A 72089-nucleotide genomic window follows, 5' to 3' on the forward strand; every position below is an offset into this window, starting at 1 on the left:
TCTCTCAGGCTAACACGGAAGTGCTGATGCATGCCTTTATTTCCTGTCGTTTAGATTACTGTAATGCCCTGCTCTCTGGCCTCCCGAAAAAGAGCATTTCACCACTGCAACTACTGCAGAATTCAGCCGCTCGGGTGCTGACGAGAACCAGAGGGCGGGAGCACATTACGCCAGTTTTGAAATTGCTGCATTGGCTCCCTGTGTGTTTCAGGATCGATTTTAAAGTACTTTTATTAGTTTATAAATGTGTTAATGGTCTTGGGCCATCTTATTTATCTGATTTGCTTTTATCATACCAGCCCTCGCGGATCCTGAGGTCCTCTGGCGCCGGCCTTTTATTTATTCCAAGGGTGAGGACCAAAATGCATGGCGAGGCTGCATTCAGCCATTTTGGTCCTCACCTTTGGAATAGCCTGCCAGAGGATGTCAGGTCTGCAGAGACTGTTGATATTTTTAAGAGGAAGCTCAAGACACACCTTTTTAGTTTGGCTTTCAACAACTTTTAAATAATTTATCTTTTCTTTTGATTGAAGATAATTCTATGTTTTGCTTTGAATGTTTTAAAGCACTTTGAGTTGCATTTTTATGTATGAAAAGTGCTATATAAATAAAATGTGATTGATTGATTGATTGATAAAGGTTGTCCTCATTAACTGACTGCATAGTGTTCGAAGTACATCAATCAAAGGAGGGTTGGTGGTCATTACCTGGCATGTATATGTTAAATATAATGTTTATTGTTTAGTTGTTGTTTTTTACTGTCTGTGACCTAAAATGTTAACTACATGGACGGATGACGGATAAGGATGGGAAGTATATTTAAAGCAGCTCTCATTATTTTAATCCGTAAACCTATGGTATAAATAAGGAGCTAATGATTGATATTGTGGAAAACGTATAACAATTGTATGCTGTCCTCTGTGTGTTTTCTCTAGTTTTTTATACATTTTACGTAGGATATTGCACAAATTGTATGTAATGAAAATTACGTTTTGAAAGTAAGTTGACCAGCATTGCCATGGGCAACTATGCCCAACTGGCTATCGGGCATAGTGGGCAGATACCTGGTGGGCCGGTGTCTTCAAGTCTTACGAAAATTGTAATTTGCCCGTACATATCCGTATATAATCTTACACATTACACATCATTTTCGAATGGCTGCTGTCACGTGATCGGAAATCAGCTTTTAAGTTCAATTTTGAAAATCAGGTGCATCTGCCTGTGCCTCTGTGAATATGCTCATTTGTGTCGTGGAATATGGGAAAATGTAAGCCCGTAAAATGGCAAAATGAGTCAAAAAAATAGAACATGTTTGGGGAGCATCTTAAAAAAGGGTAAGATGCCAAATAATGAGACAGAAGAAGAGTCTACAACTTTGACGAAAAACACAGCTCTAGTTAAGAGACAATAACGGCAGTCCTACTTAAGGTATGGGCTAATTGCTGGTTGACTCACATGCACCCGCTCTGAGTAATATATCGCGACAGGCTCGCAAATGAGGAAATGAAGCCATCAAAGCTGCTTCAGCACATGGAGCCCGAACAGCCAGCATTAAGACAAGCCTTTGGAGTTTTTGGAAAGACAAAATGATTACACCAAAATGGGCCCTGCCTCATTGAAGACAAACAGGCGTAGGTGTTGTCACTAATTACAACATTCAATGTAATAATGAGTTGCATATTTAATCATTCATCCATCCATTATCGATACCGCTTATCCTCACAAGGGTCGCGGGGCGTGCTGGAGCCTATCCCAGCTGTCTTCGGGCAGTAGGCGGGGGACACCCTGAATTGGTTGCCAGCCAATCGCAGGGCACACAGACACAAACAAACATCTACACTCACAACACACTTAGGGGCAATTTAGAGTGTCCAATCAACTTACCATGCATGTTTTTGGAATGTGGGAGGAAACCGGAGTATCCGGAGAAAACCCACGCAGGCACGGGGAGAACATGCAAACTCCACACAGGAAGGCCCGGGCCGAAATTGAACCCACAACCTCTGAACTGTGAGGCGGACATGCTAGCCAGTCGACAACTGTGCCGCCCATATTTAATCATTTGTTTTTATTTGTTTCTATGCTGGTCCGTCTCAATAGCGAAACACATTGGGGACTGCTGCTCTAGCTAGTATCCAGTAGGTCCACATGGCTCAAGTGCTCTCGAGGCAGGCCCCGAACTTCCCTAGTTGCTCCTTTGGGTGTCATTTGCTCCAGCGTGTCATTAAAGTGGAAGTAAACCTAAACATATTTTTTAAAGAATATGTTCTATGCAGGCCCACTAGTTGAAACAAGGAATTCTGATAAATATTGCGTTTGTGGAATAAGAGTTAATCCACCCGTTTTTAGCCATCTCTCACAGAGGTGACAAAATGGCGGCCATTTTGTCTTCTGTCGACTGAATATGACATCACAACTGCTCAGAACGACCCATCACGACTCAGATTCAGAAAACAGGTCAGCCGTGATTGGTCATTGTGAGCAGTTGTGATGTAATTTTCAGTCGACAGAAGACAAAATGGCCGCCCCCCCGAGATGGCTAAAAATGAGTGCATTTTGCTGCTTAACTCATATTCCACAAATGCAATATTAAACAGAATGCTGTGTTTCAACTAGTGGGCCTGCTGGGAACATATTCTTGAAAAAAATATGTTTGGGTTGACTTCCACTTTAAGAAACACTTTTTCTTGTATTTACCACTATAATTAATTAGATATAAAAACATGGTCTGATCTTGTGTATTTGTGTTAGTTGTCAGCCCTATAGAAACACAACTTGTTCTTGTTGCCCCAACAGTGAATGGTCTCTTATCGATTTGTACCCGTATCAAGTGTCAACATGTTTTTTTTTGTTCTCTCTTTTTTCCTACAAAACACACATTTGCCCAACAATCAGTTGAGACACTCTTTCCTCTTGGGAACAAAACCAAACCAAAAAATAATTAGTGCACCTATTCATTTTATCTTTCCACTAAATGAGTTGGCATGAAAGGAGGGAAACTTTTCTCATCCCCGTTGTTAAGGCTGTGGGAGAAATGTTTAATTCATTGTCAAACGAAATACCCTACTTAGTAAGAAGTTGCACATTTAGAGAAGAGTGAGACTGTACTTAATATTTAAAGAGCATAAAGTAATTATATCTTTCCTTGATGTATCCAGAGCTTCATTTGAATAAACATTGAGAAGTACTGAAGGGCTGAGAAGCAAGATGATGCTATGATCTTTCAATGGCTTCATAACGACTGCTCTTCCGGCCTTACACCGCAGCACTGCAACACAACAAGTGAAATTATTGTGCTGTTTATGATAAATGTAGGGTTGTGTATTTGACTAATGCATTTGAAAGTACATTGCTGATTCGAAGATATGCAATGATTTTCATACGTAAAATTGTTTGACTGAATTACAGTATACAGAAGACTGTATGTCATCGTTCCACTCTGCTTATAATGTTGAGTAACAAGGACAAAATAAGGTTCCACCAATTCCACAATATCATTACAACATTACAATGCATTAAAGCGGAAGTCAACCCAAATATATTTTTTTCAAGAATATGTTCCCAGCAGGGGTGGCACGGTGGTCGACTGGTTAGCACGTCCGCCTCACAGTTCAGAGGTCGTGGGTTCGATCCCGGCTCCGGCCTCCCTGTGCGGAGTTTGCATGTTCTCCTTGTGCCTGCGTGGGTTTTCTCCGGGTACTCTTGTTTCCTCCCACATTCCAAAAACATGCATGGTAAGTTGATTGGACTCTCTAAATTGCCCCTAGGTGTGATTGTGAGTGTGAATGTTTGTCTTTGTGTGCCCTGCGATTGGCTGGCAACCAAGACAGCTGGGATAGGCTCCAGCACGCCCAGCGACCCTTGTGAGGATAAGCGGTATAGATAATGGATGGATGGATGTTCCCAGCAGGCCCACTAGTTGAAACACGGCATTCTGGTTAATTTTGCGTTTGTGGAATATAAATTAAGCAGCAAAATGCACTCATTTTTAGCCATCTCGGGGGCGGCCATTTTGACATCACAATTGCTCACAATGACCAATCACGCTGACCTGTTTTCTGAATATGAGTCGTGATGGGTCATTGTGAGCAGTTGTGATGTCATATTCAGTCGACAGAAGAGAAAATGGCCGCCCCCAGAGATAGCTAAAACATGTGGATTAACACTTATTCCACAAACGCAATATTTATCAGAATGCCCTTTTTCAACTAGTGGGCTTGCATAGAACATATTCTTGAAAAAATGATGTTTGCGTTGACTTCCTCTTTAAGGATACGTCATCTTGCCAAAAGAAGACACGCTCAATTACCGCTCTGCTTATTGTTTTTCATTTGATCATTTATTTATGGCCTCAAGGTGGTTTTCAATCAAATATTCACAGTCATTTTACTTTAATACTGTGTTAGCAATGACAATAAACTGAGCTCAATTTCTTTCTTTCATTCTTTAGCTTCCGACCGGATTCCTGCAACTGACATAAAACATCTGTCTTAAACATCAATTCAAACAATAAAGCAGAGAAGATGCCATCTGAGCTCATTACCTACCTTCCCTGCTGTTGTTAGCCATTTTCTTGTTGAGTCAAAGACTGAGGCAAAATAACTTAACACAGGTTGTCTTTAAATGGAGACTGTTCAGCACTGTTACTACTCTCCCAAGGAGTGGCCATCCTGTACAAATGACTGCAAGAGGACATTGCAGAATGCTCATGTCACTACCAACAAATCGGCAACAAATAAAACATTAAACAAGGGCGGAGGTCATTGGAGGACACCACACAGGAAGTAACGGCTGCCCAAAAAATACATCGTGACAAGTTTGAAGTTTTGCCAAAGAACAGCTGGATCATGTTCCACTGAGCTGCTGGCAAACTTTTATGTGGATATGTTCCTGAAATGTACCTCTTTAAATTAATCCAAGACTCATCGTTTAGAAGCATATTTGTATATCAAATTAAATATTGTTTCCAGCTATTTTAGGCTGCAAAGTCATTATAACCCCTTGTCCTTAAATTGAGGCAGTTAACAGACATTCTTATACATTATAGTGTAAAAGGATTAAAAAGCGATGGTATGCTAACTTTCCATGCATGTGATGTGACTCTTGATGGGAAAATATTCAATGGGTAGTAAATCAAAAACTCACCATTTGTTTGTCCAGGCGATCATAAGCGTGATCCATCCCCAATGGCATTGGTTCCAAATGACAACACTAGTCTAAAACAAACCAGTAACAAAGCCCTAATTTCATGTCAATGCTATTTTTTCTGCACAACGCGAGACGGCAAAGTGTTCAGGTACACAATTTGCTGTTGTGACATAAGCAAACATCTTTCTAATCAACGCAATGAAGCCCATATATCTTTGCAAGCTATTTGATTTTCATGCATGACATGATGCTCACAACTTTGAAAAGGCAAACATAAAATGTCAATTAAATCCCTTACAACTCATATTATTTTATGGTCTTCTGCTGAAAAAACTGCACGCTAAGTTTTATAAGGTCATGTTTGCTGTCATCCAGGAAATAATTGCAGAAATTTGTCATGTTGGTGGTGAGAAAAGTTCAATTTGAAAAATATGTTGCTTTTGTTCGATCGTATTCAAAAGTATTTGGCCTGTCATTTTAATTCCCTTGCAAGCCGTCTGATTGAGCTATGACAACTGCTTTAACTTGTCCAGCTCAGATGCCCTGCCAAGGGCAAGGTCCCGGAGTAACTTTTAGCCTCAGGTTAACTTAATTCTACCAACTTACAACATTGAACACATTATCCACCAAGCCTTCAGCGGGGCAGTTGATGACTGGCACTAGCATATTTAGTATAGTCTTATTACTAAGATTCAATTTTGAAATGGAAAATAAAATGAGTAATATTTTCTATTGATACCAATCAAAAATATAGAGAATAACTTAAAAGACGAAAGTTTTTCTATGTTTATAAAAGGCCAGTTTCTCTTATCTGATCTAAATCTCTCTTAGTGAGCACATCTCCATTGCCAAAATGATCCATCCCCTTTACAGGTATGGCATATCAAGAATCTGATTAGCCAAATGTCTAATGATGTCATGATTTAGACAAATTTGTGAGCAATAGAGGTTGGCCTTCTGTGCCCATAGAAAAAGTTTTGGATGTTTGAATTTAGCTGATGAAAAATAGGAGCAAAAACAAAATTGTTGCATTTACATTTTTGTTTAGTGTCGTTTCAAACACTCCTTAATTGCCTGCATTGTTGCAGACGAAACACATTGCGCTTTATATTGCATCATGATCCTTCATATGTTTCTGGTCAGTGCTTCAAACAGAAGCTGAAATTATTGTTTGAAATGCGTGTTTGGAACATTATTCTGCCTGAAAGTCACTGCTTCTTGTTAAACAACACCGGAAAAAAACACGTGCATGGAGATAAGGATGAACTTCCTGATTGCAATCATTTGTCACCTCCAAAAAGTAAATTTAAAAGTGCCCCATGTATTTGAGATATGGTTGAGATAGGTATTGGGATGTGATTCAATACACGTGTAGTGGGTGCAATGTACACAAGCCTACTACTAGACGTACAGTATACAGTAACCTCTCAGCTGGTTAAACAATCCTTGTTTCCTATCCAAACAAATCTGCTGTCCAAATCCTATTGTCTACTTTCACACTCTGCCCTGCAAACATAAAATAATGCAATGTGTTCTTCTTCTCATATTTAATCCGACTGTGATGTCACAGAATGCGCATACAATGTCTAAAATGTTCTCACTTTTGTACAGCAGGCTAATATTGCACAGACACTGCACTGTGCTGTGCCAGGAGGATGCTATGATGCACAAGGGGGGAGGAAACATTTTTGCAACAGAGTGGGGGTGGAAATAAATGAGGCGGTTATGGGGTGACTGGATCCGTCATTGATTCTCTGAGGTGCTATGCAGTGCGCATCTCACACAGGAAGAGCTGTTTATCTTTCGATCAGTAATCAGGGCCCTGCTTTTGTCAATTATTTACAATTTTGACTGCTTATAAATCCACAAAATCCCAGAAGGACGAAAGCCTATGCAGGGATTCACGATTGCCACAAAAACCTGCAATTCAACATTCGCTGTGCGTGAATATTGCAATTTCACCCCCAAACTCTTCATTGCCCTTCAACAGTGTGGTGAGATTATTTTTTGTTTTCTTACACTCAATCCAGGCGAGCAAAATTGATCGACAATCAATACTGAGAGCACAGAGCTGAGCATGAATCAAACCCGCATCCGACTTTAGTAAGCTTATGGATACGTTTGCGGATCATATTTAAGACATGGGAGCATTTCTGACATGTGACAGGAATAAGCAGAGCAAGGCGTGCAATCACGTCAGTTATTCCTCCACATTTAATACGTCAATGCAGGACCCCCACTCCAACTCCCCCCTTCACCGCACACACAAGAAAATGGGCATCAGAGACACACTTCTGACGTTTGGCTTTGTGCCCCTGAATGACGTGTGGACTATGAAAAAAAGCAGGATATTTCAAAGCAGATGAATACATTCAAGCTGAGATTGATAACATCTAATTAAACGTGTCAGTGGGAAGTCTTTTCTTTTTATATGAAAGAGCCTATCATATAATAAATTGCCTTTGATATAACGCTACGAGGGTTATAGAGACTGTGAATGTTATTCCATTTTGCTTGTCATAATGGTTTGCTTACTTTTTTGTCATCTTTGTTGTATCATGTTTGTCATAAAAAAAACAGCAAGCCAGAGGTCATAAAAAGAACTATTTCAAACGGCAGAAAACATGGCAGCGTCCACGCCATGAGTCTCTCCATCTGCAATAACAGCCTTTGACTATTCGTCGAAAAAAAAAAAAAGTCCACTGCGGAGAAATCTCAATGAGTCATCATATGAAATTTGTGTTGTGTGAGTTAGAAGTGCACAACATTGAGCAGTTTGACCAGGAGCCATGCAAAGGAAATTCAAGGCGCAATAAAGCTTTTTCAGAACCACCTTTAGAATTTACAATGGCTCCAGCTAGGCCGCCTAAGACCATCATCACCATCTCCCTCCTCCCACTTTAGATATGTACATAGTAAGCGTGAAAAAAAAGCTGGGAGATGATAAAGAATTTTAGATTGAACACCCCCTCATTCCTCTACCGTAATATCAATAGGGGCCAAGTGAGTGTTCAATATTCTGTACCAAATGCAGAGAGGGGCGTGATGCAAGAGTTACAAGTGCTGTGAGTTATTAGAAGATTCAGAGAGGTGGGGAATGAGCAGATAAATGACTGTTTGATTTACCCAAAAACTATTTAGTCAACGCCTGACAGAAAACTGTTTACACGGCTGACTAATGCAGATGCTTTCCCCTTCTTGTGTGGAAGCAACTATTTGCACAATGTTTGCCTCTTACACTTTAGTCATTTCATTTCATGGCGTTGAATGCCTCTAAGTTTATTCCATCTCCTCAACTGGCTTCATGATACATTCATGCTTATCAGATGTGCTCTACCCACAGAGGTTGCATTGGGTGTCAGATGACAATTCACCCAATGGCTTCTTCCGGCAATCTCCGGGGAAAACTCCCACATGCAAATGATTGTATTCGCTTTCATAGCAAGAAGGAGATTGCTGTTGCCATAGAGAGAGAGCCTGCCGCGGCCATTTGATAAAGTGCCGTTCCCGTTGTGTAGGACATATGGAGAAACTCAATGTAACCAACGTGAGCCTTAATGAAGTCACGAAAGATGGAAATAAAGGATCCGCCTGACAAGAGTGTCAATTAGGGCTCAGGTAGCTCTTTCGTGTCAATCAAAAGAAAACACGTGAGGGGATTTTTCGGTTTTGAGTTTGCCTTCCTTTTGCCAAGGCTCAGAAGCTTCTTTTTTTTCCAAAGGGCAAATTAGTTATATGCTAATTTTACAGCAGGACTCCAGGTGAAGAGAGAAGTTGATTGAGAAAATATTAAAAATGTCATGTTAAATGTTTCACTTCATTCCCAGGGAAGTAGGAGTCGTAGGATACCAAAGATAGGGCGATAAACCCTCAGGGATCTTCAGGTATTTTTCAGGTCCATGTGTCCTTATGTCAGGTGGGCTTAAAGAGATCAAGCTTGTTTTTGTAACCTTGGGTCACTTGTTAGCCTATCTCAGTAAAAACTCAGCCAAGAGTGAAGTGATTTTGGATGAATTGAGGTGAAAAGTTCCATCTGAATTGTTGAACTCTGTCATCTATAGAATTTCATCAGTGTGGGTTTGATGTCATATAATTAATTCCCTGGACAGCTCTGGAGCAACAAACGGCCTCATTCTCCAAATATAGTGAGTTAACAATTGGAACCCTTAATGGGAAATGACAAAAGAGGTGTTTCTGCTTTTTGTCCTAGATATATGAGTCGTTCCAAGACACACAATAAGTTCTCCATTTAAAATACAGTATCTGCAAACAACTGTTGTTAGACAACTATAGGACCAGAAGCTAACTTTGTTATACTGTACATTATGTGTGTATTCAACGTTTTAAAATGTTAAAGCTAAATTCCGGAGGGATGTCCGTGGCTGAACGAGAAAATACAATGATGACTTCCTTTGATGAATGATTCTTCGGAGCTGCCGGTCTCCTGCTCACGATCCTCTCAGCCTGTAACAATGGCGAGCAAGGTAAAACATTTTTACAGAGCTCACGAAGTCACATGACATTTATCCTAGTTTTGTTTTGCTGCCTTTGCCGTTCTGTTTTCCTTTTATGCTCTCAGTTGTTTGTTCCATGGTTCCATGTTTCCTTGAATTTTGCTTGTCTTAAATAGTACATGAATGAATTAGGGATACTCCGATCGATTGGGCACCGATCATGATCGGCCGATTTGCTTGAAAAATCACGTGATCGGAATATTCGATCAAAGCCTTTTATTGCCGATCAAAACATCCGATCACCCGCAGCTCATGCTTGGCTGCCGTGAGACGACATGGCAAAATAGTTGATTTGTTTAATACGCGACGACATCCCTCCGTCCAAAAGCATTACTCGCACCGCCAAGCAACAACCGCGCCCGCCCGTGCGAGCTTCATTAACTCCAATACAAACGCGCCGCCAGAAACGCATCATCCGCGTTTGGTGTGAACGCATCGTAACGCAGGGACGCAACACAAGGCTGTGAAGCATGAGCTGCGGGTGGTCGGATGTTTGGATCAGCAACAAAAGGCTTTGATCGAACATTCCGACCACCGCAGTTGGTGTGAAATTAGCATTGTCTACTGTGTGTGTGGAGTTTGCGTCTTGTAATACTGTATATGGCACGAAAAGGTACCTCGCGCAGGGAGCATGGCCAAAAGTTTCAACACAACCAACTTAATCCGACATTTGAAGAACAAGCAATTGGGAGACTATGGTGAGTTTATGATACTCACTGCATTGAATAAAGTCAAGGTGGACACAGCGCAGTTTCAGTGGCATTATTGCCATAGGTATATTAAAAGATTAACTGACTTTTGATAATTTGTCTATGGACAAGACAATAAAGTTCCTGAGTCGTTTCAATTTAGGAACTCATTGAATAGTTTATTCAAGTGAAGCCTGCATGTGACTATTTTTTCTACTTTGATTATATTCTGAAGAATGCAATGTTTAGGTGGCATGTTATTTATTTGACTTTTTGCATAATTAAGTCTTTTGAGACTGCTGATTATTTTGATCTGTTAAAAACTGTGTTACTAAAAGCTGGTAAATTTAAGTTTTTCAGTTATCTTTGTGACTGAGTAATTGTTGTATTGTGCCAGCAACGGTTTTGTATTTCTTCATGCTTTTGAAAATATATATAGATTTTTGTCAAAATTACGGCAATAATATGGCTGGTTGTTTTTCAGATAATATTGCATAATAGCAGTCACCATAAATAAATGGAAAAATATACAGATATTCCATGTGATCGGAATCGGTATCGGCCGATCTCACTCATGCGTGATCGGTATTGGTGTCATAAAACCTGATCGGAACATCCCTAGAATGAATATAAGTATGCGTCTTGTGAGATTCCGTCTTTATTTCTGTTGTTGACATCCAAAAACGTCTTCGTCCGTTTTACTTGCATCCTTGGTTTGGTAAAGTCTGCTTGATTGTTCTGTTTTTCTTCAATCTGCTTTAGGGTCCAAGAGTTGGCATTTACACCTGCGTGACAGCAAGGAAATCAGCATAACGTGTAGTTAAATAGCTAATTTAGCCACCCAATTTTGAACTTCAAAAATCTGTCAGACTTGATTCAGGTAAAATATAACTTAAGTGTCACTCATCTGTTGAAAATGTTCATTCTAATGGTTCCTCAAAACAAAGTAATGTTCACTTCACTGGCTTACCAGTCTTCCTTGCCTCTGAAATAGTTGATGGAGGAGGTGTGGTCTGAAGTTGAAGTACGGTATGTGTTTGAAGGACACTGTTGGCTGCCAAATGGAGATGCTCATCATTAAAAACATGCTGTTACAAATATTTTTTTTTCTACTCACTTATCAGTACATGCAAACCTATGTCAAAATCATCATGGAATAGAGATTAAAAGGGTTTCATTTTACAGCGACATATGCAGTTCTTGATGTGTTCGTCAATGTCTACTTACATTTGGCTTCCACTTTCGCCTTTGCATTACTTTTACAGAGATCATTCTAAATATCCATGATGGCTCTTTGTTGTTGGCATACCCTCCCCTCGGTATTGAGGCCAGTGCAACCGTGCTGTCCTCAAATAAATGATTGATGAAGATGGGCAGTAATACTGCAGAAGCATATGCTTCAAGCTCTCAGAATCTACAATGAGTTTCTGATGCAAACGTATTTTGATACAATAAAACCCGTCGGGAGATTTGTGACATTTCCCCTCATATTCTGTCAGTTCATATGGTGACTTTCTGACTTGCCTCCGATTCCCTTCTGACAGCAAACAAGTAGGGAATGAGTTTTTAAATGACATCCTACAATCTTCTCATGTTTCTAATGGGATTAGAAGTATTTTCTGCGAAACCTGATTAAGTGCTTATGTGAAAATAACTGAAACATCATAGTTAAGCCACATTGTGCCACTGTATTATTTTTGTCTTGCAGAAGACTACAGCAATTTGTTGCATATTCATTTCTGTTCCCACTAAGAGATCAACTGGTTACAAACTACCAAATAAATACAACAATTCATCCCAAATATGACCAGATCCTTAATCCCGCAAAGGTCCTGATCTCATGCTCAAGTGGAGTCACGAGAGACTTCCTCTTGCTCGGAGGAGAAGAGGGCCATCGGGCTCTCCAACCTAAAAAAAAACATCTGTGGGCAGATAAACAGAGCACATTCCTGTGAAAGGTCAAGTGCTTCATTCTAAAAGGGAAACATAACCAGGCTGTAATCCAGCATCTCAAACATTGCCAAAGCAAACAACGGCCACGTTTGAAAACGATAGAAATGTCAGCGTTGGCCACAAAGGTGCCTCCACGGGGGCACTTTTCATTGCTGGAGCACGTGCGGGGCTTTTTGTTTACATGCCAGCCATCTGGGATGAGAGCAAAGAAGACAGGTAGCTACAGTAGATGATCAAGCAGGGCTAGATGCTAATAGAGAGTGTGGCCCAGAGTGATACATCAGAGGGGGAGTGCAAAATCCTGGAACGCTCAGGCTTGCTGCTGGAATTTCATATTAACAATGTCCACATGCTGGAGCTGGCAGATGAGATGTGGTTGTCCCCCTTATTAGAAAAGGTCACTCTCTACAGTAGCAGGAGATGAAAACAGGCCAAAACAGTGGCAACTCAGACTCACTGTATAAAACAGTTGGGATGCCAATGATTACACAGTACAATGAAAAGTATTTTTTTGGACATGCATGGGTCACACACAGTGCAGCAAATTGACTTTGTCAAAGTTCCAAGTGAAGTTTTGGCTCCCATTTATGCCTACTTAAATTTGAACTCGAGCCTCTCAGTAAAAATGTATTCGCTGAGCATATTTTTTTCATCATGTTCCTCTCACTGTCCATAAGGACAGATGCCCACAGCCACGGACTGTGTCCTGGTTCAGTGAGTCTTTCACTTCATCATAATCTTTGTCTCATCAAATCACATCATAGTTATTTCCCTTGCGATGTCGCAATTTGTCATTGAGTTTCAGTTGGCTGCATCCTAAATGCCCTAAATCCACCTTATGCTTACTTGCTTTTATTAAACAGGATCAATCTAAAGTTGAAAAAAGACTGTTCTTTCTCGTGAAATTTTCCTTCTGATGACATTATAAACATATTTACTACTGACAGTGCAACCACAAACATTTTATTCATTGCTTCTTATGTTTTCACACACATGCTCATTTTAAACAACTGAGTCTTCATTTGTTCATACCACTGCCTTTGAACCTGATAAGCAGCAAAATGAAGGAAAAACACTACTTTAAACTGTGAGCTTGCAGCGGTTGCTAAGCGTCTTATGAATAAAGAAGCGTGTTGTTTGAGGTAACTTTGATCTTCGGCAGTCTCAGTCTCCGACGTACTGTATTGTAAACACATCGCCGACGTACTGTATAGTAAACACACTGGCAAACTGCTAAATACTCCAAGGAGGCGGTGTATTCAAACAAAGTATTAGATCCAAGTTTCTCTCTTGACCCATGCTAAACCGTATTAATTTTTATTAGATTTAGATGATAATTAAAGAATATATATACAAGCAATAGGCATGAGAGTTAGACTGCTAGGTTGCAAAACCTGTGGTTCACAAACATGTAAACAACTGGAGAATGTGCGGTCATCTACATCCTTGCAATTGTATCCTGAACATCCACAATAACCAATGAAATCCAATAGCTAAAATCTAAAATGATTTGTTTCCATCGACACTACCAGTGAGTGCCAACTTATGACATCATCCATTCATCCGTCCATTATCTACACCGCTTATCCTCACAAGGTCGCGGGGAGTGCTGGAGCCTATCCCAGCAGTCTTCGGGCAGTAGCCGGGGGACACCCTGAATAAGTCGCCAGCCAATCGCAGGGCACACAGAGACAAACAATCATCCGCATTCACAATCACACCTAGGGGCAATTTAGAGTGTCCAATTAACCTACGAAGCATGTTTTTGGGGGGAATGTGGGAGGAAACCGGAGTACCCGGAGAAAACCCACGCAGGCACGGGGAGAACATACAAACTCCACACAAGGAGGCCGGGGCCAGGATCGATCCCACGACCTCTGAACTGTGAGGCGGACGTGCTAACCAGTCGACCACCGTGCCGCCCCCCTATGGCATCATATCATTTGTTATTTTAGCTATGCCGCAATTATCATATACAGTATAATTAGAATGCCACTGAATAGAATGCAGAGCTCCACCAAAGTTGAACTGCTTTATAAAAGTGAAAAGAATCCATATATCTTGTTTGTTTCTTCATCTGCAAGCGAGCCGGGTACTTTGTGTTCATAAAAGAGTGAGATGAGTGGGAGGAACCATTACAATTGGGTTAAAAGAATAAAAATCATTTAAGACATTGGCATATCTGCACCCTGAACCAGGTCCTCATGCAAATGTAATTAGTTCTTTCTAGTCCCTTGAACCTGCTCTCTGCGCATGCTAGTGATTTTTTTTTTATGCCGTAGGCTCCCGTACCTTTTAGGAATGCCAGGCACAAGATAGCTGTAGTCTAAGCTAATAGCTAGATTGTACAGTCATTTACAAGTGTTGTAAATAAATGTAAACTTTATTGCAGGTGTTACGATCCCCAACACACACAATTGAATATCAAAGTGTTGCCTGGAATGCAACAGGATAAATGCGAGCGAGCATAGAGAGATTTGAACTGTGTATGTCGCTTCTGGTGGGATCAGCCCTATTATGTCTCATTGAATGAGAAGCATGCAGGCAACGGGAAAAGCGACAAGCAGGCTCGACCCCCAGAAACTGACATGGCCATGCTGGTGTCACGCACTCCCACGCACCGCCAGTTGTGAATTGCAGCTGAACTTATCTCTCTCCTCATCAGACGGGTGGAATCAGCATGCTCCAGTCTTGCCACCATGTCACGCTCATCCCACATTGGCATGTGATAATCTCATGTATTGACACAGCTGGGACTCCACCTTCTGATGGCCAAGCTAATCTAACAGAATATAGTCAAACAACAGGGTCAATTTGTATACTTTTTTCAAATGTTGACATGCGAAACTGATTCGATTATTTCAAAATCGGTATGTTAGAACGGCAAACGGGTTGGGATGCGTCACAATTTACAACAAAGTGCTGGAACAAAGTTCCAATGAGATTGCATAAACTTTTTGAAATGTTCCCCCCGCCCCCTTCTTTGTATGTCTGGCAAGCATTCAAACATTGCGTCAGGCACCAATATGGACATAGTCATTACCATGGTAATAGTCAAATTAGTGCTCATATTTTCATTCCGTGTAACTTCTCAGGCAACCATATGCCACAATAAACAATGGACAATTAAAATATCTGTGGGAAAAAAAAGTCTGATAAAATACTGTGGCAGATGATTTTGTTTTATAAACAGATCGTCAGCCCATTTTAAAAAAAAAAACTTTATTTCCTCTGCCAAGCCTTACAACCACTTACCATCTGTTGCTGAAAATACATGAACACATGTAAGTAATGTATAATATACAGGAAGCAACAAAGTTTGTATGTTATGTTTATTATCAAACTACAGTATATTTTCATCAGAAATAGTAAATGTAATACAATGTATGGCCAAATTAGTTCTCTGCATTGAACCCTTCCCTGAGGAGCAGCAACCGTGAACTGTAAATAACTGCAAACTGTAAATGCCAGATAATGTGGCCAGATGGATGGACATTTAATCTAATACTGTACACTTAATCAGCTAGGTGAGGAACCTCCCAGGCTTTTTTTCTCGGAATGTTTTGAACTCCCCGTTGGATGTCACGTGTTGTTTTAAAGCAGAATAATGATTCCTGGATGGGGATCGAGCACTTTGTTGTAACTTAGCTTCCTCTAGCTTGCAAAATAAGTGGCCACAGTCAAGTAGTTGACGGTAGTTTACATTGATTGCTACAAAGCATGATTTATCAACAATCGATCCCATAAAATCTCCAGAATTCAGACCAATCAATGCAGTAATTGATTTGATGTCCATCTCTATTTCCTGTTTGACTTAACTCACAACACTCTTGTGAAAATTGAACAAAATCCACTCACTGAATTTTAAGTTATTATTCAAACTAAATGAATCCTTAGTGTGTTATTGTACACTTAAGAATGACACTCACAGCATAACCATGTCAGAGTCTCAAATAACGCAGACATACGGTTGAGAAAATGACTTTGTCAGTGGAAGGTCATAAACCTTTTAGACCATTTTAAAATCATTGTAGTCCCATGTTTTTTTTTTTTCCAGCACGTCACCATGAATTTTTCAAGCATGATACATTTGCTGTGGGCCTTGAATGAGAGTTTTTGGGTATCCGTGTTGTTCTTTGTCTAGTCTGTCTTTTTGATTTATTTGCAAATCTGCGTGTTTGCTACCTAAAGCTATAATAGTGCGGAAAAGATAAAAGCTCAGCTTCAGTCAGTTCATCTGAGTTCAGCTCCCTTCATTTTCCTTATCTGGCACAAGCTTTCACTACACTACACTATAGGCAATAAACATTGTCGTTTAATGTATTATAACAACCAGTTGAATAGTTTCTAATACATTCCTTGACAGCTGACAATGACATGTTAGTTGTAGACTTTGCTTGTGTGTGTGTGTGCGCCTTTATTTTATAGTGTAAAGCATGAATTGTGCAGCATCTTTTGTTTGAATCTATTTGAAACTTTGTCAGTCCGTCAAAAAGGATGGGTCATTTGTCTACCAGCAGCATTTGTCTTTATGCATAATGGTAGACTTGCGAATAATAGTAGACATAACTCAACCATGTCAAAAAAACAAGGTACGCACAATCATTCAATACAATCATTCAATAACATTTGTCAATAGCAGCAAAAAAAAAAAAAAGTGAGGATAGTTATGATATGTATGGCAATGTAGCATCGGTAATGAATGTTTGCTGGCTGCGTAGGCCAAAGTTGTGTGTGACTCTCTCATCCAATCACAAATCTAACAGCAGCTTTTTGTAAGTCAAAACTGGGGCCATCTAACAGCAGCTCTGTTAGATTTGTGATTGACGGTCAGCAGAAAAGAAAACTGCTATCGCTGTTTGGCTCACGATAGTTTGGACAAACTAGGACTAAACACGGCCTCAAAACCAGATCAGTGGAACATTACTAAACCTATCTAGTATGTACCATCACCAGTTTGTTTGTTGTCACTGCATGGATCCAGCTGTTTCGGGTAAGTAAACTCCAAAGCACTCAACAGTCTAGGGCTCACTCCAGACAAACAAATCAGACGAAAGCAGCAGCCTTTCCCAACAGCACAGGCCGGTAGAGGAGCGGGTGAGGCTATAGCGGGCGTCGCCATCATCAATGTATTGTAACTCTTGCGCCTAGCTTTGCAGTAAAATGTTCATTGTTTGAAACGGGACTACACTGCTACAGTAAATCTTCATCATCATCAGAATTGTTAACATGTACGCATAGGTAATTGTATGTGAGTGTTTACCATACAGCGATGTTTGAAGTTGTAAGCGTTTGAATTTACAAGTGTTTTGGGATCCTATTTTGTGGTACATTTACAATGAATGTAGGCAATTCTAATCACTTTTAAAAGAGTGTAAATTATTTGCGGAAATTTGCTACACAGTTAGGCTCATTCCTTATCCTCCATGAATACTGGGGGTCACTCTGATAATAATAATGATAATAATAACAATAATAATAATAATAATGATAATTATTTTAATACTGATAAGAAAAAAAAACTGAAATAAATAACTTGTACCTGGAAATTTACAAGATTATGGTGACTTTGGGTTTTATTGTACTACGAACTTTGGAATAAATGTCCAGAGAGGACCATAACTATTGACTTTTTTTGTACTTGAAATCATAAAAGGAAATCATACTGTCAATAAAACCGCACTTTGTCACTTCATTCCCTTTCAAGTCATCCATTTAAAACTCTCTTGATTTGTTTGTGTTTTTTTCCCGCTCGGTGGACCAAGGTTCACTTATTGTTCAGTTGCTCCATTTTTTGATTTTCTCATTATAGAGATCCGTCTTCTTTCTTGCAACTCTTCCCCCACAAAAGACTATGGTGTACAATTACTCACTGAAGTCATATATTTTAGAATGAAGATGACTTCCCACACTTTGTGAGAAATATATCTTTGTGAGAAATATATCTTTGCGCAATTACATCTGGCTCTTCTTTTAACATTTTATAAGCATAGTTTACATCCAGTTGAGTTGCTGATATTTGTTAGGTGTGCATTTATGATGTCTGAGTTCTTTTAAAAAGTGGACATTGACAACTGCTTCACACAGAGATTTTTTTTTTTAGATAAATGTGTGTAACACCATTAACCATGTCACAGATGAACTTCTGCAATCAACATACTGTAGCTCTTCACAACATTAATATTTTTTTTTTTTTTTTGTGGCAGGACTGAATTGTTAATTGTTTAAAAATATCAGTATCAGTTTGTGGAGGAGCTTTTCAAAGTTGTAGTTTTAGCTAACATTTTTTTTTTCAAGAATATGTTCTATGCACACGGTGGTCGACTGGTTAGCACGTCCGCCTCACAGTTCAGAGGTCGTGGGTTCGATCCCGGCTCCGGCCTCCCTGTGTGGAGTTTGCATGTTCTCCCCGTGCCTGCGTGGGTTTTCTCCGGGCACTCCGGTTTCCTCCCACATTCCAAAAAACATGCATGGTAAGTTGATTGGATACTCTAAATTGGCCCTAGGTGTGATTGTGAGTGCGGATGTTTGTCTCTGTGTGCCCTGCGATTGGCTGGCAACCAGTTCAGGGGTGTCCCCCGCCTACTGCCCAAAGACAGCTGGGATAGGCTCCAGCACGCCCCGCGACCCTTGTGAGGAGAAGCGGTACAGATAATGGATGGATGGATGTTCTATGCAGGCCAACTAGTTGAAACAAGACATTCTGATTAATATTGTATTTGTGGAATATGAGAAATCCACCCTTTTTTTGCCATCTCAAGGGGCGGCCATTTTGTGACTTCTGTCAATGACCAATCATGGCTCAGCTTCAGAAAACGGGTGACCAGTGAGTGGCCGTTACCTGAGCCCTGAGCAACTTTGATGCCATCCTCAGTTGACAGAAGTGACAAAATGGCCGCCCCCAGAGATGGCTAAAAACGGTTGTATCTTGCTGCTTAACTCATATTCCACAAACACAATATTAATCAGAATGCCTTGTTTCGACTAGTGGACCTGCTGGGAACATATTCTTGAGAAAAAAACCCATTTGGGTTGACTTGCTCTTTAAAGTCTTTGAATCGACCACAGACATGAGCAGCAGGGTTACAATACTTTCAGATTTTTCATTATGTTTTTTTTTTTTTTAATACACACACACACTCCTTCTACTGCAGCAGCGTGGAACTGTCATGTGACTCAGCAACTGCAGTGAGGAAGGCAGCTGTGTGAATTGTACTCTGAGGAATGAATTGCCCTGTGGAGAGCGTCATGGCAGCCAGCGTGTTCGCATGCCCGGCCACTGAGAGGGTATGAAACCATTTGGCAGGCTGCCTCCAATTCTGAACGTTCAGACCCTCGCTTGGAGTATCGTCTCTGTGAGAGAGTTTAGCCTCCTTTGTGAAATCATTAACTTGGGTTTCTTTGTATTCTGGCTTGACGGATATTCCAGTTCACAAACAGTGTTCCCCTTATTCTCCAGAGAGCCAATTTTAGAATCCATCCCATGCTGAACATGAACTTCCATTTTAATTAATCCATCTTTACAACTTCAGAAATCTCATTTGAGTTTGAAAAGGAAATTGCTGCCAGTCTGAAGAGGAGCAGAGCCTATCAAGCAATCTTGATCTACCGGTATAAGGACATTTCTTATTTTTATGTTGAATTGAGATCATCCTTCTTGTACCACTAACTTTTATTTCCTTAGATGACTTCAATAATGCATTTATGAAGCAGGAACATATATTGTATTTAAAGAAGTTACCTTCCGTACTATTGCAGACTAATGCCTTTTCCTAACAGTACAGTTTGCTCTGCTTAATAAAAATCGAGCAGCCATTCTGATTTATGCTTGTAAAAACCATGGTCTCTGCTTTAATAGAGAGCAGTCTTCATGCGCGTGTTCCTGAGTGTGACTTTCTGGATCGAGTGACCAAAGTTTCTTTATTTGTATGCTTTAGTTTTCCGGCCAAAGTTGCACATCAAAAGATTTAATCAAATCACTGAGACATAATGCTTGTAGAAAATAAAGCCTATCTCCTACATGAGCATTGTCAATAATAAAACAATCAGCAAAGTGTGAAAGGATTTTTGTTTTTCACTCATTTGTTATGAAAATAGAAGGTAATAATGCTGTAAGTAGAACATTTTTTCTTTCTTTACATAGAGCAACTCATTGGTGCATGAAATCATTGTGAAACTACCATATGGGAGGCAACTACTTTTCATCGGAAGTAAATCAATCGACAGGCATTGAGCATTTGAGTTGGTAAGCAAAAACACTGCGCTTTTCTCTTTCAATGAAAAGAAGTGGTGGAGTTGTGTCAAAAATGCCATCTGATCTCCTTGGGGGTCGACATTGTTTACAAGCTTTTTGTCACTTCTTGCTCTAGTCGAATCAAAACCTCGACATCATATTTCCTCAAGGACACTGATTGATCGTGTCGTTTTTGAGAGATGAACTCAGCGCTTGAAAAGATTTGTGATGATACAGTAACTGAACTTCATAAAGTCAATTAACTCTGCGGTGCTTCAGATCTGCTCTGAATCAAGTATTGCCCTTGCTCTTGCTTGCCATGCAGTGTTTGCATACACACTTTAGAATCACATCCCACGTATGATGATGATGAGACAAAACACTGCAGTCACATTTTTGTGAGCTTAAGTAGCAAATCAACCCAAAAATATTTTTTTCAAGAATATGTTCTATGCAAGCCCACTGTTTGAAACAAGGCATTCTGATAAATATTGTGTTTGTGGAATAAGAGGAAATCCACTCGTTTTTAGCCATCTGTGGGGGCGGCCATTTTGTCACTTCTGTCAACTGAAAATGACACCACAACTACTCAGGGCTCAGGTAACGACCAATGACAGCTCAGCTTTAGAAAACAGGCGAGCTGTGATTGGTCGTTCCCTGAGCCCTGGGTAGTTGTCATTTTCAATCGAAAGAAATGACAAAATGGCCACCCCCTGAGATGGCTCAAAATGGGTGGATTTTGTTGATTAATACAATACAATACAATATAATTTTATTTATATAGACTCATAAAGCACAAACGCACTATTAATCTGAATTCCATGTTTCAACTAGTGGGCCTGCTGGGAACATATTCTTGAAAAAAATAAGTTTGGGTTGATTTCCTCTTTAATTGCTGGTCAATTGGAGGACGCTTTGCCCAAGAGGCATTCACCACTCACACTGGAATAAGTATCAACTTGTAGGAAGAAAGGCAGGATCTATTGACCAACCTGAGAGGCTCAAAAGTAGCTTCTGCAGGAGAAAAATGATTCAAATTTTGTTGATGTTCTTATGTTTAAAAAATGGAAAGTAAAATTGGATTGTTCTCTTCAAGTGGGTTTAAAGTATAACAACTGTATGGTTGAAAAGTGTGGAAATGTGTTTCAGTTGTTGCAATGTCCGTTTCCGACATTGTACGCTGTTCCAAAAAGCACTTTGTGTGAATCATGCAGCAGTACCCTCAGTGCGCTTAAATGTTGAGTGCAGCAGTTAAGTTGAATTTGGCCCATCTTCTTGTAGCTCCCAAATCCTTGAGGCTAAAAGATTAATCTTGAACACAGCCATGGTGCACCGTAAAGGCTTCACTCAGAACACAGAAATGTTCTTGGCTCAATTTAACCATTGCTAAGCAGACCTTCAGGGGACCTAGACAAGTATAAATCCATAACAGTTCCATCACTTTGCTGTAAATACAGTACACTTTCCACCATCCATCCATTCATCCATCTATGCATTCATTTTGTTCATCTTATCCTCTTCAATGTCATCCTGTTCAAACTGGATCCCATCTGATTTAAGACAAAAGGTGGACTATACCTTGGACTAGTTTGTTGAATTGTCATTTGGGACACTGAGTGGGTACTGATCTTATGCTAGAGGCATGAAAGTGACTGGCTTGACTCATGACACTACTCTAGTCAATCTCTTTCCCATAAAAGTAATGTTGGTGTTATTGGAACCAAGACGTGAACTACTCTGGAATCTCCAGCCGCATCTGTTGGTTCAACTTTCGGAGCAAATTTTTCCACTGAGATCAATTACACTGGGGAACACAATTTTGTTGAGTTAGGTCTACAGCTGTTTTTAACTAATTTTGGGGTGGAGAATCTAAAACTGATGACAGTTTTTCTCTATCACATCAAGCATAGGATTGATTATTAACGAGCTATAGGATCCCTGTTTTCTTAAGTAAAATACATGTATATGGATGTAAACAAAACACCAAGATGGAATAGTTACAAGCTTTGAAAACTAAAAAACAGCATAAAACAAAATAGAACATACAATGATATGTCCATGGTCATTACAAAGTTACGAGAAAAGCCAGCACTAATCCTCTTAATTCCTACGACGGTAGCTTTCTGTTTGCTGGTATTGATAGTACATCGCTCACCGCACTGTGACTGCATAAACAATTTCCCACATAGCTGTAGATGAGTCCAAAGGTAAATAAGATGGCAAGTCTTACTATAGCTAATCAGGGCAATTTTGCAACATTAACATAACAATACTGCTCTTAAATGACAAATGTGGAGGGCAGCTCCTTTTGAAGTAGATAATAACTGTAATGTAAGACAAAGTACAATATCACACCACTCTACCCTGATAACAAGTGACAAGTATATGGCAGGTAGACAGTCAATGGATAACGACTACGATGACAAGCTAACATATTCACTTAGTTCTCCGTCGTGTGTAATGCGACATTTAAACAATTTTCCTGGTGGCCACAGCGTGAGCCAACGTGAGGGGGCAGGATGGACAAATGTGACAGGACGTGATTGCTGCGGATGCCCGGACAGATTTTTAGACTGTCCAAAAAATTGCCACGGCAGTCACAGTACAGATGAGAAACCTAACCAGCACAACCAACAGGTGAATGCAAAACATGACAGCATGTAATAAGAATAAGAAAAACCTGAAGGTGATCAGTTCATTCTACTACAGTCTGACATGGCAGACATTGAAAACTGCTTACACTCATTGCCTACCACTCTTCTAAAGCTAAGCTATGTGTTTGATTTGGTTTACAATGCCTGCTGGGACTTATCTGTTTATAGCGCTTAAAGCTAAAATCAAGCCAAACATTATTTTTTCAAGAATATGTTCCCAGCAGGCCCACCACAGTTGAAACACGGCATTCTGATTAATATTGCGTTTGTGGAATATGAGTTAAGCAGCAAGATCCACCCCTTTTTAGCCATCTCAGGGGGCGGTCATTTTGAAAATGACTCACAGCTGCTCGGGCCTTAGGTAACGACCAATCATGGCTCAGCTTCAGAAAACAGGTGAGCCGCCCCCTGAGATGGCTAACAAGAGGTGGATTTTGCTGCTTAACTCATATTCCACAAACACAATATTTATCAGAATGCCTTGTTTCAAGTAGTGGGCTTGCATAGAACTTGAAAAAAATGTGTTAGGGTTGACTTCCGCTTTAATGTTGAATATGCACTTACGCCCACATTTTCTGGAAATGCAACCACAGTTCTGTATGTATGTGAATAATGGTCTTTTACACATGTTTAGGTACAAGAGATGGATTTGGGAATTAGATGTTGACAGAAAAATAATATTATAAGATATGAATTTGACCTGCAGTTTGTGCCCCCTTGCGCTGGCCTAAAGCCTCCCAGTTAGATGTGCTCTGACAGGGAATATAAAACCAGGCCCGCGGGTGTGCTTTGTTCAAGTTTGCGGTGGCCACAAATGTGCTGTAAAGCTGCCCAACGTCCATGGTTCATGCATAGAACCAAGGCAGGGCGTGGAAACCTACAGTATCAAAATAAAACCAGTAACAGTGCTAAGTATCACTGAACCAAAGATTTGTCTCAGTAATAATGGCGATCATCTACAACCATCATGGCACTGAAACACTCGGCAGTGTTGGAAAAAGGTACTTGAACAGGGACAGACGTTTTCTGCTTCAGTTTGTGGTAACATGATAACTTAGGGTGGTTATTCTTATCTATTCAAGCTAAACTTTTTCAAAAAGCAAAACACACGCAGAGTTAATCCTCACATCCTGTCTGAAATGAGGTCCAGTCAGGTATGCTAACGTCAGCATCTGTGACAGTTCAATGTGAATTTGTGCAAATTCTAAAAGGTACATGTGATTTAAATTGAGTTTCTTTTGGTTTATTTATACTTGGTGATGTGTACATGTGCCAAATACACACAGCAAAATTACAGGTGTTCACTTTTTTTTTTTTCAGCAAGAAGCCACTGGCATGCCAAAGACACCTGGGAACTGTTTTAAATTGTAAGAAAATGCATAGTCTCCCGTAAGTTTTTGTTTGTTTGTTTTATTTTTAAATCTTTATAATCCAAATTTTAGTTTTTTTAATATTATATTGAGCTCAGCATTATGTTTCCTATTGCTTTCTCTGATTACCCAGTGATGAAGTCAGGAAGACACCCAGAATGTATGTGATTTGATGAGGCCAAACCAAGTGAAACAACATGATTTGGCTTTGAGGAAGAACACTCCTTCTCCAGAATATACTACAACTTGCAAGATACCCAAGCTGCGAAATACATTTTTCAAGCAAATAGAGGAGCTTTGCTATCAATGCCGCTAAGCACGACTGTAACACAAATTCATCCATCCTTGCAGGGCCTCCCTGCAGTTTGCCTTTAATGGCCCTTCCTTCCCTCCTCCTCACTCTCTCACTCACTCGATCTCTTTTACACACACACACGCGTACACACACCACAGCTCCAAGAAGATACATGTGCCGATTTTGTCACTGGAAGCCCACTTTCACATTCAATTTTCATCACGGTTCCCTGTACATTCCTACTCTCTAGAGTACGGTGTAAACGCTGTGGCGTAGGAACTACTTTTTAAAGGTAAGTTCAAGGTAATGACTAGTATACAGTAGTTATGACATATGAACATGAAGTATCCACCATCATCCGCCAATGGCCACGCCTTGGACCTTTCAGTTTACTTTTATAGCATTATCTCACCGGGTTATTTACTTTAATTTGAAGTCAGTTGGAGCCAAAAATATTCACCTAATTTCGGTAGTCACATCAGGGATAGGTTGGTATAATTTATTATCTCCACCAAGGAGGTTATTTTATCGTTGTTTTTTTGTTTGATTTTGCATATTTAACAACTTTCTTCAGGGGTGAGGTGTGAGCCAAGGAAGAATCCAGTTCATTTTGATCTGGAGCCAACATTTTTTAGGACATTTTCTTAACATTACATACGACTGTGTTTTTAATTTCTTGCTTATATTATTTTGTGGGGGGCCGGCCCCGCTCCTGAAAGTGAGTGACTGGAGATTGTGGCCTTGCTGAACCAAAGGTAAGTTGTATTTTGTCACCATGATGAGTGGGGACTGGAGATGGATTGGCTTCTACTTGAAGAACCAGAGCAGAGAGTGTGGAAAAGCAAACAAGCGTTGATAAAACCTACAAAAGCATTTTATCCATGGAAGCTGTGCTTCATACACTGCACAGTGTGTATGTGGTGCACTCTTAACCAGAAACAACTAACCCTCACAACCACTTTGTCAAGCAAAATTCTCTCATTAGACAATTTAGAAGCTGCTTTGAATGTGTGAAGGTGCAGTTATTTAAAGTTTTGTGTCTATGGTTGTAATTTACGAAAGCTGCATCCAAAAATTGTCACTGATGGTGAAGTTGACAGGGTGTCATTGGAGCAGTTTTATCAGAAGGGTGAAACATTTTCTTAATTGTAAGAAAAGGGTGAGCAAAGCCTTTTCTTGAACAAAAGAATGCTGCACGTTCAAGTTTTTTTTTTTGATTGGCACACATGATCTGCTCTTCAAGTGCTTGATTTAATTTACTTTTGGTAGTAATTCCATCTCTCATTATTCTCTTCTGGATTTGACGTGCAGATCTTTCATCCAATTTCCTTTTGTCACCTCTGTCAAAACTGTTTTCACCAACTGAGTTCTCATCACCTTGACTATTTTTTTTCTTAACTGCATTATAATAGGAAAACATAGGTGTTTGTTAATAAGTAAGCAACATTGCACCATTAGTTTGAAATATATTATTGGAAATGTTTTGTTATAAGATTGTCCGTTTTTGTGTTCAGATTCACTGGCTAGTGTTATTTTCCCAATTTTACACATTACCATTAAAGTGAAGTGAGCTGTTTCTGTCAAAGTTCACGGTTTGTGTCAAAGTAAAATGCAATTCAGTGTGGCACAGCTACTTTGTGCTCGATGTGCTAATGGGTTTGAGTCTGTTTAAGACCAAAGGGTCAAGGGCTTCAATCTGATGAGAAAATGTTTGTCTATATGCAAAAATGGCGTTGTTTTTCAAATGGCAAGGTTCAAAGACATATACGTCAGATGTCAGGAACGCTGAGTGGAAGGACTGCAAATTCTTGTACAGTAAGGCGAAACAGACTTTGGATACTATCTGAACTAGTTTCCCATCATTTTCAAAAAGTCTCCTCTCTTTGAAAACATCAGGAAATTAAACTCAAAATATTTCTTTGAATGTGTCAGCATCTTCTTCACAGAACTCCTCTTTTACAGTAAGTAATTAAATTAAAGTAGGATCATGGGTCACAGATTTACAGAGCTTCTTCATAAAGATGAAAAAGAATCAGTGTGTGATTCAAAGATTTAAGAAAATATATTTGCAGCTAATGATACACTGCTCACTGGCTACATTTACATGGGCACATTTATTCGAATTAAAAGCCTGGTCGGAATAAAAATGTTTGATGTACGCACCCCATTCGGAATATTCTGACCCGATAAATCCCATTCCGCTCAAGATTTTAACCCGAACGATAGGGGTAGTTTATGTCGATTGATGATCCGATTAAAAACACTTATTCCAAAATTTCGGAACAAATGGTCTGCTACATCAGTTTACACGTTTGTTATTCACAGAAGCCCGCAATAGCATAGTGAGCGAAAGCCATGGCGGGCACAAGACTGAACTGGTACATTTTCAGCTCCACTAGGAAGTGTTAACTTGACATACCAGTGCAAATGGTAAAAATACGCAAAATAACGCTAACGTTTAAAGTAGAAATGGATTGAGCAATGTTTTGTTGACACGGAAGTCGCTACGGCTTCTTCTTCTACTACTATTTCCGGTATATTAGGTCAATCTGCGCATGTCAAAACAATTCATTCTGATCGAAAGTGTGATGCATGAACACGCAAGTCCTAATCGGATCAATATTCTTAATGTCCATTAAAACAGTGCATCCGATCATAATTTAAATCTGAACTCTGATCGGATTAAATACATTTTATCCATGTAAATGGAACCACTGACTACTATAATGACAGTTGTTTATTTCACACTACTACTAAAAATTATTTTCTGTTTACTGTCTGCTCTAGCCTCTTGACTGGCTGCTCTATCCTCATCATCCTTCTCATCATCTTCCACCATCTAAGTCTGGTTTCCCTAACTTTGTCTCCAAAACATCTCACTGACTGTCTCTTGCTGCTACTCTCTTTTGGCAAGTCCAAAAGAGAACCCCTACGTCTTCATTTCAGCCAGCCCACCTCTGCTTCCTGATGTCTGTGGCACTACATGAGGAAGTCTGGAGTGGCAGAGAACGTATATTAGACTAGTATAGGACATGTATGAGAGCAGTAGAACAGTGGCGAGTTGTGCTCACATTGGGGGTTGTCCATGCATGCCCCTTTTGACGCTGGCCCTATTGGATCACTCACCTTTGCTCTGGACTGTTGTTAAAGTCTTCCACCCCAGCCATCTCATCCCCCCGTAGCCTCTCCGCCCCTTTCTTGAGCAATACAGGTATAGTCACAATTCCCGTGTCTTGGGAAGTCGTGGGAGTCACAACAATATTTGTCCATTCAAAATCATTATACACGCATTGCTAATCATTTCCAAAAACGGCGCTCAATCGGCACCTAAATTTATGTGGACATTGCTACTTATGCCCACTTCAACCTCTGAAAATCTCACATGGGTTAGACTCTCCATGGCTGATTTACAAGAGAATGAGGAAATCAGCAGCAGTTTTTCTCATGCCAGATTTGCTTTCTTTGATAAGTCCGCAAGATATGAACACAATGTGTCCCGAGAGGCTTTTTGTAAGTGGAATTGTTCCTATCTTATTATATATTAAATTTAAACCTATAAAGGTTAACTTGAATTTATTTTTTCTAAGTCCACCTGCAAGGGGGTATGCCCTGCGCCGCCTATCCGAAAATTAGGTGCTCTAAATGGCCACTCGGCTGGACGGTTGGCTTCATCGCTGGAAGTCTGGTGCTCAAACTCCGTCCATCCATACATCCATTTTCTGCACCGCACTATCCTCACGTGCTGGATTTTTCAAAGTCCAATTTCGGCAAGCCGACTTCTGGTGTTTGTTGCGCAGCTTCATCTCTGAAATTGGTGCACTCGAACGAGCCTCTTGCACCATGACACCAAGCTGCATCCCTGGCTGGAAAGAATTAGCATTCGCCCTGCTACGGCTGCACAAATTGTAGGCGACCGCAATGCGGAGGTCCTCTAAGAAGGCGACCGCAATGCTAGCTCCTTGTCTGCCTGACCGGCAACGAACGCGGAGCTACAGTACTCGGCTGCCTCCACATGGAGCCCCATGTCTGGTCGGTAAGAACCTGATTTTTTCCTGCTATCCTCATCTGTTTATGCTAATTGCTGCCTTGACAGCTTCGGCGGTGTTAGCCACGGGAGGTCGCCGCCCGCCTGTCTATGGAGTTTAACAAAACTTTAGCAACGCTAAATGTCTGAAAACTAAGACCAATCGCCACCAAAATTCACATGCACATTCCTACTCTTGTCCTCTTCAGCCTGTAAAAATAATTCATATTGTTTTTTTCCTCATAGGAGCTCACATTTAGGTGACAACAAAATGTGACAAACCAAGCCAGTAAACAACATTGCAATGTGTGCCTTCTTACTTCGCTGACCTAGCCTGGCTGATGTGTCGAAGCAGTCTCTTGCTGATTTGGGGGCGTTACAACTTAAATCTGTCACCAAAAAAAACCTTAAATCACTACAGAGTTTTTCATGGGGAGTGAATTTTAGTGCTGACATCCCCCAATTCAACAAGGCGAGATTTATAAGGGCCACAAACACCATAACTTCTGTTTTCGTTTTGTTGAAGTTCAAGAAGTTTAGTGCCATGCAGCCTTCGATTTCTTCCAGACGGGACAGAAGTGGCCTAAAGGAGAAAGCATCCTTTTTGCTTTGCGGGACATAGATCTATACAATACAATACAATGCAATACAATTTTATTTGTATAACGCATTTCACAACAGCTAAAGCTGTAGTAAAGCACTTTACATACAACAACAAACTATAATACAACAAGTGAATTTAATAAATTAACATAAAAACACTACAGTATAATAGACACCAGTAAACAGCCAAATATTTTTCCAGGCTCATGACAACTTCAGTGCTCAAATAAACCATTTCATTCAAAATTAATGCGGCTATTTACTTTTCTTTTACTTTAAAAAAGAACATCTACTATATAGTCATGGTTACAAATATGTTTACGGTCAATTTGCTATAGCCACAGAGCATGCAGAGAATCAAAATACTGTACTGTTAGTCTCTCACACATTTTGGCTCATTATATGATTATTATCATTAGCAGATTCTAAAGTAATGTACATATTGTAGATTAGCACATAATGACCAACACGGAAAACAAGAGTGTATTCTGGTATGGAGACTAATTTTGCTGTCATGTTTCCAACCTAGTTTTTCTAAAGTATTTAGTCAGTATTTACTGATATTGTGTATGCTAAGTGAATGAAATAGAACATTTGATTTTGCATTGTAAGCTTCAGATTAATAATCGGGTTACATTTGAAGTAAAGCTTTATTGCTGGCATTGTTCGTAACCTCACACATAGTGTTTGTTTAAGCAAAACAGTAGTGTTTGCTGTTATTCGCTCAGCTTGACTGTTTGAAAGGAGCATAAAATGGCCTTTGGAATATGCCCTTTATTCAGTTCTAGTCATTAGATGTGAGGCAAGTTGTGAAACATGCTGTGAATTATGCAAAATAAGAAACAGGAGTTGTACAAAACCATTTAAACCTTTAGCATGACCCCTGTAAAGAACACATTACAGTGTTCGCAGTTTGGATGGGTGGAGATACTGTGAATGTGCTCCAAATACTGCGAAATGCTTCCTGTAAAAGTGTTCTCGTTCATCATTAAGTGCTGCAGGACTAAATATATACATAAATACATATATCTACAGTACGTAAATATGTTCAAAGCAGCACAACATGGATTATGTTTCATTAAGGTATTGTCATAGTTTGCTTTACCTCTCTGACAACATTTCTAAACATAAGCTTTCCTTGCAATGGTCAGTCAAAATAAAACATGATGCACACTTCTTTTTGTTATGCCAATTTGCTCAGATTTAAAATGTCAACTTCCTTTTTTTTTCTATTCGTTCACCGTTGTATTCCTGTTCCCTGTTCTACCCTTTTGTTTGCGTTCCAGTCTCCTTGGTGAGCTTTGATGTCCAGCTTTGTCGACATTTATGACGACATTATGCCCATCCATCCATCCATTATCCAATCCAAAGTAGTCGCATTGGCAGATTTTATCTACAAGAAGCATATTTGGACACAAAACCGAAATTATGTTACTTCACCATTGCAGTGTAAACCCTGACTAGGTGATCTGAATTATAATCCAAACACTTTTTTTTCCTTATGTAAAGCAAATGATTCACAATTTTGCTCCAATGTATTGTTTCTAATAATACAATATAATATAACAATATATTAGATTGGGGGAAAAAAAAAAACATAACTCTTGTGCTATGTTCATCAAATTTGTTACAGCATTTCAGTGTACAGAGTATCTTCTCACAGATGTGCCATCGGCCGTGTCGTCGTTGACTGGTGTCCCACAAGTATCAATTTACCAGGTAATCACTTGCACAGTTTGAGCCGTGCAGCAACACGTCGAAATGTTCATCAGCACCTGACCCTGTAATCTTGAAGGAGAACTTTTCATTGATGTTGTGCTTGCGGCCCTCTCAACACTCACCCCTCACAAGTTTCCCCTTTTAAAACACAAACACCATGTGATTGCATGTCCTCTGTAATGTCATCAGCGGGAGAGCATCTCTGGCCATGGCAATATAGAAGAAGAACATACAGCCAAAGGTCCCTGGATTTTCTCATTATTTTCTCAAAATAAAAACAGGTGGTTAAGGAATTCCCGGTTGTTTGCTGATGGTATTATAACATTATTGACAAAATTCTTCAGTCCATAGAATTTTTGTAGTTGCTACTTCTTGAAGAAATGAGGGCAGTTGTTTCTCTACTCTCTACTTCCCATCGACAGTAACCAGTAGACTGTCAGCAGCATTTTGAGGTAGAAAAGATAAAGTCAATACCACAATACCAAATTATTGTCACTATAACATACAGTAGATTGGTTAGCACGTCAATATATTGCTACCATTATCATCAAGAATCAGTATTCTGTATAACTCTTTCCTTTTGTGTGCTCGGAGTAAGATTTGGAATTTCTATTTACATAGGTTGGCACATAATTGACAGAAGTGAGAAAAAGTGAAAGGAAAATGTATGGTCATTCATGTTGGTCTGATTATACCTAAAGAAAATAAGAATGAAACAAACTACATTCCTTCAACTCATTGAAAAAAGAAGAAAAAAAAAAACATAGACAAGATCCTGGAACTTTTGTTGTAGGCTTCCAACACTCTGAGTGGACAATTCGATGCGATTCCTCTCCTTCCTCTACAGAGACACTGTACAGTGCTATCGTTTTGCATTTTGAGGAGCTCTCGGGGAGGTGGATGGTCTACCATCCTTTATGTGGATTTCAGAGCCGGATTTACTTTCCTCTTCTAGAGTTTCTGAATTCTGGGGAGTACCCTGATCCTCAACCTCCAACCAGTGCTGTATTGCCATCGTAGATTGTCCCTCTTTGCTACTTGGATTGGGGTGACAGCCTCTGAGTCCGACCGCCAAGACATTTTAAACTTTAGGTTTTACGTCACGCCCCAAAAAACAGCTCAGGTGTTCAGCACAGTTTGCATGCCCCATCATTGGTATCAATTGTTGTTAGCATGTGTGTGGTCTGCTTTGATGTATACTGTGCAAAAAAAAACATACAGCATAGAATGTCCCTTTAGGTATCATTATCATAAATTAAATCACAACTTGCAAGTATGCAATTAAATGAACTTCACAACAGCCTAATGTTTACATTATTAGTTTAGCGTTTTATAAACCGGGAAATCTCAAGAAAAATTGTTTATAACAGTCATTGCCTGGATCCTTCAGCACAATGGTGAAGAAAAAAAAGCAAACAAACCATTGTTTGTTTATCCTGAATCATTAGAGAATTCTTTAGAAAAAAAAAAAAACAGAATCAGCTCAGCCGAGCTTGTTGTTACCAGGCCCAGTTTCCAGCTCGCATTCTGACAGTGCCATCTTGCCTCTGTCACTTTCTTACGACTACTCTGGCAAACTGAAAGTTTTGATGTCAGAACCGTACCAGGTGGACCCCAGGCTGTGTGCAACCCTTACCCTCATAACGCCGGAACCTGGATTCCCACCCTGGTTTCTGGTATCTCGCATTGAATTGTATGATTGTAGGAGGCCATATTGCTGGATGAAAGCGTACGCAGTTGCAGAACGACATCTTGCTTCACAAGAAACAAGACAAACATAATTCTGGCTTTAATTCTGTGTTTTTCTTTGTCAGGATAAAGATTGTGGTTCGGTAGCTTTTCTCTCCATCCTTCTTCTGATTCACATCTTTTCTTTCTTTTCTTTGTGGTGAGGGACAGCCACTTTGCAGGCGGGCTGACTGATGTGCCTGGTTTCAAGTGGGGACAAACAGTACATCTGTAACTCTGCAGAACCTGCTGAGCTCCCACAAGTGTTAAGCTGCTCAAAGATTAAATTTAAAATCTTGAAACATTTGTTCTTTTCTTTTATTTCTCCAAGTTCTTGAATATTGTCTGTGTTGTTAACCGGTGGACTCCAACCCAGTTTAACTATAATGAGTTAAGTCTTTCCTAGTACAGTATTCAAATAAATATATCTTCAAATATTAACGGTTCTGTAAATGCATTTTAAGCAAGATCCAAATTTTAGGACTGTAATTTAATTAGGTAACACAGGCTACTTCCCAATTCATTTCATCACTGCCATTTACACGTGAGCGTATTCCAAACGTGCACATACTCAAGTGCAGGTATTTGTGATGTCAAAGAAGGATTTTGAATATTTTATAAATATTATTTAGGCATGAAATTGAATTTGTTTTGTACAACAGTGATCATATACTAAAGAAAAGGCAAGACATAAATGACAAAGTGTTTTCATCAAATCAGTTTAACCTCAGTTAAATGATTTCAGCAGTGGTACATTAAAGTTTCATTCTGCAGATTCACTTTGCATTTTCAGATGAAACTTTTGGTTGACTTTTTGTTGTATAATTTGTCAGTGTGACGTCTTGACCCAAGGCAATGTGTGTGCAACTGAGCCCATCTAATTTTGCGTTTACTTTTGAGTGAACTTGTTTACTTGTTTTGTTTTAAACATGTGCAGGGGGGAAGAGAACTTGCTAGTGTGTTGGGGGCTGTGCGTGTGTGTGTGCATGCTGACTGCGTGCTAGGCCATGGCCTTCTCTGTAGCAGAAGTGAAGTTGGTAATCTTGGAGTGACAGGACTGCATTGCAGCTGCTGCTCTTTTAGTGGACATGCACGGAAATACGTTTTGTTTGCTTCTGTGTGCAACAGAACTTATATGATGGTACTGCTTTTGCACTTTTGAACAACTCATTGGCAATTTGCGACAATAAAGTTTGAAATGTCAAATATTTTAGCACCTTTAGTTTACCATTGTCTCCACTCAAAAGTAGGTGAGCCGTCTGGCTTGTCTCTTTAAATTAATTGTTCTATTTATTTTTTATGGGCACCAAACACTCTTTAGCTGATCACCATTGGTGCTACAACAGCAGGCAAAACAGAACACTTCGCCTGAGATGCAATAAATGAGGCAGAGAAAATATGGCTTATAACAACATGCCTATATTGTGGAGCCAATGGAAAGGCAATTCATTATCTTTTTTAAAATACAGTGTCATAGTCGAATTATTTCAGTACAGGTTTGAGATGCGAGTGAGGTTTTTGTATATACATATATATATATATATATATATATATATATATATATATATATATATATATATATATATATATATATATATATATATATATAAAATAGTGTGTTGCCTATGAAATCCATGCAGTCCATCCATGTTTCAGAAAATCGTATTTATTAAATTAACACATTTTGAACTCTTACTCTTAGAGGGTCTCTTTCAAATGAATTAAAAATCTGAATTTAAATAATCCATCTAACAAACAAAAATGCTGTGAGCCATCATCCTGGCTTTCAGAGCGAGTAAACTTGACCTGAATTTAAAACTGCAATGCAAAAAAAGAGCACTATTTCACTGAACAATGAAAATAAATATTTGCAAAATAACTGCCTGAATATTTATATTACCTGCTTAATGGGACGTCAGCTCCTGAACCCTTGTACACTTTCACCACTTTCATCTTTACGCAGGACTGTAAGATGCCATCTTCAAAAAATAATAATAATAAACCATATTTTTGTGTAAGCATTCACATTAATTTCTAAATGTGACGTCGGTCTCTTTGGTGTGTGTGTATGTCCCGAAAGTAACCCGCTTGCGCAGAAGAAGAGATGACTCACTCACAACACGTTTGCGGAAGTAAGTAAGTGGTGCAGCGTGTTGGAGCATTTCTGCAGTGAAGCGATTCGGTAGGAGCTAGAAATGCAGTATTTGGGGGAAATGTTGAGGTGAGGCTCTTTGATCTCATTTCATGGAGACATCAGTAAAGATGACGTCACGTCATAACCGCACGTAAAAATTGAGCCGATCTGAGCCGTGGCTGAATTGCTACTTTCACCATGAATATCCACTTTATGCTTCATTTTTCAAGTGGGATTAAATTAAAGTCAAACATAAAGTCAATACTGTTACTCAAAACAACTTTGTAGAGTCATTCGCCCTGGCTTCCTGCACTTTAGTCTCTCCGCCATTTTGGGATCCTGATGACATGGCACGGTTCACACTGCGGTCGCATTGCAAAATATCAAATCGGTATCCGATCCACCACATATTAAAGCGGCCAAAAACTTTGACTTAATATGAAGACATGATACATGTTTTTGAGACAATTAACATGCACTTAAATCCGACACTTAATTTATGTTCCCCAAGCCACGCACAGCCGCAACATAAGGATGAAAGACCCCTGGTCTAGATGGTAATGAATGTGCATCCCATAATGCAGCTATTAAGGCGGGCACCGCTTATTTCCATCCCTCATTATGACATATTGCGTGGTCGCTCCCAGTCATATCGACAGCAGACAGCTGCCTGAATTGTACACACAATATACACAAATCCTGCTGAGTGCAATGCCACTTCGACGGCATGGAGATAGCCTCGAGTCATGACCCTATTTAGATTCCAGTAGGTGCAGCACAACAGAAGTTGCTTCATGGGATTGGCTTGACTGCCTTCTGTCAGCCTAGAAAAAAAAAATGCTCTTTGGAAAGTCTCCAAGTAAAAAAAAAAAAAAAATGAAAGCGATAAGCAGGGCAATAAAGGAAGAATAGCCTTTAGTGCAGCCTGCACTCGGCAAGCTTCAAAGAGCAGTATGTCAACAGAACAGATGCAGTAGCAGACATGACTTGCATAAGTTACTGATGCAGAAAGCATTGTTTCTGTCAGTCATTATGAGCAATACGACCACATGCTGTCGTTTTGTGAGTGTAATGGCAAATTCGGGATTTATTAGCTCTCCTCTGTGCTTCCTTGCTGATGCTATGACATGGAATAGTTGAGCTCATATATCTGGAGGAACAATCAGCCAGCCTTTCAAATCCATACATTTCACATACTCGTTATACTCCATTATTGCTGTGAAGTCACCATCATTCATTTCCCCTTCAGCAGCATTTTATTATTATTATATGACATTGTTTTGACTGGGTTGATATGCCCTCATCTGCCATGGTCATGGTATTGCTATCATTGCTATAACAGTGTCTCTCTATCTCTCTGAATATGACGGTATTACTGTACACCCCAGTATAATGAGGAGACGGTTGAACTGTGGTCAAAATATATACATATATTTATATTGGGGCGGCATCGCTTCACAGTGCAGAGGTCGTGGGTTCGAATCCGGCCCCGGCCTTCCTGTGTGGGGTTTGCATGTTCTCACCGTGCCTGCGTGCGTTTCCTCCCACATTCCAAAAACTGGCATGGTAGGTTAATTGGTCACTCTAAATTGCCCCTAGCTGTGATTGGGAGAGTGAATGTTTGTTTGTCTCTGCGTGCCCTGCGATTGGCTGGCAACCAGTTCAGGGTGAACCCTGCCTACTGCCCGAAGCCGGCTGGGATAGGCTGCTGCACGCCCGCGACCCTTGTGAGGATAAGCGGATTGGATAATGGATGGATGTGTGTCTGTATATTTATATATGTATATATCTCTATATATCTATATAAAACACACACATCCATCCATTATCCAGCATAATTCCTTTTCATTGATCTGCTGTTCAATTTGTTAGCCCATCAATGCCAATGCTACAGTTTTTTCCTTTTTAGGCGTAATCCTGTATGTATTCTGTATATCGTCGCTGTCGTGTAAAAAAGACTTATCTCCATTTTTTTTTCATTTTCTTATTTTTACATGAATCATGTTTCCGCGTTACAGACGTTGCATTAAAGCCAAAATTAAAAAGTTTCCAAAATTTGAGATGAGTGTTTTTCACAGGACAGCAACGATATATTTTCGGGGGAGTAACATAACAAATGTCCTTGGTTGGTTGCCGCATAGTGAGAGGAGAGTGTTTATTTCCTGAAGGGTATCCAAGTGCTGGCTGCACATTGCTCACACAGAAGCAGTTGACACCTATGCACTGGCACATCTTTGCTGATGGGGCGGCTGGGGTGGCTGGGTTGTAATTTAGGAAGTAATTTACTCCATTAGTAGAAGTAGCTGTTGCTTTTTGTTAGGATCAAACAAAAAGCCAGGACAATATTTAATGTGACAATATTATTTTGGAAATGGAGAACATTAATTTTTGCAAATGTGTCTCGCATTATGCCTTGTTTGGTATTTAGAGTGGAATGATCTTTTCAAAAATAGAGGACGCACACATGAACAAGTGTCACATTCATTCATTAATGGCATAAAACATGGCTGTTTGACGTGTGCTGCTTACTATGTCCTTGTGTTCACAGGCATAAATCTACTATATTTTACACGTTAAATGTTCATATTTTGAAGCAGACATGCACATAACTTCTGTATAAAAGCCCTTGAGATAATCATGCCGCCTTTTACAAGGTATATTTTGGGAGCAATCCTTTTTGAGGATGGCAGCCATAAAGACGAAGAAAAGAAATATAGACCTTGTTGTGAAAATGATATGAGGGTGAATGGAGCACTTTTTTTTTAAGTTGTCTGTTGAAGGCAACTGCATCCACTTGCAGTAAATATTCATTGAGGTTTTTGTGTGTGAAATTCATGTTTTGTTGGTATTGTTCTTTAAACACAGCAATTTTGTGTGATGCATATATATATATATATATATACACATATAAAATTTTCCACTTACAAAGCCTTTGGTGAAACGTCTTCCGCATTGACGTTTAATGCATCACGTCTACTAATTGCTAATCACGTGATTTTGGCATCTCGTCTTTTAATCGGCCAATTTCTAGAGGACTTTTGACTCGGCCGTCTGCTGCTGTCACCCGAATACAACGGACTGTGGAGCAGTGAAATGTCGGGCCAACAAAGTGGCATAATTTCAAACATCTGCGTGGGTCTCAGAATTAAAAAAAAAGATGGTGGTGGATGAGAATAGGCAATGTTAATCAACTTTATATATGCAGCGCATTTCATATACAAGGTAACTCAATGTGTTTCACACAGTTAAAATACAACATTTAAAGACAAAAGAATTTAAATAATTTAAGAAACAACAAACATTAATTTAATACATTTAAAAGCAAAATATTAAAAAAAAAAAAAAATCAAAGTATCTTACCGAAATTACACATACACGTTTTTTCATTCCAAAATCTAGTACAACCCTCGTAACGGCGTCTTCAGATCTCTTGGTTGAAATCACACCGAAACAGGCTACTTTTCATTTTCCAGTGAGGGTGCACATTATTATTCAACGTGTCCTTAATGAGCATTCTATGTTTGTGCAGATCTGTCTAAACTGGAGGTTCATCCTGATTCATTTTAAATGAAGTGCCTGGAGAGATTTCACATCAATATTCATGCACTGATAATTACAGGAAGCAGCCAAATATATTACTGCACTTTTAAGTGAAAAGCTGTGTCAAATGTAAACATGTACAATATATGATATTCTAATTAGAGTAATGCATTAAACGTGCTTCTGCAACACCATAAAGACAATTAATATTGACCTATGAATACATTAGGCAATACTCAAGGACATGAATCTGTAATGAGTGGTTGACTTGATTTTGAGTGCTTGATAATGAAGGAACAATTTGTAGAAGTTGAATGAATTAATCCATCTTTTAATTCACCTCGAGCCAAAAGGTGGCACACGATTACCAGATTGTTAGTGTATGAAGTAAATTATTAGATGATGTGAAGTTTGCTGGAAGACAAAGTTTTGCTGGTGTTAGCTTCTAACGCGTCTAACCTTGAGAAGCAAAGAGAAATGCACTTTTTTTTGGACTGCAATGTTTGTATGCATAATCTGGTCAGTGAGTATGCTGTATAACAGGGTTCAAGTTACAGTAGCTATGTGGGAGCCAATGGGACCAAAAGCCCGTGACAATTTTGATGAACAACAGCTGTTTTATTTTACAAATTATTTTTTGGGACTGTAAACGTCAACTGGGAGTGGCATTAAACAGCTTGAAGCCTCTTTTTTGAAGAATTGCTCATTATCTGCCATACTGCTGCTTGTACAAGGTTTTTGTCCATTTCAAGAGGTGTCCATTTTGCCACCTGCTGTCGACTGAAAATGACATCACAGTTGCTCAGGGCTCGAGTCACGACCAATCATGGATCACCTGTTTTCTGTAGCTGAGCCATGATTGGTCGTGACCTGAGCCCTGAGCAACTGCGATGTCATTTTCAGTCGATAGAAGTGACAAAACGTACTCCCCTAAAATGGCTAGAAATGGGTGGATTTTGCTGCTTAACTCGTATTCCACAAATGCAATATTAATCAGAATGTTGTTTTTAGACTAGTGGGGCTGCATAGAACATTTTCTTGTAAGGAAAATTTTGCGGTTGACTTCTACTTTAAGATCTGATGAACCCAAAACTGAACTTTTTGGCCATAATTCCAAAAGGGTGCAAACACAGTACTGCACAACATACAGGCTTAGTCAAGGCATTGGATCGATCAAAACTGGACGGCTCTCTTTGCTGATGTTTTGCCTCCTATCTACAAAGGCTTTATAAGTTCATGAAACAAGGCTCGAATATATTCCTCTTCCCCCATGTTAATTGGTTCATAATTAACAATTCAAACTTCAACTCTTCATCTGAATCGTGTAATTACCTGACACTAACGATATGATGACATCAGGTTATTGTGGGAGCTGTCTCAATGTCTTTCTAAGCGGCAAATCAGATCCTTTATTGTTTGGGTTTTATTATCACTAGCTGCTCAAGACTGATAGAGACAAACAAGCATGATGAATAGCCTTTGTTTGTCACATTATTAGAGCAACACATTCCTGGCAGTCTCATTATGGTAAGCCACCTCCACAGACAAAGAAACGGAGTAAACTCACTTAATATGCATTAAGGAGACTTGAATGGTGAAAAGGAAGAAAAAAAAATAGTGGTTTGTTTTTAAATATATTGTATTTTGTAAAATTTAGGTTCACTGATTGACTGGAAGCAAAGTTTGAAAAATATATATATTTTTTTCTTTTTCTCCTTTCCTATGGAGTCCATCTGTGCCAAACGTAAATGCATGTAAAAGAAACACAATCCGTCTGGAAATTACTTCATTTGAAAGTTGTGTTGTTGTATTCAATTGTCCATTTATTAATCATATTGTAAAATATCAAATAAACTAAAAATATACGCTGTCAATAGATTCAATAAAGTTTCAGATTGAATTTGAAATTTCGATTAATTCACATTACTTCAGATTATTTCGCATTTAAAAAAGAAATGATTCACTCTTTTCCACACTTGATAGACATAGACTTTTGATTTATTCAAGGTTATCGCCCCAAATATAACTCCATTGCTTCCCAAATGCCATGTAGTACATCGAAAAAGCTGTTTGTTTACTTTTCACTCCCTGCTCAATAAAACAGATGCTAAACACAATCCTAAAAGGAGTGGACGTTTGCATGTGCATGTGACAGATGCTGTAAGGGAAAGGCACACTGAATAATCATTCTCAGAAGTGTAAGTGCATGTAAGACAACTGTAAACATGTGCAATGCAATGTCTGAAATATTGATGGTTGTACTTGGGTGAAAATACATCACTATATTTTGGAGACGGGGTGAAAAGAACCTGCGGCTTCACTGCAGGTGAAAAGGTCATTCAGATATGACTCAGACCACTCAAAGCTGTTGGCATGCTGTTACCCAGGATTGCTATGTCTGAGCTTTATCGTCCTGCATCCATTTAATGGCTAATGTTAAAGACTCCGCTTAAATTCTTTATACAGTTCCACAGCTCACAAATTCATTTGACTTTGTGACCAACAAGTTGAGGCTTTGATTCAGTGCCGGAACATTTTCACGGCTGCAACTCAAGCTCACAAGTTTTTAGATGCCTTTATTGCTTACATCCTTTCGATTACTGTTATTTATGTATGTATGTTATGTATTCACTTTTTTCCTAATGAGACGCATTAGTAATAGTTACACTTTTGTTATGGAACTGTGCTTTTTACACAGCATGCATTGTGGGTCCAATTAATTTCTTCCTTTTAAGGGCTAAGCGATTTTGAAAAATAATGTAACTGCAATTTTTTTCCTCAATATTGCAATTTAATATGCGATTATTTTTTCAAGGGGCCTATTACCATGTATTTTTTTTAACAACCACAATCAATAATCAATATCAGATTTATTATACATTAATATTTATTATTTAAGTCTTATAGGTTAGACTTGCGCTAAAAACAAAAAAAGGCAAACGGATCATGAATTAAAGTGAAAGACAATTAATTGATGTACTCCAATTGGAGTTGCTGAATTACTAAACACTTTGACTTGCTTGCAGTCTTTTAAGCGTTCACTCTGACAGCTTCACAAAATTCTACCAAACAAGTTTTACCCTTTGCCATAAAATTAAATCGTAAAGTCCTGAGTCAGACTACCATAAAAATGCAAACAAATCTGTGGTTTTATTTCAACTTTTTGTGTTTCATGAAACAATGATATGTAAACGTGTGTACTGCATTTCTTAAGCACTGACCTTATATAGAGACAAATTAGAATTTGATCTTTTTTTTTCAGCCCTATTGCCTTTTAAAAATAAATAAATAAAAATCATTTTGCATGTAAAAAAAAAAACATTTAATATTCCTTATTTATCACAGCTGCAATATTGGGGACAAATTGCAATTATTAACACATTCATAACTTCTTTTCACTTAACCTTCCCCATAAAGTAGAATTGTTTTCTTCAGTCCTGCCAGTTTTATGGCTTTGCAATTCTAATTGCAAAGCAGCAACATGCGGCTTGCAACTGACATAACAAAATACAATTAACGTTTTTATTTTGCATTCAACCTCATCGTAAGTGTATCTAATGGTGTATCTGTGTTTTAACATATTCTGGTTAATAAAGCTCGCAAACATGGTTTTCATTCTAAGAATGTTTTTTTTTTTTTTGTTTGTTTTAGTGTCTTCAACTGTTTGGACTGTAGTATGTCCAGAGTCACGATTTGAATTATTCACTAACTGTTATGCTCAGTGCAGTTTGTTTCCCTCTTCCCATATTTCTCATAATCATACGCAGTGACCTCAAGGGGATGGAGAATAGATTATCCTTTTCCGTATTATCCAAACAATTGGGACATGGTCATACTATATATCACGCACACAATACATTTGAAACTATTGAGAGGAAATGTTGGTGCCTTGGTGATTTGTTCCAAGGGTAGAAAATCAATTCCCATCACAACAAAGTCTAAAAAGAATAGCACATGAACAACCTAATCTAAAATGTAGTGTGATTGCTGAATATTTATAAATCACTGTGGTCTTTGGTAACAGACGAAGTGACATTGGGATGTACAGTGAGATCATATCATGAGATGCGTGTATACGGTTGAGATGGGCAGATAATCATTCTTGTTCTCTTGAGGGAAATTATTCATTTGCTTCTGTTTTTTTTTTTTTTTTTTTTTCACTGTACGTCGTCTTTAACCACTTTGAGCCAGATTTACCAAAGATTTGCACATGCATACAAATGTGATTGTGTTTCTGGGTGTGCTACCAAACCCAAGGTTCAAAAACAATATTATGCAGGATGGGCACATACAGTACAATTGCCATGCGCTCAGGAGGAGTTAAGTCAAACAAAACGTAGCTTTTATGTGGTTGATGACTTCCCCACATTTATCTTTGTTATGGATTTAGTTATGTTTGTTTGCCTCGATTACTAATACTAATACTATTCCATCGCCTGACAACGCACTTGCAGTGCCCACCAACAATGTACACAACCTGTTAGTGCGAACACACAATTTAGCGCTTTGGAATTTTCCATCTTGTTATTTTTCAGTCTCAGCACCTCACTCTCATTTACGAGATCATACAAACACAACCATGGCAGTAACCCTCCTTCCCATCCTATTAAAAGCAACACTAGTGTAGCAGGACTTCAGAGGCCTGGAGCTCAGCCCAATTCTACCCATGCATGCAGGACCATGGGTATAAATGCAGGTGTGAAGGTTAATTGCTACCAGATGTTGATCCTCTTTAGTTCGTTAATCAAGTGAAATTATCTCTCTCCTGTGGTGGATGTCCAAAATCTAATAAGTTTGTATTTAGTGCGCTTGCTTCAGGTAGTGCACTGATTGAATCAGTGATTTTTGACGGTTCCTTCGTGGATTGAAAAATGAATAGCTGTCACAATGAATAGCTGTCACGTTTATTTCCAAGACTCATTTTAGGGGTCCTTAAGATACATTTTAGTCTTTTTATTCCGTTCCAATGCCTGAATAATAAATAATTGATTTATATATATATATATATATATATATATATATATATATATATATATATATAAATATAAAATGAATGCTTGTTGTCTTATAGCTTTCCTTAGGCACTCATGGGCTGCGTCGTATTGTCTCGTCATTACAATTTCCTCACAAACCATCTTAATAGTGTGATGAGGGAGGTTTGAAGATGCCTTGCAATTTAGATTTCCATTAAAAATGCAATACAAAGGACATACTTCATAAAAGAGTTAACCTGAAGCTTTGGTACAAAATAGGATTGCTCAAGAGAAAAGAACAATAGCAAATTATCTCTTTCTAGGCAGCAAATTGTGTTCATCTTTTGGCATACAGAATTATTTGCTCATGACAGCAGTCCATCACACTGCACTTCAATTGAGGGTAAAAGAAAATGGAGTATGAAAGAAGTCTCAAAGTTCTTTTTTGCTTTTATAACCCGTCACACCAGATGGTTTGGTTAAAAGGGAAGTCAATGCAAACATTTTTTTCCCAAGACTATGTTCTATGCTAGCCCACGAGTTGAAACAGGGCATTCTGATAAATATTGCGTTTGTGGAATAAGTGTTAATTCTCTCGTTTTCAGCCATCTCCGGGGGCGGCCATTTCGTCTTCTGTCGACTGAAAATGACATCACAACTGCTCACAACGACCAATCATGGCTCAGTTTCAGAAAACAGGTCAGTCGTGATTGGTCGTTGTGAGCAGTTGTGATGTCATTTTTAGTCGACAGAAGACAAAATGGCCGCCTCCGGTTATGGCTAAAAACGAGTGCATTTTGCTGCTTAACTTATATTCCACAAACAAAAAAATTAATCAGAATGCCGTGTTTCAAGTAGTGGGCCTGCTGTTAACATATTCTTGAAATAAATATGTTTGGGTTGACTTCCGCTTTATGGAGGCGTTTGTGAAGATGTTGCAGAGCAGACATTTGATTTAGTGATTTTTTCAAAAATGTTTGATGGGGGCTTCACATTATTGCGGACTTTGAAGTACTCGGCTGTCCCACTAGTTGGAACACGGCATTCTGATTAATTTTACGTTTGTGGAATATGAGTTAAGCAGCAAAATGGACTCGTTTTTAGCCATAACCGGAGGCAGCCATTTTGTCTTCTGTCGACTAAAAATGACATCACAACTGCTCACAACAACCAATCACGGCTGACCTGTTTTCTGAATCTGAGCCATGATTGGTCGTTGTGAGCAGTTGTGATGTCATTTTCAGTCGACAGAAGACAAAATGGCCGCCCCCGGAGATGGCTGAAAATGAGAGAATTTACACTTATTCCACAAACGTAAAATTAATCAGAATGCCGTGTTCCAACTAGTGGGCCTGCTGGGAACATATTCTTGAAAAAAATATGTTTGGGTTGACTTCTGCTTTAAGACAAAAATTAAGCGTTACCAATTCAATTGCATGATCTGTGATTTAGTTGTGATTTGGGAATAATTTGGCAGAAAGGGAGAAAAGTGATTGTCGAACACTACTTGTAGGCACAATAGATACCCTTTGTGTTCTTTAAATAGAAGGGAAAAAAAATGAGTGATTGCCTTTTGACAAGGTCAATGCACAAATGTGTTTTGGCTGCATCAAGATGGGAAATGTGCCTGACCACACTGCATATGTTATGTTTGATACAACCACTGGGGTGCATTACATCTGCTTCTTCAGCGTGGGCAATGGGTGAGAAAATGATAACTGCCGCAGGCAGAAAGCATCAAAGACACTATACCTAGTGTGCAGTGTATGATCAGACTCCTTGTGTTATGTTCGCTGGTGTGGAAGAGCTGACTGGAGGTGTTATTTATTCACCAAAATGGACATGCGATTAAATGGAGCAAGAATTAAAAAAAAATAATAATAATAATTTGAAAAACTGAGAGTGCAGTCAAGTCTTATTTCAAAAAATAAAAAAAGTAATCGAAAGTATGCTATACTTGAAGAGAGAAAACAAAACAGTAATGGGTTTAAAAAGAAGGGGAAAGTAATGAGAACAATGAGGATTCATAAACTATGTTTCCACAAAGTGACACAGTACAGTTTCATTCGCTGTGGTACAATTTGGAAAGGTAAACCATAAACTGGCTTGTGTTTCCGCCAAGCAACGCGCAGGCGGCATAATCATTGCAATATAAATACCATAGCCAGGAAATATTTACACAAAGCATTTGCTTTTAGCAGAAAACAGTGTAGTGTTGCTCATTTATTTTGGGGCCCGTAAACAGAAACATTAAGAAGTGGGAGGTTTTGAAATTGACAACAACATCATCCATCCATCTGCTGTACTACTTGTCCTCATTAGGAAGCTAAAAGGCATACTTTGGCGATATGAGTGGAAACCAGATAACCTGGAGACAATCCACACAAGCAAAGAGAGAATGACATGCGAACCCCGAACCTCCGAACTGTGACGCCAGTATATTTTTCATCTATAAACTGAAAACAGCACTCTAAAGCTTTTTTTTCACATTGCTCGTCAAAGCCAGAGTTCCCCTTCTTTTTCCTGTTTCGCTGCTCCAAGTGAAAGTGGATGAAGACACCAATTTCCTGTTTTTCGAGATAGCATCGGAGGCTGGACGGTGGTTATGTGAAAGGGAATAATAGTGCGAAGCTCTACAAAAGAGACTCAGGCATCCCACTCTTAAATGTGTGTCCATACGTGCGCTCGGAAGCAGGAAAACACTGGCCACAGTTCGATGATGGACTACATGTCATCAGGCTTGTGGCCGCATAATCTTCGACATTCAGATGAAGAGATGGGCGGAGCGATCAGCTCCATCATAATAATCTGTTAAATTTTCAATATCCTGTAACATTATGAGCCTTGGTGAGGTTAAGTTTGCAGCCTTCATAGCGCTTGTCGAGTCCTCTGGCACCTAAATTTATGCTTAGATTTTCTTTATACTGAATTACGTAACATGAACCTGAAGTCTCTACTATTTTGGGATTAGTGACTAGTGGACTCACCAAAAACACGGTGGCCATTTTGGTTCACTGTCTTCACTCCAAGCAAGACAAGTAGCACTTTACGTCTTTTATTGTGATCACAACATACTACGGTTATGTTATAATCGGTTTGAATCACGAAAATGACTGACGCTTTGCAATCAACGGTTCAGGCATGATCTCATTCTGAAGTGGCAAAAATAAGTGTTGAGTTGTGGACAAATTGCACAAGCTCAGCTCCATCGTTCTCTATGGCAACAAGGCCACACAAGAGGAATGGATTTGGAACTTGAGCCGAGCTGCAATATGTCTTATTTGTGGGGATTTACTGCAAATAGGGTCGACGTTGAGACACAAGCATATATTCAGTTTGAAAGGAAGGAAAATGTCAATTAAATATTGACTGCAACTACAAATTCTATAGTCAACTGAAGATGATATTAAAGTAATATAATATGATTACACATGTTAACTCCAAACTGCGACAGGTATGTTTGTGAATGTTGTTATCCTTCAGGCCACCACTGACAGCTCTCCAGGACTTTTTGGTTTGCTCAGGTTATGCTCATAAAGAAAATGATTTGACTTTTGGCTTTTCAAACTCATTTGAAGTAGGTCGGACATTACATGTTCAATAAATAAACTCTGAGGTAACGCTGTCCTTTTTGATGATGAAGAATTGCATCATTATCCCAATAGAACTGCAATAATTTTTTATCACAAGGATTTAAGAGCCTCAGGCACTTGAACTGGCAAAATAATTTGAAGCGTCATGACTAACCTTGACAACTCACAATCGTCAACTTGCAAAGCTCGCCAACGGCACTCAATTGCAACAGAAATGACTTTGTGCTGTAAACAGGGATTTAGGGATTCACTCTTATTTATGGGAGAAGATGAAAGACACACTGGATTAGAAGAGAAATGATAAATAATGAGCACGGGCAAGGACCAAATTAATATTAAAATCCTCCAGAGTCAAGACTCCAGTCAAACTGATGACCAAAAACGAAATGCATTTGGTGGTGCAGATACAAAGGGATTAAATGTTACATGATTTATTGTGTGTTATGTAACAGTAAAAAAAACAACACAACATTTGGTAAGTACATGCAAATAAAATGTGGATCGATTCATGTATAAAATAGTTGGTTGTGATCTTGCAGTTTACATGCCAATGTCATACTCGAACCCCAGCGAGTCTATTTCTGTTACCACAATTTCAAGCACGGCATACTCATGCGTACTTGCGCCTCCCACCGCCCTGACTTGGATTCAAATTAGAGATGCCGCTAGGATTGGCCGGGAAAAGAATACTTTCGTCCCACAAAGGCACAAATGCCCCGTTATGTCCAATTCTAACTTTGCAAAATCTCGCAAAATACCAAAAGAAAGAAAATTCACCCATGCACACAGTTAGACTGCGCCTCGGGCTAGACTTGTGCTCGGCACAAATATAGGGCCCTTAGTAGAGTTTATAGATATGTTCTTATTCAGTTCTTATTATGCTATGCACTTGATGTAAACGAAAAGCATGCCATGTTTGAACAATGCAGTGCAGTACAGTTCTGAAAAAAAAAAGAAAAAGTAGAATTACTGATTGGTTTGGGCTCCTCAAGTGAAAGAAAAAAAGGAGACTCTGAAGTAAAAACACATTTTTACTGTCAATTACGGGATATACAAGTCCCAGACAAAGGGAAAAATGTGTCTTGTATCTTTAAGTGTTAGCTAGTGTTGGCTCAGGCTTTTATGCCATCAAAACAATGTGTTCCCATAGTTGTGCAATTGTTGTCAACTGACAAACAAAAACTCTAAATCAGCTAATGATAACAACTGAAAAAGTAGCCCTTACCTGTATTGTGTTCTTGATTCTGTTGCGTCATCGTAATGAATTCTCACTGGTTCTCAATCCATCAATTAATTAAATAAACATTTTAGCGCTTGATTATAAAGCTCACTATTTGTCTATCTTACACTGTCTTGTCATCTGTGGAGGTTGAGAAAGTAACACGCCTATTTTGACAAAGTAAGCAGTAGAAAGGACAGATACATGTGTTTGAATGTAGGGAGTAAAAGTAAAGTCCTAAAAATGAATACTCAAGTAAAATATCTGACAAATCTACATAAGGACAGTTAATAAACTATTTCAATTTTATTATATGACAATGATTCTATAGGTTTGTGAATAAATACAATACTTTCAAGGGTAAATCCATCAAAAATATTTGATGCATTCACGTTTCAGTAGCGCCGTGAGCAAAGAAAACACTAAGTTGGAAAAAAAAAAAAAAAAACACAACACCTGTGATTTGATGTACAGTCACTGCTCAGTTTCTCTTCAGTCATCATCAAACATTCAAAGGGAAAATCAACTCAAACATATTTTTTTCAAGAATATGTTCTATGCAGGCCTACTATAGTTGAAGCACAGCATTTTGATATTGCCTTTGTGGAATATAAATCAAGCAGCGAAATCCACCCCTTTTTAGCCATCTCAGGGGGTGGCCATTTTGTCACTTCCGTCAACTAAAAATGACATCACAGTGTCTCAGGGCTCAGATAACGACGATTCATGGCTCAGCTTTAGAAAACAGGTGAGCCGTGATTTGTCGTTACCTGAGCCCTGAGACACTGTGATGTCATTTTCAGTCGACAGAAGTGACAAAATGGCCTGCATAGAACATATTCTTGAAAAAAATGTGTTTGGGTTTACATCAACTTTAAGGCAGCATGTTGTTCATCTGACAAAGTGCACAGTGTTGGATGTGCTGTGGGCACAACTGTTGTCCTTCATCCAGATACAAGTCACCAGTAGTTCACTAAGTATGGCATTCTATAACGTTTCACAGCTTGACATTCACTCATGTTTTTGATGTAGAGCATTAGGAGTATGCAAGCATAATCCATCTACATTTGCTTGTTTTGACGCTTTAAGGATGAGAGATGAAAGGTTAATTTGCCGGCTGCGGCCAAAGTGTCTGTCGTCCTTGACGATAAAACCACTGGGGGGGATGTTGTAGAATGAATGAAAGTCTCTCCAGAACAACTTCTGATTATAGAATGAACTGAACTACAATGAAATTCTCTCTTTCTCAAACAGGGATTGTCAATGCAAAGTACACATCTTTACGGTCACAATATCAATGAAAAATAATTTAAGAAAGAAACAAGCTTTTACAGGCACACCACAACAACTGCTCCTACATCTTGAGCAGCAGAACCTTGTCACAGCAATCACTCTTTTGTAATAATGGATTGAATTAGAGCAGTTTATTTCTTTGACTTATAACAATGAGTAGCAACGTAAAGCATGTTACCACAAACCCCACGCGGCCCTCAAAGCATTGCATTCATAATTTACAGTAGAAGGCTCCATAGTAATTCATTGCTGAAGGCAAATTTAAAGCTACAAGATAGTGTAGTGGTTTCCATGCAACCAGTGTAACATCCATTCCCACTCAGAGACAAGATGTACATGTGAGTGTGAATGGTTGTCTGTTGTTGTCTATGTGACCTGCCTGCCATTGAATGGTGACCATTGTAATTTTGCCTGCATAAAAACATTATGCAATTAAAAATCTTTTTTTTTTGCTGGACTCTTATTAGGGGTCATTTTTTTTCTTCTAAATGCCATTGTAATGCACATGGACTGAATGAGTTAAACCCAATTTAAATTCCAGTAACATTAAATAAAACCATCAACATTTTCACAGGATATAAATTCTAAAATAACACAAATTAAAGCAGACATGGACAAACAAACCACAGCAAAGAGGCATTAAATTGGCACAATTGTAACACAGTCCTGAAGTGTAATTACTAAGGATGAGTCACACAGCCACATGTTGTTAGAGTAATGAGGGGGTGGGGGGATAAATCAGTAAATGGAAAAAAAACAACAAAAAAAAACATCTGCAGAACCAGTAGTCGAAATCAGTATTTTTTTAAATTGGGTTGTAAACTCTTGTCATCTGCTTGTTACAGAGAAACCAGTGGCAAATTGAAAGTCAATAAATGCCTTGTCTGTTTTATAAATTATAGGAGGAGTCATTTGAGGGTTGATTTTAAAAAGCAGAGCAACCAAACTTTGCACAGTAGTATCAGACTTCGAGCATGATAGCCATTTTATCACCCCCACCATTTTTCCAAGCTATTTAGCCAAGGTGGCGGAAATGAACACAGAGGAGACGGGTTGAATGGGGATAGATATCCAATTAGTGAAGCAGGAAGCAGTGCCTCAGAAGACAGTTTACAGCGGCACACCAGGTTCTTCCTGCCTTCACCATTGCCAGTAATGTGCAAATGATGGTCCAAGACATGTATCATAGACGTTGCTATGGACCGCTGCTGGCGCAAAGCAATCCCTTGTAGAGGAAGATTAACTTTCATCGGAGAATTGAATATTAAACTCGCTTGCGTCTTTGCTTTTCTGTTTATCATCCTCTTTCCCTCTACTCTCATTTGGGATTCCCAAGTTGACCCATATAACACAATAATAATATCAGAGAAAGAATTCATGTCGTTTGCTGGAGCTATTATAATGAAGTTGAGTCATGCTGAGATATTGTAATGAGCTTCAACAGGATCTAGACTGGCATAAATGTAGCCAGAAACCAGGGAACCAGAAACCATAAATAATCAGAAAACATTTGGCTATACCAGTCGATCGCTACACGGTCAGAAGTCAATTGAGAAGGGTCAAAGATATTTAGCTATTTTCCACCAATGAGGCTTCTGACAGAAATGTGTTCACAATTAACGATTCTCTGATTGGTTCATTCCTATGCCCGCCAGCCACAGGCCATGCTAGATTGACCGAAAGACAAGAGCTTTTGATATCAGTAACAGGATATTACAAAAAAAAAAAAAGGACATGAATGATAATGTCTTTTTTTTTTATTCACAGTAGATGAAAGCCAGTATTGTCTGCCTTGTTTGACTCCAAAGAAGCTATTGTCACAAAAGAGGTGATTTTGAGCTACGCGAACAGCTACAAAAAGCAACCTGCACAACTAACCAGATGTTCAATATTACACAACTACTCAAGTTTATCACTAGAGACTTTGTAGGGACTGTAAGTTATTTGCTCAAATGAAAGTTATTTTTTGTTCTTATTATTTGCATGAAGAAAACATGAATAACCTTCATGATGTATGCTTTTTGTGAACTTCTGTGCTTTTTGTTTGACATTTTTCTATCTTCACTAGGGTCGCGGGTGTGCTGCTGATTTTGGGTGAGAGGCGGAGTACACTCCGAAGTGGTGTTTTGCCTTCTTTTTTTCCATCACAAATCTTTTGGAATCTGTTACTCCTGCCTCGCCTCCCTCCTTTCTCCTTGCGCGTGGGTCCTCCACACCAACGCCACGAAAACCGGCAACGACAGATAACACAAAATTACGAGCAAGCTGTTTGTACAATGCCAAATAGCGTGTCACTATTGTATGATTTACCTTGTATCGAATACAGTACTGCGTTGTCAAATTAGCCATTGAAAATTAATTAAAGAGCGCTAACTTGATTTTGTCATTGCTGTATTCAGTGATTCAAAGCTTAATCGGTGTCGACTCATCGTTACCAACAGTGGTCTCAGTACAACCCTATTTTATGAAAGATATTAACAGTTACTTTAACTGACATGCAGATGCACTGGCACCCAAGAAAAAAAAAAGTGCTGAGTGTAATAATAGACTGCCTACTATTTAAATTACTAATAAAATGTGAACTAAATCTGTGCGTATGAGGGTGCCACCAGCCACCATGTCTAAATTAAAATATATGGCGTTTACAAATTTTGGCTTCACTAAAGCCATCTGAAATGCAGAGAGACCTCAGTGTGTTTAGGTAAAGATGTGCTTAGTAATGAAAGCTTAAAAAAATAATCCCCCCATCAGCCTCTTTCCAGTCCCGTTGCTGATAATTTACACAGGCAAAGACATCAGCCAGACAAATTGAAATATTTCAATGCACTCCCCAGACACGTTTGCACGCATGCAAACATAATACCAGAAGCCTATGTAACATGTCTCCCAGTAAGCCAGCTTCACAAAACTGAGCAAGCATATCAATCATAAGGGGCGTCTGTTTGATGTTCATTGTTCAGCATTTATATGCTCACCGGTATGATTATTTGGAGACATTTATTGGGATGGCGTATTAGTTAAAGAGCACTGTTTGGTTACAGTTGTCATGGAAACACAGGAGTTTGGTTTAGTGTTTGTCTGAAAGCCTCAGCACGGTCACCATTCTGCAAGAACTCTTTGTTGAGTAAGAATTCCTTCTTATCCCAAATTCCAGGTTACACACAAATCGATATCCCATCTATATCTACCATCACAAGATAAATTTCCTTCATACTTACTACATACTTTAAATCTGCTCGTCTTTATCTCAGCAACTAATATATACACATACACGCGCACGCGCACACACCCCGACTCACGGTGGGTATAAAAAGTGTACACACCCTTGTTCAAAAGCCAACTTTCTGTGTTTTAAAAAAATGAGACCAAGATAAACGGTGGCCATTATTAATGTGACCTACAATCTGTAAAGTTAAATTAGTGAAAAAAAAATCTTACAGAGAGGGCAAGTAAAAAGGAACAAGGAAAATGTGATGTATTAACTGGGATTTGGCTGGTCAGAATTGAACAATCAAATTCAAACTTATGTTAAATGTGAGTCAGCACACACCTTCCACCATTTAATGTGTCACTGATTAGACCAAAATAAATGTTAGATGTCCTAATAGGCTTTTCTTGATTTTTTTGTTTGTTTGCTTTCTAGCAGACCAATAACATGTCTCACACATCTGTGGGATGTTTTGTAATGGTCCAATTAAACCAAGGCTGAACTTTTTGGCGATGAATTCCAAAAGATATGTTTAGTATAAACAAAACACTGCTGATCGCCTGAACACTGGCTCCCTATAGTGAAGCGTGGTGGTGGCAGCAACATGCTGTGGTGCTTTTTCCTCAGTTAGTCTTTGTACAAAACCTTCAAGTTTCTGCTAGAAAGAAAATATTAAATGTCAGGAAAAGCCTGATAGAAAATCTGAAATGTATATTGTCGCTGCCGGGCAGAATCATCGTAGTGTCAAATTGACAACTTTACAGGAGGTAAAAAAACAAAAATACAAAAAACAACAACAAAAAAAGGTAGCTTGATTGAATTCACAGGCACCGCTTCGTTGAAGTTGCATTTTATCGCTATTCCACACTCACGTCAACATAAATAGTACCTGAAAATTGATTAAGATAGTACAAACATAAAGCCGGCGACAGCCGAGTACTTCAAAGTCCGCAATAATGTGAAGCCCCCATCAAACATTTTTGAAAAAAATCACTAAATCAAACGTCTGCTCTGCAACATCTTCACAAACGCCTCCTTAAAGCGGAAGTCAACCCAAACATATTTATTTCAAGAATATGTTAACAGCAGGCTCACTACTTGAAACACGGCATTCTGATTAGTTTTTTTGTTTGTGGAATATAAGTTAAGCAGCAAAATGCACTCATTTTTAGCCATCTCAGGGGGCGGCCATTTTGTCTTTTCTCGACTGAAAATGACATCACAACTGCTCACAACGACCAATCACGACTGACCTGTTTTCTGAAACTGAGCCATGATTGGTCGTTGTGAGCAGTTGTGATGTCATTTTCAGTCAACAGAACCTCAAAATGGCCGTCCCCAGAGATGGCTAAAAACGAGTGGATTAACACGTCTTCCACAAACGCAATATTTATCAGAATGTCCTGTTTCAAGTAGTGGGCTTTCATAGAACATTTTCTTGATAAAAAATGTTTGCTTTGACTTCCCCTGTAAGTAGATATTAAAATGAGTTGAAGACTTACCTCCATTGATACTCGGTGGTCGATGGTCATCTGCAACGAAGCATCAAAGGGATCGACTTTAAAAAAGCTATCCAACTTAATCCAGCAAATTTGACTAATTTCTCTCTTTTTGTCGAAAAAAAAACCCCACCCAGACGTTAAATAGCGACAATTAAGCCACACAGCTTCTGCAGACTGAGGAAACGGAAATAGTTTTGCCACATTTCTGCAAATATATTTGCATTTATCAAACATAAATTGCTTTCAAGAGTGACAGTGTATTTGTGTATTTGCTATACCATTTTAAATTGGCTAGACTTGCATAAAAAGTACAGGTGAAGCTGGGACGGACCACTTGTATCGATTTGTGAAAAAAAATGAATTTGACCATATTTGTCCATATGAGGTTTCCGCAGGACAGTGACGATATGGGATTAATCAGAGGCACTTTAAACGGTAGCAGATGTGCGCTGCCTCCTATTTAACGTCACTTTGAATGTGACCGGTTATTTCTACACACAGGCACATCCCAGTTATGAGAAGGTGTGCACACTTGTGCAAACACATTATCTCTAAAAAAAGTTCATTTGATCTGTGCAGGTTATAGGTCACATTAACATGCAGAAATGCTTTAAATCACTTATCTTGTTCTATTTTTTTATATCACAAAAACCTGGCATTTGAACATGGATGTGTGGCCTTTTTATATCTACTGTTAATTCTCTCTGAGCCTGGAAAACGAAGTTCCTTACAAAACTGATTGTAGCGGTGACAGTAAAAAAACAACGGCCAGCCTGCCCTTTTTGTAACCTTTTTATGCCGTTTAACGAGGTCAACATTTGGTCACAATGGCATCACTGGTATGACAAGCGCAAATGACATGAGGACAGTGATGTACTGTAGATGACATGTAAGAGCCTGATCCCCTTTTTTAAAGGACACGAACACCCTGAAGCACCACGTGGAAAATAGGAATGGGAGGAACATGCAGGAGGGATGGAAGAAATCATTGCCTTCATTGATAATAGCGACAATGGTCATAATTGTATTTTAGAACCAGTTAAGAATGAGACCATTCACCTCCAATTTGGGATATTGCTGTCAGGGTACGGTCATGGAGGAGGACTCAAATGCAGGGAAGCAGGGAGCTGTTCAAAACAAAATGGCTTTCATTTCCAAGACAACAAAAGAAACTAACCCAACACTAGGACTTGATTTGGACAGAAACACATGACATGACAAATGACAATGAACCCACAAGGACGGAAAGAAAGCAGGGAACTAAATACAGACACATTAGCGAGACAATGAGGAACACCTGGACAGGACACAGAGGGTTGGGGGGAGCTGATTGGCCGACATTAGGGGCTGGGATGACAAGCACAGGTGGACACAATAAGCTTACGAGACAGACACAGAGGAACAAGGAAAAACATGAAACTAAGGTCAAAAACCTAAATCAACAAAGACCGACCATGACAATTACACACTAATCTTGTGCTCCTGCACTTAATCTGCTAAATTCTCACCTTGGTCTGAATGATATGTAGCCTGAATGACACAGAAATCTTATAAATCAAGCCGTTTTCATTTAAATAATTAGACAACACAACACAATGTGGCAATTTAATTCTCTTAAAGGTAGTTGACTTTGTTTGTGTCCAGGGAGTATCCTAACAAAATCCCCAGGCCACCTCATCTGCCTCCTCTTGATGCAGAGGAACAGCGCCTTGACTCTGAGCCCCTCCCAGATGTGAGAGCTTCTAGCACTTATTCTAAGGAAGGGTCTAGAAACCTTGTGGAGAAAATTCACTTTGGTCACTTGTGTCTGTGATCTTATTCTTTCAGACACTTGCAACGGTTTGTGACTATTAGTGAGTGTTCTTTGGACTTTGCACCTTGCCTTTCGCCCACAGGCAAGGTAGTTTGGATCAGGCTGGGTGCATAGATGGGTGGGTGGGGGGATGGATTGATGGATCCAGTAAGAGCATTTCCACATGAATGGGGATCGGGACTGAACATCTGTGTAGTCAATGCTAGCTGAGGCAGGGCACAGATCAACCATTCCACTCTGACACTAAGACATGCAACCATTCATAGTCACATTCACACCTTTTGGCATTTTAGAAAAATTAGGTAACCTAACACTGGTTTTGCACTGTGTAATAAAAATAACAATACAGTTATTTTGAACCTTCTTGTTATGAGGAAACAATACTACCCAATGTTTCATTGTGCTGAAAGTCCTTTTGTGGGACAGTACCGATATCAAGCACTCTAATTGCTTCAATTTACCAGGTCATGTTCTTGTAGTGCACCGTCGACAAACTGATGTAATTACGGTGTGACAAGGCCCTGGTCGGGCGCGGCCCAAATGGGCAACATGGTTCCTGTTCCCTTGGGCTCATTGCCTGTGGGAGGGGTCAAAGGAGTCAAGTGTATAGTTAGCCGGGTGGTGGATGAAGGCCAGGACCTTGGCAGTGTGATCCCCGGCTTCAGAAGGTGGCCCTAGGGACGTGGAATATCACCTCTCTGAAAGAAAAGGAGCCTTAGATGGTGTTCGAGGTCGAAATATAGTCCGGTTTGCCTCAACACACAGCTTGGGCTCTGGTACCGGTTCTGTTGAGTGGGTTTAGACTGTTTTTGTTGCAGGAGTAGCCAATGGTGATAGGCACCAAACCGGTGTGGGCATACTTACTACCCGCCAGCTAGGTGCTTGGATGGATGGATGGATGGATGGTGTGACAATAAAGCAGTCTGAGCACATCAAAGTCCATAATTCTTCTTCACACGATTTTAAGGGACGGAATGCGGTGGGGGCAACAGAGGGTGCATTAATGCACACCTGCTGCACAATGCTTCTAAAGGTTTATAACTCTGCAAAGACGCATTGACATTTCTGTTCCAGTCCAACAGTTTTTATTCGGCTTATTATATAGACTAAGGGAATCCCACAATGTTTTACTGGCCACATTTCCAGGTATATTAGAAGGCTCTGCTCTTGTGCTTACTCAGCCGAGCTTATCTTGACCGCAAGGTTCTTGCCCAACTTGGATGGTCACTTGTGTTTCACTGCAGCTCGAGTTATCAGTATGTGCTTCCATTCTCTGGCATCATGCAGTCTTGATATAACCTCATTTCTACCTCTCACATGTTACCTGTGGCTATCGAACCAATACATCTCATCAAGCCACCCTAAGACTTGACTGTAAGATATCATCTAATACCCTAATGAGTGGATCTCTCAGTTGGAATGTAACATAGGATTTCTTCATTGCAGCTAAGTGTATTCAGCTTTTGGAAACTAAATTATGCCCCTCAGGTACATTTTGTTGTGATAAAAGGTGTGTTTAACTTGCAATTAAACAAAATAGCAGACTTCCACAATCAACTTGATTAAATATTTTATGTGTCAACACTCTCTGCCTGCAAGTAGAGCAGTCTGCAGTCTCTGGACAAATTCCCCTCAACTCCACTTCTGTTACAGGTCATGAAAAAAGTGCAGGGAGGGCATAAAGCAAATTCATCCCTGGCTTCAAAGCACCATCCAAACTTTGTATCCAACGCTGATGTTCTCTGAGAGTCAGGGGGAACATGAGTGACTCAGGTTCAAATTGGTAGGTTGGAAAATCATGTACCATTTCCCCCATGAGTGCTGTGAGAACAGTAAATGGGGATGACTGGTCATCCTGACTTATTTGCCCTGATTCACCATCATTTTACAATTGAGACCAGACTGTAAGACATCAAATCGTATTAGGCTGATCAACATACTCTGACGTGACATGAAGACCAGCCTCCAACAATGTACACACATAGACAGGCAGGAGAAATAGATGCGCATGACTCTGAAGAATGAGCACAGAGTCCACTGGAATGCAATAAAAATCTCGGTTTCCTCATCCAATAACATCCGATCATCTTTTCTAAAAACTTTTTAACAACATTCAAGTGACAGCCAGTATGAATCCACACTTTGAATTCATGCCTGATGTGCTTGAGTTAACTTTGATTAAATTTGAAGTTCAACCCCACACGTTTTATTCATTCCTGTCAACCCCAGGCTGTTCTGAATATTATGAAAGTTGTAATTTGCCCGTACGTATATGTATATAACCTTAAACATTACACATTATTTTCAAATGGCTGCTGTCACGTGATCGGAAATCAGCTTTAGCAGACGGAATCAAGGTCACGCGAGAATATCACAAAGCACGAGAATGAGAATCTCGCGAGAGCGAGCAGATGACAGTTTGCAAATGTTGCTAGCAATGAGATGCAACTCCATAAAAAAAAAAAAAAATACAGTGCCATAAACAAAAGTAACCATGATACAATTTACATTGGCCGTACAGATTTGCGATATACGGCGTACATGTTGTCAAAGCTGTTTCCACCTGTACAAATTACGTCAAAAACGTACAACTTGACAGGTATGTTTATTTCTCTGTGTTTCTCTCTTGTTGAGCATGGTCCTTTCACCATGGTATCATTCCTATGAGGCATGTAAAAATATTTGTTTCTTGTTTTCAAACAGACACCTAACTCTACACACCTAGGCCTAATTCTTTGTTTTCACCTACAAAAATGATCAAAACCTCTCTCTGTCCGATGAAAACCTATACGCCATTTGCATGTGGACAAGTTGAGGCCAATATTTAGTAAACCATATCGATGTGCCAGACATCTACTCTTACAGAGTTTTTGTAATTGCAGGTTGAACAAGAAACTTTTAGTATGTGACTCAATTAAATGTCTGAACATAATTGTTAGAAATAAAAGCGTGGCCGAATTTTTCACAAACTCTGTAATAATAAAAAGAGGAAGAAAAAAAAGACCAAACTTAAGATGTTCGCATTCCGGGCAATTAGTTGCGGATGTCAATAAAAGTTACATTCACCAATATGGCAGTCAGTGACTAAGTTGTTATTGGTACAGAGTTAACAAAACCTCACACTGATCAGTGTTTTCCTTTGAATTCCTTTCCTGTGGAAACAATATTGATAATAATATTATACATTGATAATGTAATAGTTCAGTGACTATGATACCAATTTGAAAAGGTTTCCATACGCTGTGGCCCAGAGCCTTCAAAGACCAAGAGGCCTTCTTTTCTTGTCACAGGCAATAGACTCAACCAAACGTTTGCCACCTCCTTCCAGCCTGCTACTACTTTGCTTGCTGCGTCTTGCTCACTATCATGCAGTTTCCAATAGCAACCAGCTGAACTAAAGCACATTTCTCATTTGACAGATCATTACGGGAGATACTTTCTCCCTTCTTCTGCAGCTACCAGTGTTAGATGGTTGTGGAAGATGCCGCACACATTTGCTCTCTCTCCTGTGTCTTCCTAGGAAAAGGGCTCTTGAGGTGGATAGGACAGAAGAAGGGAGGGTGCACTGTTGCACATTACTGTTGCCATGGGGATTGTGGCACTATCAAGTAAAAACGAATCGAGTGTGCATGAGCTGTAGCCTCAGTCACCAATTATATGAAGGGGGGGGGGATTTTAGAGAAGTAAGCCCAGTTTCACTTGGTCTAAAAGAAAGACACTGCCTCTGAGACCTTTCATACTACCGCAGCATCCAGATTAAATTAAAGATCAGCCACCTCACAAATGCTTAGGAGAGAAAATAATCCATTTCAATAAGGGGAAGACAATGAAGAGCTAATGGAGGCTTCATAATTGCATGTACCCAAAATAAAGGCGTTAATCAAATCCAACGCCTGCTAAGAAAAACAATCATTTATTTTCCACAAAGAGGGATATAACAATATATCGATCAACATACATTCATTTTAATAAATCATGAATGATTTTATCCTTTGACTACTTGGTAGTCAACCCCCCCCCCCCCCCCCCACACACACACACACACAAAGTTCAGTATATCTTATTAAGAGGCAGGGTTTGCAAACACTTCATATTCAGTCGGAGGTTGATTATAATATACAAGAGGTGTGTTTATTAGTGAGGTATTTAGATCATGCCAAACAAAAATGTAATCTGTGTTGATTAAATTCTGCACAAGATAAAAGTATGTTGCATATGGTATCATCACCTAGGAAGTGATGCATATCACAAATAACCAGAGCTGGGCATTTGACCCTTTTTTGCTGGTCCATCCGTGACCCTCCACTCGTGACCTGGGTACCCTTCCGCCCGCGAACCCCCGGCCATATTCATAAAAATTATCACCCCTGCCCCGTTCCGACGGCCAGAAGTCGCATTCAACAAGTTACTTATTAATTTTCCACACTTCCCTTCGTTCACGGCCTTCAAAATAAAAGCATACCAGCAAACCACTATATACAGCAGGTTTGCTACGGCGTATTTCAGGAAGTAGGAAAGACACCAGAAGAAGTGCATGAACTCCACCTTGATGCGGCAGTGTCATACTTGAGTGCTGCGCGCAGCTTAATATACTCCCGGACACAAGGACACAAATTGTTTTGAAACAGCTGAGTTCCAAGTCGGGGGGCGTCGCTTCAAAAAGACAGCGACAACAATGGATATCGTGCCTGCTACAACCATAAAGGGACCGAGATGACTAGAGACCTGTCGCCAACAGCACAATGCGTCGGTCACGTGAATCAATGCGTCAGTTGTCGATCGCGCCGACACAGAAGTAGAAAGAAGCCTAAAAAGAAGCCTTTCACTGAGTAGGCTGGGATGAAATTCGGCCGCCTCGCGACCACGTCAAACCCTTGAGGGCCGATTAGTGGGCCGAACTAAAATCCACTTCCGGACATGCTTAGTCCAGACATTTTTTTTTATTTGTCGCCCACAGCCCCCCTGCCCCAAAAATGGGCATCCGGCCGGGCCGGAGGGTCCGACCGGTCCGGCCCAGGGACGGACTGACCAGCTCTGCAAATAACATTTGCTAAGTGTTAAACACAAATATCTTTGGTGCTAGACATTTATATAACTTCTTAAGCAGATTTCACTGTTCACAAATATCCAAGTTGCATACACAGCAAATATATTATAAAGATTAAAATTTATTGTGGATGTGACATAGCGGCCATGCTTGTCAGCTATTATTTATTCTGCTGATTTCAGTGGGCAGGCCTCTGTAATGGCTGCAAAAGAAAATAATCAGATAAAGGTTGTGTTTTGAGTGAGATGATCCATTTTTATACTCACTTCTTGGTTCTTGCAGAGTTCAAGTCCTCAAGAGTGGGTTAGGAAGTCTCCCATTATTCTTTCTGCTGTCCTTTTTTGTTTTTTTTGTAGCAGAACCAATCAGACTATGATGGATGAACCCAGAACTGATTCAGTGACTGCCATATAGAGCTGCAAAGGAATAAGTTTAACTTTCTGGGGTTGAGTACCTGATGCTAAAGCAGGTCTTCCCTTGTGTAAGTAATATGAGTAGGGCTACAAAAAACAGAGGGGGAAAAATCAGGAGCAAATAAAGTATGAGAGTGAGCACAGTACCATGTCAACCATCTGTGGCATGATTTAAGCACTTGTACTATTTTGTGACAGAAGCGATAGATGATCTGACTGAGTGGGAGTGGGATGTTGTAGAAAATGAATCCAGTTAGCTAGCTAGCTGGGTAGATAGATAGATAGATAGATAGATAGATAGATAGATAGATAGATAGATAGATAGATAGATAGATAGATAGATAGATAGATAGATAGATAGATAGATAGATAGATAGATAGATAGATAGATAGATAGATAGATAGATAGAGAGACAGATAGATAGACAGACAGACAGACAACAGTACAGTAGTCATCACTAATGTTTTCAAACTCATTGAGATATTAATATATTACTTGTCTGAAGACTTTCGCACTGAGAATGTCTCAGCTAATTAGCTAAACAGCTAATGTATGAAAAACGATTTCTCTATCTCTCTTTTTTAAGTGCGCCAGTCATAGCCACCCGTTAGTTGATACGATTTTAATTACTGGTATTATGACTTATCATTAGCTTACTTTTTTTGTCATGCATGTAAAAGCTGAATTTCTAATTCTTTGCAGGTTGTGAACATGTTTGCAGTGTACTATACCATATGCGGATGGCAGATGCCAAAACTGCAGTCTGTGTTTATCTGCCTTTGAACGAATGTATTCCTGTGCATCCACATGTGGCCTGTAAACACAAGACCTCTGCAGTGATTTGATTTCTCTGCAAACTTTTCTCTTTGTCTTTCCACCCACCACTGGTTTGCTGGGGTTTCAACCAAGACAGCAGAATAATATCCTGTAGCAAACCCGTAAATATCTTCTTGTAAGACAGAAGGAAAAAGGAGCATTTGTCATTTGAATGGCACCTGAACCACTGTACTTTGGGACTGCAGATTTATATCCTTTCTCACCCTGTTTGTTTAAAGGGGAGGCAACCCAAACATATTTTTTCCCAGAATAGGTTCTATGCAAGCCCACTAGTTGAAACAAGGCATTCTGAAAAATATTGCATTTGTGGAATAAGAGTTAAGCAGCAAAATCCACCGCTTTTTAGCCATCTCTGGGCGCGGCCATTTTGTCACTTCTGTCGACTGGAGATGACATCACAACTACTCAGGGCTCAGGTAATCACCAATCACAGCTGACCTGTTTTCTGAAGCCAAGCCGTGATTGGTCATTCCACAAACGCAATATTAATCAGAATGCCGTGTATCAACTCGTAGGCCTGCTGGGAACATAATCTTGAAAAAAAATGTGTTTTGGTTGATTTCCCTTTAAGCTCGCATTTATGACCCTCTTGCTGTCCTGAGCATAAAGTACTGATGTGGAATTGGAGGTTAAAGTTGACCTGGGAATTTAGATGCCACAATCAAAGCTGCAACTGCTATGTGATGACTAACTTTGGACAAGGCATTGTCTCGCTTCGGTAAGTTCTTTCAGAAGTTTGGCCTTCACTGTTAGGGCACTGATTTACCAGGAATGCAACGTAAAAGTAGTTTATGATGAAGATATTCTAGGTAATTCTCATGTAAATGTCACGATTGAAATGCCAGTAGTAGGACTGAAGTTGGATCCCAAGTGGGAGATTCAAGGCAATCATGAGACATGGAATAAAGTTATCACGTCATCGCATATGTTGACAGTAAAGAACGTTATTACACAGCAGAGATGGGAAATACCGAAGTACAAATACTTCATTACTGTACTTGAGTATTTTTTTCCAGCACTTTGTAATTCACGCAGTATTTATTTTTTAGAACACTTTTTACTTTTATCCGTTACATTTTAACACCAGTATCTGTACTTTTTACTCGAGACATTTTCAAAACAGGGTCGTTACTCTGGTTTTAAAAAATAAATTAGACCAATGTTTGTGGCTTTGCCAATCACATGAAAGGCTACACCTGGTCCCAGACATCACAACTCCTAGATCTATCTCAAGCTACGGCATCACCCGCGAAGACGCTATACTACCCGATACAGAAGATAATTTAATTGCAAGGTGAGAAGAAGTAAAATGATCGGCGACGTCTAGTGTGTCGATGTTGAAACTGCCAAAAATATGAGCTCGACTCAGAACGAGCCAGCGCCAGCGAGTCAGCAGCTGGCTGACGCCCACCCATGGCCTTACCGGCGGGAAATGTTTGCATTGGTCGGCTCGAAAAAAGATTCTTGGCGGATGCATTCTGTCCTGTGTAGACCTAAATTCCACGGGTTTGCCGCTGACAAGAATTACCCGTCCTATCTGAGAAAACATGTCATTACCCTTTCGTTAGCTTGGCCCTTGTTAATGACGTTAGTTTTATACCGTTTGAATGCAACAGCAGTTCATTAACAAAAACATGACTTCAAAAGGTAGGTCTACATGCATGATTCATCACATCACAGTTAAAAACAATCCAATCAGTTTAAAGGGTGTGTTAAGTGACGACCTTTCAAATTTAATAGCCTTTAAATTATATGACATCCGGTAAAAATATGCTTTAATTTTACTCACGAAGGACATATCAGAGTCTGTACTTTTTCACTTTTACTTTTGTAAGTATTTGAATGAGTATTTTATTTTACGAAAGTCATATGTGAAATAAGTAATTGTACTTTTACTCAAGTATAGAATGTAAGTACTTTTCCCCTCTGTGTTACACAGGTTGTTCCATTGCAAGCCTGCTGTGCATATCAACTCTTAAGAAGGATTATCAATGTGATAATCAGAAATGAGGACAATTAAAAGTTGTTTATCCATTATTATTATTATAATTATCATTTTAAAGGACTTGAAATAGATGTGTCAAACACCTCAGTGAACAAAATGTATCAGTAATGAAGTTAATTAAAACTTTTGGGGGATCAAAGACGCCAAGAGTCTTGATATAGACAAGACATTGAAATAAGTGTGAGCATTTGCAAGAATAAATAAGAGTACTTGTTTGTGTGTTTTTGATCTGAAGAGAACACACACGTTCATTTTGCCGTCAACTAAGCATCAAAAAATAAACATATGTTATCCCTATGGATGACATCCTATGGGACACGCAGGCTTATTGCTTTTACACTGTTACATTTCTGGGACAGATGCAATAGACTGGGGACTGACTTTTTTTCTGTGACACAAAAAGATCTGCCTGGGAAAGCTGTGGTGTGTAAATGGCTATGTGGCAATGGAAATGTGCTTGTGTTTTCAGCTCAGAACGTCCAAACGCATCATCTTTTCAGCTGCAAGCAATTTCCTGCATAATTTGGGGCGTCCCTTAAAAAGAATCAATCAAATCAATCATTCATCTGCCCACTTCAGAAATAATACATGTTCCAAAATATTTTAAAAGCAACATCGTTTTGAGTTACAACTAAAGAATGTTAATCCAATAAGGGACTTTGTAATGTTCTAGCACAGTTAATTTCATCCCATTACCCTCAATACAATACACACAATGATGCATTTTATAAATGTATATCATTGACAAGACAAGTATATATATATATATATATATATATATATATATATATATATACATATTAGGGTTGTCAAACGATTAAAAATGTTATTCGAGTTAATCACAGCTTAGTCATCACTATGCTTTGTGATTGTAAACTAAAATGTTCATTGTTGAAGGCATAAAGCCAATGGACAACAGCGCTGTGGGTTTGAGAAATTGTAATAAATTCTGGCAAGATCTGTTAAACACGCAGAAACCGATCTCCTTGCTTATCATTTCTCCTGCATTTACATGACTATTATCTGTTGACACACCTGCCAAACCGGGGCCTGTTACATATATATATATATATATATATATATATATATATATATATATATATATATATATATATATATATATATATATATATATATATATATATATATATATATATATATATATATATATATATATATATATATATATATATATATATATATATATATATATATATATATATATATATATATATATATGGCCGGTGGAAAACATTTTATGTCATTATATATGACAAATTGATACTAATGGTCCCCACTTCATCTGTAATTGTTTCGTAATTTCAGCCAATATAAAGCGGTGAAATAAGCAAATACAAATACACTGCCACTCTTGGACGTAACTTATGTTTGAGAAGTGTTGCAAAGAAGTGTGGCAAAACTACTTCAGTCTTATCGTTCTGCGGAAAATGTGTGGCGCAATTGTTCCCTGTATTTAATGTCTGGGTGTTTTTTTAGACAATAACAAGTAAAAAAGGTTTGCAGATTAAGTTGGCTTGTTTGTTTAAAATCGATGCTTGTGATGCTTTGATGCATAAATACTCGTGTGCCAAGGAGCTAAGTCTCCATTATTAATTTCCACTTAATAGATGGGGTTCGTTGGCTCATTGTTTTATTTATTGCATCACTCATGGATTTAGACCTTTCAAAAGGCGTTTGTGAAGATGTTCTAGGGTAGACTTTTGCTTTTGGGATGTTTTCAAAGGCTTTTTTCACGATGGGGGGCTTCACATTATCGCAGACTTTGAAGTACTCGGCTGCTGCCGGCTTCATGTTTGTTCTTAATCAATGCCGGCGTTAAATTTGTGATTGAATGTATTTTTTAGGTAGCATTATGTTGACCTGAGTGTGCAATAGCAATAAAAGGTGGAATACAACTTGAACAAACCAGTGCCTGGGAACTCAAACAAACAAGTGTTTTTATTTTACTTGGAAAAAGTCCATTTGTTTTTCATAAAGCTTTCAAAAGTTATCAAGAACATTATTCAAATGCATCCTTTCGTCCGCAGCTGTTAGTGAGATGGAGCATGCATGTATTCATTGTAGATGCATAGATAGATATGGAATTCCCGTTTCGATGCCTGCGTCTTTTGAACAAAACTGCACTGCTCAGGGTGTTCAGTCACTGCTGAGATTTGCGTGGATGTAGCTCAACCGACAGAAGGCATTATGTTGTTCTTTAGAATGAAAACGATTTATTACAAGCAATACAACTTAAGATTTTCATCTATTTCACTTGTGTACTGTAATATAAGGATTTCATTGAAATTCTTCAGCAAGGTTGCGTGACCGAGCATTTCATGTGCTGTCGCTCAGATGGCACTCCAATAAGAAGAACCTACTTCAGCCTACCAAGGAGGCAACACCATTTGGGCTAAGAAGTGCTCTGGAAAATTGTTGATAAACATAGTTAATCAATGCCTCTACAGATATTATTCAAAAGTGGGTGGGCATGACATTCAATCAAATGAGAATCCTGTGTGCAATGAATACATGATTAATCAGATGTTGAAGTAAATCATCAAACTGGAGTGCAGTTCTTGGGTGCAACCAGCAGTGATTAAGTCTCAACTAGTCAGTCAACTAGTGTGATCTAATTACGAACATGCGCTACAGGAAGCCCATCTTTACGTCGACTCATATTCGAGTCTGAGAATTGCATGTTTACAAAATCATTACTTCACATCGCACTTAACGCTACAAACATCAAATATACAATATTGCTACTTTAAGCCAAGGTATTTTACAACCCTTTCAATTGAATTAAGGAAGTGTGGAAAATACGTAAATTCCCCAAACCCTATAAATGTAAACTTTGTTGACACGTACCGGTACATGGTTGTTTCTGGGACCAAACTGGAAGGATGATATGTATTGCAACACTGTAAGCGCTACCACAGTTAGCAACATTAATGGACCGTTTCTTCGTGTAGATAACATGATGAAAATGATAGATGTCCCCACCCCCCAATTGTTGGATATGCAAGCTCCTTAAACAACATATTTGTAACATTTCTTTTGGTCTGCAAGCAATACAGCTGGCTGTTGTAATTATGAAATTATCAAGATGTTTGTGTGGGCGGCCATCGATTCTACTGTTTCAAGCAATCAGCCGTCTGACTCCCAGATGGGATTTTTATGTCTCTATTTCTTTCCAAATGACTACACTGTAGCCACAAGGTGAATGACAGGAAAACATAAATTAGTATGGTGGAGAGTTGCAAACGCAATGGGACCCTTAGGGTTTGCTCCAAGTAGCCTGCACAGTGGCCCCGTTTACCGCTGCATTGGACATGTCATGCTTGTCCAGTTACCTATTAAATGTCCGTGTGTAAATGAGCTCTATGCCCAAGGCTATTCAAATGAATTAATTGTCAACCACTTGCACAACTCCAGGCTAAAAGAAACAGTTGTGTGCTGTAAGTAGGCTCAAGTCATAAATAAAATAAAATAAATAATCTGAATATTGAAACAAATAGATACAAAAAAATACAAAAAAAATCATCTCAGAACATGACAAATATTGTTGGTCAAGCCAAGAAAGATTGAAAAAGCATGCATCTTCATAAAATTTTACAGGAACTATTGGTCTCTTCAATGCATTAGATTTTTATTTTCCCTGTGACAGTTTTGAATATGAAAATACATTTTAGTTATTTGTGAAAGTAGGTTCACAGACCTCCCTAAATCTGACTGGTACATTTTTGTGCCTCATTATTTTTAATTAGCTCCTCCTTTTCATTTTCTTACAACCAAATTTAGCTCTACTGATGCTGCAACTGCTTCAGCTGGCAACCACATTCTCCAACTAGAAGCCCAAGTCATTATTACCGCACCAACTTTGTAGCATGACAATTACTTGAGACTTGTCCTGATTTTGGACAAATACTACAGTACTACAGTACTGAAATATAACGATATCCACTTTTGAAATGCCTGCCCATGGTGTGCAATATAAAACACCAATGTCACTTTCAACAATGGACTGTACAGCAATTTGCCAAAAATAAATACATACAATTAAAATCCAGCTGGCATTCAAAGTTACTACTTTTGGCCCTTGTTGATGTCTCATATAGAAACACGTCAACAAAAGGTGTTTTGTGTCCAGTAAATGTCTGAACGCAGTGTTCCCATAACCATTAACCCAATGTAAAGCATTATTTGCCTTCTCCAAGTGTTATACCGGAGGATGAGATCATCACTCAAAATATACAGTATATTTTAAAAATGGAGAATTTGGAAATAGTGCAGAAACACTGTTTACAACTGTAGTTTATCATGGAATTTCAAACGATCACTAATTAAGTTTGCTGCCAACAGAGGTTTAACTGTGATAAAAACATGTTTGTGGAAATAACAGCCGTTATCATGGCCTATGGAAATATTAATAATCACTAAGGGTGTGTTTTGCTCAGCAGACTCATGAAAACAAAACAACAACCAAGAAATCCAAATGCTCGTGTTTTGGCTCACTAATACATCAGTCAGTACCACCCAAATTCTCAAAGGAGTGCGTTTCCTTACACAGCAAAACAATAATGCAAATAATGTAAAAATATATATATATATATATATATATATATATATATATATATATATATATATATATATACCACCCTGAATTGGTTGCCAGCCACACATGACAAACAAACACCCACACCCACAATCACACCTAGGGGCAATTTTTAGAGTGTCCAATCAACTTATCATGCCTTTTTTTTTGGGGGGGGGGGGGAATGTGGGAGGAAACCGGAGTACCTGGAGAAAACCCACGCAGGCACGCGGAGAACATGCAAACTCCACACAGGGAAGCCGGAGTCGGGATCGAACACACGACCTCTGAACTGTGAGGAGGACGTGCTAACTAGTCGACCACCGTGCCGCCCTATATCTATATCTATATCTATATATATCTATATCTATATATGTATCATCATTATTATTATTGATTCCAATATGCAGTAAATGCATTTTAATATAGAAAAATACTATTCCATGTTATTTCTGTTTTTTTACATCAGTTGTGCACATATACTGAATTTATCAAAGGCGCCAGAAAGCAGTATAGCCTCATTTATTATTTACAATTTATGTTAAACTCAATCTGTCTGTAATGTTTTCAGTTGAGCAAACAAAAATGTGCATGGTAAATGGAGTTAAGTTAGGTTCCAAAGAATAATGAATTCATGAGAAGTGGTGAAGTCGAGGCTGCCAGTCCATCAGAAGTGCTCCCAATGCTCCAGATGGCCAGTCCTTTCCTGGCCCACTTTTTGGATTTTCCCCTCACAGTGACTCTGTCTGCAGTGGTACAACAATTAGCCACACCAAATAGCCTCAGTTGCTACAGTTATATGCACGGGCTGGATGAAAATCAAAGGAAAAAAAACTCCATGAAGACTGACACATACATCAGAAGCCAATCCCATTTGAGATTTAAGACTTTCCAGCAAGACGAATGAATCCCTAAAGTAAAGATGCACCACACCCGGCGAATTAGCACAGAATCATACAAGTATTTGAGTACATTGTTTTTTTTTTTTTCTTCCATACAGTTTCAAAGTATTAATACTGAGTGAAATATTTCATCCCAGCTACTGTCCGACAAATCAAACACATTACTTGCGGCATACTTTTAGGGTCAAATTTGCTAGGAGACTTGGATGAGATTAAATATTTTTTTTAGATCCTCGCAAGAAGGAACAACAAACGTACAGTAGAGGTACTACTCAGAAAATTAGAATATCCTGAAAAGGTTGTTGTTTTTCTGCAATTCAATTTAAAAGGTGAGTTTGACGTATTATATAAATGAATCAGGACCCTTTTGTTTAGAATTTGACACTTTGAACCAACAAAACTGAAGCTTTGCACATTATTCTAATTTTCTGAGTTTGTGTGTTTGTGATTTTAATAAATTGACATTTTCATCAGAAAAGTTACAGCAAGGAAGTGCTTGAGATATGTCAAATTGCATGTAATAGCTCAATAAAATGTGTTGGTTTCACCTTTTATGTTAAATTGCCAAAATAAAACCACTTTTACATGATATTCAAATTTGGGGGTAGTACCTGTACATGCAGTGTACTTCATGGTTGTTAAAAAAAAAAAAAAAAAAAGTCTAAGCGTCAGTTTTATATAGGCAATAGGAGATAACCCAAAATAGACGATTACATAGACGGGAAAAATATGGGCTATCGACTAGGCTTAGTCTGACTATTTTTTAAGTTTTCCGTTTATCTTTTATTGCTTACAAAATGGGCATCCGTCGTAGGCGGATAGACAGACCGGTCCGTCACAAAGGCGTTATACCCAGCTCTGAATTTAACTTAATTACACAATACTGACCTTTTTTTTTTTCTTTCTTAAATCTTGCACTTGACAAACACTCCACATATTAACAAATCTGGAAAAAATACTAAAAGTGATAATAACTAAACAAAAACAAAGCATTAAAAATAACTAACGTAATACAAACTAACAAACTTGCTTTAAAAATGAAACAAAATTAACTGTATTTAAAAAACAAATGTCAAAAAAACAAAAACTATATTGAAAATATGGTATATACAAATTGACGATCTGAACAAATTCAACAACAAGGCAAACTTGGACAAGACACGTGTGGCTGGAGGGAGCTGATTGGAAGACACGAGGAGCAGGGCTGACGAGAACAAGTGGAAATGAAAACCTAACGAATTGACAAGAATAAACAAGGGACGCAGAAAAACATAACAGGACGAAACAACTAAATTTACGGTAATCCAAACAAAGTCAACAAAACACAGATCATGACGATGCTCTGACAACCATTGTCTTCTCCTATCCCAGGGCGATGGTCTTTTTTGTTTGCATGCATTTTCCATCAACTGTACATATCTCCAAACATACAGTCTTAAACTATAACATGAAAGATGAGGTTTCTGATGAGGTATTTCTATTAATTTTTCTTAGCTGCCAAATTACCAGATAATTTATCAGATGATTAAATGTTTGGTGTTGTAACAGTAATCAAATTGATTAAATTTCCTTGATCAACTAGGGAGAAAATGATCAATTGATTAATTAACTGCTGTCTTTTTTTTTTCTTAATATATATTTTTAATGATATGGGAGCATATCTCTGTGAATTTTCTGAATTCTGGTTTTGCCAAAAGTGTTTTGTCAGCAAGCTACAGATTGGTCATATCAATTTACCTATAGCCAGCTAATGGGTGGACGCAACTCGCCACGGCTGTTAATCATAGCTTGTTGCCTTATGGAACTGCATGTGTCAGGGTGTCAGCATCAAAGGTAAATAAGTAGGAATCATTTTTCGCCGATTAAGTTTTTTCTTTAAAAAAGAGTTCACCGTCTGTTGAGAGCCCACACCACACACTAGAAGCTTGCCGGCACCTGCTGAGTGACGTGGCAGATGCACGGGCAGAGAGCACAGCTCAAGTAGGTTTCAAGGCACTGTAACACAATGCGTAAACTGAGCAGGGAAACAAAGTGCTAACTTAACAGCATGACACGCAGCGCTGGACACTTGACCCTTTTTTGCAG

At 39.0% G+C, this 72089-nt stretch overlaps 1 long non-coding RNA gene across 1 annotated transcript; it reads right to left on the reverse strand.

The window, feature by feature from the left end:
* Nucleotides 1-29709: 29709 nt before the first annotated feature.
* On the reverse strand, nt 29710-55615 carry LOC147151641 (uncharacterized). Its single transcript, XR_015085717.1, has 3 exons — nt 55452-55615; nt 54393-54422; nt 29710-30876 (listed from the first exon to the last, which is right to left on the reverse strand). It is a non-coding gene; the product is annotated as an uncharacterized LOC147151641 (long non-coding RNA).
* Between the last annotated feature and the right edge of the window lie 16474 nt (nt 55616-72089).

This window comes from Filicampus tigris, chromosome 2, assembly GCF_054856515.1.
Source record: "Filicampus tigris isolate MCC_2025a chromosome 2, RoL_Ftig_1.0, whole genome shotgun sequence".
NCBI lineage: Eukaryota > Metazoa > Chordata > Actinopteri > Syngnathiformes > Syngnathidae > Filicampus > Filicampus tigris.